This window comes from Mixophyes fleayi, chromosome 6 (assembly GCF_038048845.1).
Source record: "Mixophyes fleayi isolate aMixFle1 chromosome 6, aMixFle1.hap1, whole genome shotgun sequence".
In the NCBI taxonomy this organism is placed as follows: domain Eukaryota; kingdom Metazoa; phylum Chordata; class Amphibia; order Anura; family Limnodynastidae; genus Mixophyes; species Mixophyes fleayi.
Genome location: NC_134407.1, coordinates 181,978,942 through 182,051,030, shown reverse-complemented (window position 1 = coordinate 182,051,030; position 72,089 = coordinate 181,978,942). Strand labels below are relative to the sequence as shown.

The 72,089-nt window shown below is 39.8% G+C and overlaps 3 protein-coding genes across 5 annotated transcripts in view; all 3 read left to right on the top strand.

The window, feature by feature from the left end:
* SMIM19 (small integral membrane protein 19) overlaps positions 1 to 2,521 on the top strand; it is a 3,696-nt gene extending 1,175 nt beyond the window's left edge. For all 3 annotated transcript variants that reach the window (XM_075215386.1, XM_075215384.1, XM_075215385.1), the window contains 2 exons: positions 355 to 479; positions 1,831 to 2,521. In XM_075215386.1, coding sequence (XP_075071487.1) covers positions 355 to 479; positions 1,831 to 1,886 — 181 coding nt within the window. In that variant the 3' untranslated portion in view covers positions 1,887 to 2,521. The remainder of the gene's footprint in view (positions 1 to 354; positions 480 to 1,830) is intronic.
* Positions 2,522 to 6,878: 4,357 nt separating this feature from the next.
* Positions 6,879 to 22,136, top strand: EDEM2 (ER degradation enhancing alpha-mannosidase like protein 2). The gene is made up of 11 exons (XM_075177479.1): positions 6,879 to 7,044; positions 8,202 to 8,312; positions 9,047 to 9,086; positions 9,941 to 10,046; positions 10,501 to 10,626; positions 10,756 to 10,967; positions 13,792 to 13,933; positions 14,109 to 14,233; positions 17,368 to 17,512; positions 17,864 to 17,985; positions 19,865 to 22,136. The coding sequence occupies exons 1-11, from the start codon at positions 6,938 to 6,940 to the stop codon at positions 20,324 to 20,326; spliced, it is 1,698 nt and encodes a 565-aa protein (XP_075033580.1). The 5' UTR covers positions 6,879 to 6,937; the 3' UTR covers positions 20,327 to 22,136.
* Positions 22,137 to 37,301: 15,165 nt separating this feature from the next.
* TRPC4AP (transient receptor potential cation channel subfamily C member 4 associated protein) lies at positions 37,302 to 71,209 on the top strand. Its single transcript, XM_075177478.1, has 19 exons — positions 37,302 to 37,480; positions 42,095 to 42,223; positions 43,231 to 43,347; positions 44,808 to 44,865; positions 46,365 to 46,420; positions 50,414 to 50,542; positions 50,677 to 50,878; positions 52,443 to 52,631; positions 52,720 to 52,862; positions 55,764 to 55,895; positions 60,371 to 60,429; positions 62,096 to 62,197; positions 62,566 to 62,649; positions 63,739 to 63,829; positions 64,832 to 64,972; positions 65,262 to 65,373; positions 65,771 to 65,883; positions 68,712 to 68,909; positions 69,005 to 71,209. Exons 1-19 carry the CDS (start codon positions 37,361 to 37,363, stop codon positions 69,140 to 69,142), a joined length of 2,313 nt encoding a protein of 770 aa, XP_075033579.1. The 5' UTR covers positions 37,302 to 37,360; the 3' UTR covers positions 69,143 to 71,209.
* The last annotated feature ends 880 nt before the right edge of the window (positions 71,210 to 72,089 follow it).

Sequence of the window (72,089 nt, the reverse complement as noted above, 5' to 3'; positions counted from 1 at the left end):
GAATGCCAGTTTTACGGTTGAACAAAATTTACGTAAAACAATTTTGGTATATTCAATTTAATATTAAAAAGTGGCATTGTTGCATTCCTGTTTAATTCCTTATCCATACTTATTTTTGAACTATGTTGCATTTATTTGTCGTTTATAAAAGCATAATATCTGTATATACAGTATGTAGTTATATCTAGGAACCTTGTTGTTTTAAAAAGATAGGGTTGGATCGATCATTGCATTACATTTTTGCCTATATATACTGTGCACTATAGAGGCTTCTGGAACTCCTCAATCTTTCCAATGCAAATCAAGAAATGTTTTGCAGAAACAGAGATTGTTTTCAAGATATTTGTATTTCAGGAACAAACGGAAGATCATGAGGATTTTTACAGTGCCGCCAACAGTGGAAACGGCGTCACCGCCTAATTTCTATGATGACATGAAGAAGATTCGCTTACGTCAGCAGTTGGAAATGTATTACATTGGTAACGTTATTGCTATTCCTAAATATTAACTAGCCAAAATAATAATTTATTTAGTTTGTTACTGAACATCATACAGCCTAATCAATTTTGTTCTGAGTTGTAGTGTCTGTAGTATTGAAATTTAAATTGGTTTTCTACCTTTAACATATCTGTTTTCTAATGCAGCATACATCTTTATCTAAAGGCATTGCTTTATCTTTCTGCACTAAGAACTTTGTATCTAGGAAGCAATTTTTTTTGTATTTGTTGTCCTTGGGTACAACACAGCTCAGAGTTTTTATGTTCACAATTGTATCCATGGTTTAGTTTTGGAAACAATTCACACAAACCTATTTCTACTATGTGTGATACGTTTCTTCACAGAGCACACATGCATGAGACACTAAAGAGAATTCCATATACATAGAAATCACTGATCCCTATACAATGCGCTTTGTCTGTACTGACAAGAGACCACATAGCTGCTGCATAATCTGCATAGGGATCAATGCTATTGGTGAATGCCTTAAGACTCATTTCTTTTATTCAAGTCTATCAGTCCTTCTCCTAACTTCCTTGTCCTGAATATCTCCTCCAGTTAGTACCACCCTATTTGTGTCTCCCCCTTCCCTTTAGGATGTAAGCTCTCATGAGCAGGGCCCTCTTTCCTTGTGTGCTCCTTCTACTGTTCCTTCACCCTCTGTACCTCTTGGCCTGCTTCCCTAGCCCTGTCTTCTTAAGCTTCGGCCTTCTTCTCGCTGATTTCTACCATCCCTTTCACTATCTGTTCCAGATATAATCTGATTTGCTTTACCCGGTCACCTGTGTTTGTATATATTTTTGTATCATGTTGTGTCTTGGTTGCAGTGTTTTCTCATAGTGTGTAGGTGGCGTAATTTTCTAGCCTGTCAAATTCTGAACTTTAATCAGTGACTTTTTAATGACACGCCTCCAAACATTATTTTAGGATTAAGTATTCATTACATCTGTAATTTTCATAACTAAGTTGAGATGTGGAAACATATTCGCATCTTTCAGTGTCTGCGATCCCCTGTTCTCTAACTTAACCTTCTTAAAAGTGGAATGCTGATGTTGACATTCAGTCTATAAAACGTTATTATATCGGTGTAGACAACTGTTGGCACTCTAGCTTTGCACTTAAACTATCTCACACTAGTACAACATTATGCATTATGTGATATGACTTCGAAGTCACATTTTGGAACACCAGTTTATACTTGTTAATTAGGTCCAAGTGGTTGCAGAAGAGACCTGCTATTTTTTTTTCTATTGTATGGGTGACAAAGCAGCTTTTTGTGTTTTTTACCTTTTAAAAGAAAAATAAGCACAATTTTTTTTTGTTTATTTTCAGCACGGAAACACGATCAGCATAGCGAAAGTGACAGTGTTCAGCTCACTGTGGAGTGACCGAACCACTGACGAGGACATTCTGGGGAGCAGATGGGGAGACCAGCTTACTGTTACAATGGTGATTTGCAGACAGCTGTGAAAAACTGATGATTATTTCCAGATTTCATGCCAAAACGGACTATTTTGTGTATGTACAAAATATGAATATACAGTATCATTTTGCATTTTCTAGCACCAAAGGATTAAAGTTTTCACTCTCTTGCATCCCCAAAAACAGAGACTATTGCAAGTTATTGATCATTATCTTCAATTTATTAGATTATGTTTGCTAACAGAAAATTGGTAAGCTGATGAGCTATTCTATGACTCTTCATAGACCCTTTACTACAGAATAGTTGTTAGAGCTGTCTGGCATGGAATATTTACCAGAATGAATCTAGCATCAATAGGTTGTATAAAATCTTGTTAAACGGGCTCAGGACCAACTTAGTCTATGCGCATTTAACTTATTAAAAACTGATATAAAGTGGATGTAGTTTTGTTTTTTTAAAATAAAAATGACTGATGATAACTGCAGCGTGCTGTGCTTTTAAAAAATGGACTTCAACAGTAAAAGATAAGATGGAAGAAAGTTGTATTAAAAAAACATCTCTCTGTATTAACATAAAATAAATCCATAGACCTACATTGACTGTAGTTTGTTCTGTTCAAACACAAAAACATCTGTGTACACAGGCCCTTAGGGTGCCCACAGACAAGTTTTAATGGCCCATTAGGCTGTTTTATACCTCTGTATCTGCAAACTGCAGCGTGTGAACCCCATAAGATCCCAATTAACATCTGAACAGGGCAGACCAGATATCAGTCAGGACAGAGGGTAAAGGTAAGTTCAAAGATGACCACATCTGACTGTGTATACAGTCTTCATTCAACCATGCTAATGGTGCTTTGCTCGACGTGACTTTTCAGCATGTGTACCAACCAGCTGGATCTCTCAGGCTTGGCCACACACTTTATCCACCGATCAGCCACAACATTAAAACCACTGTAGAGAAGTGAATACAGCAGGATGCACTATGGGAAGAGGCAAGCTGGCGGAGGAAGTGTGGTGCTCTGGGCAATGTTCTGCTGGGAAACCATGGGACCTGACATTCATGTGGATGTTACTTTGAAGTGTACCACCTTCCTAAACATTGATGCAGACCAAGTACACCTCTTCATGACAACTGCATTTCCTGATGGCAGTGACCTCTTTCTGCAGGATAATACACACTGTGTTCAGGAATACACAAAATTGTTCAGGAATGGTTTGAGGAACATGACGCTGAGTTTTGCCTCCAAATTGGCCAGATCTCTTTCCAATCGAGCATCTGTGGGATGTGCTGGAAAAAGAAGTCAGAGCCAACTTACAGGACTTAAAGGATCTGCTGCTATCTTCATGGTCCCAGATACCACACGTTAAGAGGTCTTGTGGAGTCCATGCCTCGACGGGTCTGAGCTGTTTTGGCGACACTGGGGGGACAATATCAGGCGTGATTTTACATGTATATACTCTGATCAGCCACAACAGTATAGACACATTTTCCAGAGACCTGGCAGTTGGCCTGAGCACCCCCAACTATGTATGATGAACCTTAAGGCCATCATAACTCGCAGTTGATAAGTGAGTGTACCTCATACTGTATTGATATTGAATTGGGAAACCTACAGCAGTTTGGGAAATTACTATCATTATTTCCAGAATTTATATAGCACTAACTTATTACGCAAGCCTTTACAAAATGGGAAAATTGCAGTACAAACACTGACAGAAGAGAGATAGAGGTCCTTGTCTGTATCACCTTGCGATCTAAATCGGGAGGGAAATGTGATGCATGAGTGTGAGGAGAGGGAGAGATTCGTGAAGATGAGTGAAGGGAAATGTGTACATTGGATGCAGGCAGCTCTTTCCTCAGAATTAGTAGAAGGAGCAGTGATATTTATTTATGTAGCACTTCCATATTGTTCAGAGCTACACACACACACACACACGTCGGGAATCAAACTTACAACCCCAGCGCTTTGATGCAGCAATGCTAACCTCTCTGCCACTTGTGAGGAACAGCCTCTGCATACTCTAAAGGGAATGTATAAAAGAAATTTTGAATGGATTCAAGGTGAGGTCTATAGTAAGTTGAGGTGTATAAGTTTAACTCTGTTAGTAATGGGATCTTGTTTACAAAGGCATAAAATTAAGTGATTAAGAAAAATAGATGCCACCAATCGAAGAAGCAGATGGCACCTTCCTATCTTTGATTGCTTTATAAATGATTTACAAAAAAACAATAATACTATCAAAGATAAACAATGTTTTTAATGTAATTAATACACAGTCAAAAATGTGGTGAAACATATTCTAATTTTTCTGGAACTCATTTGAGCGAAGAATGGGACATCCGAGTGATGTTATTTGTTGCACTTATGTATTTATTGGTGCTTGTTACAATTACAGAGTTGTCAATAACTCAACTTGTGTAGCTTATCCATAATGGTAAAGAATTGTATCATGAATATTTATTACTGTGTATTTTAGTAAAAAAAAAAAACATGTATATTTTTATATGATACAGTTAATAATGTCTCAAATATGTAACAAATATTAGTACTGCTAGTTCCCTCTGTATTGAGTGCGCCTCTAAGAGTTGGGTCCATGTGCAACAAAAAGTGGATGTTAACTTGATCCGTCCTCTGCTTCTAAGTAGTGCCCCTGCTTGTCTTTACTTGATTTGATTACAGCCATCCAGTCAGCTGCTGCTTTCACTACACATCTTCCATGATTCGGCTTAGTACCCCAGGATCTCCACTCCTGAGCGAAGTACAATTAATATCATTGGCTCTGTAGAATGAATATAAAGTTACCAGGAAGAATGTGAGGGGAGATGCTCCCATATTACAGTCACCATGTTAGGTGGTGGTGAGGGGTAAGACTTAAATATGGACATGACGACATACCCTTTAATTAACAGCTTTTTAGACAGTGCTATCCTATGCCAAATATAGGGATGTTTGTACTATACTTCTGGACATCAGATTTGGTCATTGTGCAAATGCACTTAATCATATTCTTCATTTTGAAAACATTTCTTTTATGAAACTGTATTTTCCATAATCATGTTAAGAATTACCTTTGAACAAATCAAACTTTTTAATCAAAAGTTGCTCATACATGGCTCTGTCCTAGCATCAAGACCTACAGTATATCCAATTTGACCACAAACGTGCAGCCAAGTTTAATAGATAATTTCTCAGCCTGATCACACAGATTTTGGCCATTTGTCTGACTGCACTTTCTGTCAGCCCCCCAAATATTTTATTGATTCCATTCAGATGTTGATTATGATGGCGATTGTTTTGAGGGACACACAAGATTGACTGGAATGCACAGTATACTCTTGTGAGTCCTTGTGAATTAAAGGTGGGAGCATGGTTGCGAAGAGTCAGTAAATGTACATGACAATCTCCAAAAGTAAAACATTTCACACAGCATTTGCCACAATTGTTTTAGGTATGAACAGTGCTTTCTTTTGTAATAAAAAAGGTGCCGTTGCTCACATCACGCAGTCAATCACTGTACACACATGTCAGTTGTGACATAACGGTCGCCGCCCGCAAAAAGCACTCAGCGCGCGACCACATGACCAATCACAAGCTGAGCAGCGCCACAAGCCGAGCAGTGCCATCACAACCAGCGCAGAGGAAGTACGCATGCATCGTACTCGACACACAAGCAGCCCACATGCACCGTTTAAATGATTTTGCCGCCGACCTGCTATGCTTGTCAAGGCGATTCAAGTCCACGTGGACCAAACATCAAATGTTCAAAAGTAACTTTTAAAACTTCCAAAATCTGTCGAAAAAAGGTGCTGGAACTCTGTTCTGGTGCGTTCTATGACAAAAAAAAAAAGCACTGGGTATGAATATCGGTTATAAGCCGCCTAATTTCCATTTATTTTTTATCTCTAGATACTAATTTTACTTTCGTATACATTTTAGAAAGACATAATGTGCCAGTAAAAGATTTTACTCATCAGTAAATGTTTTATAAATTGTCAGCAAACAATAGGTTTGGTAACCCACAGTGAGAGCTGAATCTTAACTGCACTTAGCCCACACCCTACTTGCAATATTGTGTAACGCAATCATATCATTAAGCCCCACCTCCACCAAGAACAGGGAGGATGTCTACTCTTACAGGAGTCAGGAAGAACACCCAGTAATTCCGGAACCTCCAGGAAATTCCGCGAAAGCAAGTATGGCACATACCAATGTATTTTGTCCAGTTTTAACTTGGTAACTGTATTGCATTTTAGTCCTTAAGATCATCAGCAGCAGCGGCTATTTATATAGTGCCACTAATTCTGCTGAGCTGTACAGAGAACTCGCATCAGTCCCTGCCCCATTGGATGCCCTCTATTATATATTTGTTACTAGAATGCTCACTTATCCTTTAGTGCCGGTCTGAGGATGACTCATTGTCTTCAGCCTTTACCGTGGGAATACACCAAGATTAAAACCTTACTACGTTTTCTTTTTTACTTCAGCGAACAACAATTGTTTTATATTTTAAAATTAATTAAAATTAATTTCAGTTTATACCGGTCCCCTTAATAATATTGCACCCTCAAAAATCTGGCGCCTCGCACCCTAGGCTGCAGCCTAGTCTGCCTAGTTAATAACCAGGCCCTGCAGCACTGTCTACCCATCACACTAGAAGGAGTAATCATTTAAAAGAAAGGGGAAGTGGCGGATGTTGGTCCATAGGAGGAGGCAGAGGAGAGGTATAAAGGGCACAAGGCTCACACTTTCTATATGGAAGTATTAAAAGATAAGAAATAAAGTACAGGATGTGAATGTGCCAGTGTAAAAACCACATGACTTGCCAGAAAGAAAGATGGTGATGTAAAGTCACTTAACATGGTGTTACTTGTCATCACTCCTGGCCAATGCCGAAGAAGGAAACAATAAGGAACCGGCATCCACCAATCGTAGCTCTTCCCGTGCAGCCAGCAGGAAGTGGGCGGTGCTTATGTGTCAGGATGATGTGAGGCTGCAGCTCAGCCTGCTGTCTCATGGTCGCGGTCCTGTATCTTGTGTGCCTGGGGCTGCTCGTTGCCGTATTACCGGGTCAGAATGCCAAGTACAGCCAGATCACAGAGCAAGACATGGCTCAGTACCGGTAAGGCTGGCACTTGTGCCATGTTCTCCTGCAGTAATGTGACCATTGTTATTATTATTATGGAGCCGGAACGCAGTTGGCCACAGCGCCCCCTACTGGTGGCTGATATTGGCCTCCAGGGTAAGCTCTGTCTGCAGCTGGGCAGTGGACCCTATCCTGCATGGTACAAATGAACACTTAAGTTACAACAGGGAATTTCTTATATGTAGTCCTGCACTGTTCCGCTTTTTATTTACTCACACCTGGTCTACATCCTGTAAATCTTAATATTCTCTCTCATACACGTCTACTGTATACAGAGTGTGAACGTGGCAATGTGCACACCTGTATTGGGCATATACCGCATATCCCCTGTTTTAGTTGCTTATCTGTAGAACTTTATCCATATCCACTGCTCCTTGACAACTATATCATATTGATGTATATAGTAGTATGCTCAGTGATATGCAAAACTATCTGAAAATATGTTAATGGCACTAATACTCCTACTATGTATTTATTGTAGCAACAGACCAGTAGTTATATTTTATTTTCTACTGTATTATTGGATTCTGTGCAAACCATTGAATCTTGCCACCATAGGTGTAGCTATGGGTGGGCTGCAGACAAGATAAGTTGGAGAAGGGGGTGCAATATAATACAGAAAAGAACATCAAGTGTTTGAGGGGGTAGAATAAAATCAGGCATTGCCACACTATGTGACTTAGCTGACAATGAAGATGTAATTCTCAATTTCTTATGTTTATATAGACCGCTGCACAGAGCTACAAATGTTATATTGTACCATTGTAGTCATAGCTCTGGTGAAAGAGGGGGGGGGGGGGGGAACTATTTTTTTTTTTTTTAAGAAAAAGCGGACGTAGTATTTTTAAAATTTGTAGCCTAAAATTTTGCAAATGAGGGAAGAGCTATAAAGTCTACTTAAGGTGCATAGTCCACTAATTATATATCTGCTTTCAACCACTGTTATGTGAATTTTTATTTGTGTTTTGCTTTATTTTTCTTTTCTTGCTCTCCACCAAAATACAAAATTGCACCAGCCCGTGATATGTTTGTATTGTGGTAGTTTTTGGTAAATAAGAATAATGGTTTATGTTTTTATTTGAACATAGAAGGAAATGTAAAAGTGTTCATTTACAATGGAAATTTCTTACCAGGGATCGGGTGAAGTCCATGTTTTATCATGCATACAACAATTACCTAGACAATGCCTTTCCATATGATGAGCTGAGACCACTGACCTGTGATGGACAGGACACATGGGGAAGGTGAGGTGTGTTTTGGTGTTTGTCTAAGAAGTCATTCATTTTATAAAAGTTTTAAACAGCTGGTTGACTTTAATATATTGTCTTGTAGGTGCTCACATGCTTTGCTGGACAAATTCCAGTCGCCCCAGCAACTGGTAGAAGTCCCTCTGCCCTTTGTGGGCACCGGAGACTAACTACAGATGACAGCCCCATATTCAGTACACTTGTAGGGAACTATTGTGATTGGTTCTCAGAATTTATACCTGCCAGAAATAATGCTCAGCGCTGAGCAAGTTTATTACTGCATCTGTGTCTGGCACTGCTTACAGCAGCGTCTCTGTGATGTCACATCTGAGATCTAATCTGTGAGCGTGAGCAGCTTTAGCTGTTGTAGTAGCAGGGCACAGTGCTGAATATTATGTCTATAAGCACCAGATCCAATTCTGATGTTTCCTGATTGGGGTGCTTTGATTTTTGTGGAGTCAATGCTTAGTGTGTACTGTTTTATCCTTTTTTTTGTTTCTGTTTTATTTTTCTGTGAGTAGACGCTGGTGTATACAGTTTTTGTGCAGGGAGGGGGAGTTTCTGGGTCCCCAAGCTGGTCATCTCTTAACTGAGCCGTGAGCCCCACTGTATGCTCTAGCATTTATCATCCACGTGTGCGTAGAATAATGTGATAGGTCTTTGTGTAAGTTGTTACGAGTGTACTGGTTGTTACGAGCATTCATTCTATTGTTTTTCTTTTTTTATTGCAGTTTTTCTCTGACTTTAATTGATGCCCTGGACACTTTGTTGGTGGGTATTTGGTCTCGGAGACACTTCCTATATTATTGATAGAATGCAGAAATATATATGCTCACTGTTTGTTTATTATTTCTCTCCAGAAACAGTGGCGGTTATAAGGGCAAATTAAAATAAAGCTTTGCTTGATATGTGTCTTGGTTTGGGTAACTACACCCATATTTTAAAGCATTTACGCAAAAGTTTGCACTGACGGGGGTGGAGTTGGACAGTGTTAAGAATTTCCCACTGCAGTACATTGGAGATACACTGGTGTGCTTCATTTTGCAGAGCACTACAGAAACAAGATTTTATTTAACAAAAGATCATTATAATGGGATGGTTAGGGTGCTATGCAGGGTCTCCATCAGTATCTTTGGTAATGCGAAGACTCCTGCCCCTAGCAACACACAAACTGGTTGGCTCCACATTACACTTAATCTCTGTAATGAAAAAAACAACCTTCAAAATGACCTCCACATATATATCACTCATCCCAAAATGACCTCACTTACCACTCAGACCTCCCATTTACTTTGCACTAATTCCGGAGCCTACAGTCACGTGGTGCAAACTGCAGAGCACTCCCTCCTTGTCCTCTTAGACGTGATGCGGAATCTGGCTCCCATCATGTGGAGTCTTATTCTCTGCTTTCTGATATAAAACGGAGAATAAGTCAGAGGAGGGCATAGAGCTGGAGGTCACAGGTAAAGGCTCGCTGACCACTGCAGTCTCTGCCTGTGCATCACTTTTCTCTAGTGGCTAATGCTACTTTTCTGCCAAATGATCAGTTCATGCATACACAGTGAATGAATTTCAAATTTGCAAATTACAACATATTAATTGACAATTTGTTTTGGAATTTTCAGATTATTGGCAATGTCTCAGAGTTCCAGAGAGTAGTGACCATTCTGCACAACACTGTGGATTTTGACATTGATGTCAATGCTTCAGTGTTTGAGACCAACATCCGAGGTACTTAATAAAGAGACTGTTAAGTCACATAGGGTTCTGTATAACTCTATAGGGTTCTGTATAACTCTGCCATCCATCACTCATTATTATTTTTGTTTTGTGTCTGCTGTTAAAATTCCTGACTCCTGGGGCTAAATGTATTATCCTCCGATTTCTGCAAGTAGCTGGAAATTGACAATTTTGTCGTGAAAATTTAAAGCGACGATGGCTTGTAAAGACAAACTATCTTCTACAAGCCATCGCCGCTTTAAATTTTCACTGCAAAGTCGCCGATTTCTGTCTACTTGCAGAAATCGGAGGATGATACGTTTGCCCCCTAGTCTTTCCATTACAAAGAACATCCAATTTGTTTGGTTACTGCTTATCAGGGAAATATAGGCAATTCTATCCCATTGTGCACTTTTTCCCCTTCTTGATTTTCCAAATCATAATTTCGGTTACCATTACTTTTCAGTGGTAGGTGGACTTCTGTCTGCTCACCTCCTGTCAAAGAAAGCCGGCCTTGAACTGGAGCCCGGTTGGCCATGTTCCGGTCCCCTCCTTCGCATGGCAGAAGATGCAGCTCGGAAACTTCTGCCAGGTCAGCTGTAAGAATGTCTAATAATTTTAGTTACATTTTTCCGTTCTTTGCATTTCATTGTAAAGTTATACACAAGGGGTTTTCTTTATCCTGTTCTAATCGGTATTACATGTAATAAATGTCCTGCAGCTTTTGACACACAAACTGGAATGCCTTTTGGGACCGTTAACCTCTTGAAAGGAGTAAACCCCGCAGAGACTCCTGTGACATGCACAGCCGGTATTGGAACCTACATCATTGAGTTTGCTACCCTGAGTCGCCTAACGGGAGATCCAGAGTTTGAGAGGGTAGCAAGGCGAGCCCTCAAAGGATTGTGGGAAAGTCGTTCTGAAATTGGATTGGTGAGGGAAAGTCGGTGGGCGGTTTTATTTGTCTACATATTAGAGACATTCAAGTCCTATATCCCAACAAGTTTGTTTTCTTTTCTTGAGAATAGGTTCAACTTGATGGATCTGTCTTTGTTATTTTTATTTATTTATTTTATTCCTCAATTCTACTAACTGTATAATAGCTTTGCTTCCTCTTGACTAATTGCTTCTCCTTACTTTTTTTTAAACTCCTGTATTCTTTAAGTCTCCTCTTGCGCTCACATATGTCAAACTGAATTGTTTTTTTTGTTTCTTTTAACTTACTGTTTTATTGAAGCATAACTATGTTCGGTTTACAAATTATGAATTCCATATAAGACATAAGTTGTTTTACATAGTAGTGGAATACATTAAACCAGGGTTGCATATTTTCAAATAATCAAAGGATAACAAGGTACCTTATTCAGAAATATCATAGAAAATGATTACAAGTTGTACCTGATAATCAAAGTATCAGTCATCATCATCATTTATTTATATAGCGCTACTAATTCCACAGCGCTGTACAAAGAACTCACTCACATCGGTCCCTGCCCCATTGGGGCTTACAGTCTAAATTCCCTAACACACACAGACAGACTAGGGTCCATTTTTATTAGCAGCCAATTAACCTACCAGTATGTTTTTGGAGTGTGGGAGAAAACCGGAGCACCCGGAGGAAACCCACGCACACACGGGGAGAACATACAAACTCACAGATACGGTCATGGTCGGGAATTAAACTCATGACCCCAGTGCTGTAAGGCATAAGTGCTAACCACTAAGCCACCGTGCTGCCCAGTTAAAGCTTAGATAGAAAAATTACAACTTCAACCATTTGCTAATAGCTGCAGGGTGAGGCATGGGGAAAGCAACACAGGACATATGTCTCACAAACGGGGGATTATACATTTATCTGCAGGTCTTGTGCTTATAGGCGATTATCATACTGAAAGAAAGTGAGAACTCTGCTCTTCATTCCACCTTAATACTGAATGACCACATTATATGGTTAATACTGTGCTGTGATTTGTGAGTTTCAAAACCCCAAATTTTCATACGTGAAGATTTACTACTAAGGTTAGGATTTGAACAAGTTCTAGTTTAAAAACAGCTGGAGGACTGTTGGCTAAATAGCAGGAGGTAACTGACAATTAAGTTAAGTAATTAGGGCAGTATAGATTATTTAAAGCAGAATAATTTCACCCTTAATTGGTACAGTAAATCCACTCCCTCCAGGCAGCAGTCCATCTGAGCCCGCGTGATGTGTCTGTGACAAGGGTTATTCACTACAAGACCACCGTGCGTATGTGTATATGTATGTGTGTATATATATATATATATATATATATATATATATATATATATATATATATATATATATATATGCTTAGTGTGTGTGTGTGAAAAAAAAAAACAAGTTGCAGCGCCACCTGCTGGGCAGAGTTATACACTGACCTAAATTCTTAGTGTGTGTGTGTGGGGAAAAAAATTCAAAAAGGGCTGAAATTTGGTAGGGCTCAAACTCCTTTTCGTGAGGTAATTTTACCTCATGAACACACATGTGTAGAGGCGTGCGTTAGTGTGTGTGTGTGTGTGTGTGTGTGTGGAAAAAACTATTTTCTCAGAAAGGGCTCATCCAATTGACCTGAAATTTGGTATACTGACATTATTTGACAAAAAAATTAGAATAGTCAAGTCAGTTAACTTCCATCATCCCCCCCTTCCCCCCGTGGGAGGGGTAGTAAAGGCTAAATTTACTAGTTGAGGGGTCAAACTCATTTTCGTGAGGTAATTTTACCTCATGAACACACATTAAAAAGGGCGCTTGCGTCGGGAAGTAACGATCTTCCCCTGAGGAGGCCTGGGCTAGCCCCAAATGCATGACAAGAACCTTTTTAAGACCTTAAGTAGCTTGATTTGACTAGAATGCATGAGTATCATGCACGGGTTAACTTGTATGTATGTATGTATGTGTGTATATATATATATATATATATATATATATATATATATATATATATATATATATATATATATATATATATATATATATATATATATATGAGAGAAATATATAAAATGATGCGGGAACAGGGCGCAACTACGCTATAGAAGATTGACATCCAGGAATCGGACAAGTTCTGATCGCATTCAGTGACTTTTTAATTATGCTGCCCCTGCCCTCCTTTCCTGTGAGGTAACTAGAAGAGAGCTGTGTTTATGCTAATGGAGTTTTACAACAGTATTTTAGGACATCCCCTGCACACACAATTTAGTGGGTAATTCTTTAAAAAAAAAAAATATATATATATATATATATATTCCCTGGCTTGTAGACCATAGAAATATGATTTTACCTCCAATCAACTGGTCACAACTTTAGAAACGGACACATATGAAATATGAAAATATTAAGTATAGTATTGGGGACAATATTGTTATTATTATATAACTGGACATATGTAACATTTGCTGTCTATTATAGCTGTATAGTAATTTATTGTTTTGTTTTTCACCTTTTTACATGCCATATTTTTTCAGGAGCATATTCTCCTAAAAAACATCCCGTGACATCATCAAACTGCTTGCTTTCAGGACATTGGCTCTGAGTGATCACATGATATTAGTGTCACAAGAACTTCTCCCCTCCCCAACACCTAATTTAAATAATGCCTAAGGGATTTGTGACACAGAGGGAAGGGCACAGTTTTGTAGTAGTTTTTTCAAAAATATGTGCCCTTGAAAATATACAATATATAAATATTTTACACATAAATAAAAATAAATATGTATAAATTTGTTTCCTCTCTGATAGGTGGGCAACCATATAGATGTCATGACCTCAAAATGGGTGGCTCAGGATGCTGGGATAGGTGCTGGTGTTGACTCTTATTTTGAATATCTTGTTAAAGGAGCCATTCTTCTGCAGGATGAAGAAATGATGTCCATGTTTCTGGGTAAGGAGTAGGAGATCTCTATTTAATACTTTATTACATGTGGATGTATGATTTGTTTCTTATATATGAACCAAAGCTGCCTTCTAAGTAGTACATTTTAAATCTATCGTCAATAGTTACTCATATACGGTGGTGATTGTCCTTGATGTGATACATAAATATATCTTTGCTTTAGAATACAATAAGGCTATCCAGAATTACACGAAGTATGACGACTGGTACGTGTGGGTGCAGATGTATAAGGGCACCGTCTCCATGCCAATATTTCAGTCCCTGGAGGCCTTTTGGCCAGGATTACAGGTAATAAGATCATGTGCTGTGAAATAACAAACTCCCCATAGTGAGTGTGCTTAGTTGAGATTTTAGTGTCTTCTACGTTGTGTGTCACACCATATACATACCTCTTACTAAGATGTTGTACAGTTTATAGTCCTGTATTGCAGCAGACTAAGCTTTGACATTGCATCTTATCACAGACTGACTGCGGCTCTCCATATCAGTCTTCTCTCTTTGTAGAGGAAGGCCAATGTGGGTTTTGTTACATTTATTGTATCCCAAGTGGAGTCAAGGTTACCCTTGAACATTCTTGAATTCAGACCGGTGCTAAATGCTCTGCTACAAGCTCAGTCCCTCTTAAGGGACAGATCCATCCAAATACAGTTGGACAACGCATGTACATAAATCGCCAAGGGGAGACCGGGAGCCCTTTGGGGATGAAGGAGACAGCCAGGGAAATGCGCTGCACAGAACATTATGTCCCAGCGTTCTTGGCGGTATTTATACCGGGGTTGGACATTTGGGTGGCCAACTTCTTGAGCCGGCATTCCATTCATCCTGGGGAAAGGTCCCTCCAACCAGACTGACCGGTGGTTGATATGATGGCCTGTCGGCTGAATCATAAAGTAGCTTGGCACAGTGTAAGAACTAGAAATCTGAAGGCATTCCTAGTGGATGCCATGAAGTACCAACTAGTGTATCTTTTCCCTCTGATTCTTATGCTAGCTTGGGTCTTCAAGAAGGCCAAGAGAGAGGGTGTCATAGTAATTCTGGTAGCACCAGACTGACTAAGAAGATTATGGTACGTTGACATCCTATGGTGGTAGTCATTATAGCGGAGAAGTGTTTTCCTACAACACTTACACCCACATGGTACTCACAACTGCTCCTTGCCGACATACATGAAATACAGACTCCTTCAAAAACGAACAGGCAACAATTGCAGGAGATGAACATACCGGCACAGAGAGGTACGTCACTTTCAAGGGCGACAGTGACATTTGTGCTATTAAGGGAGCAATGCAAGGAGCCGCCAGCTGTAGAATGGTTTTTTAGGAAGGTTTGTGAATTCTACAGCCTGCGGCTCCTGAGCAATGCATGCGACTAGTTTCTCCATACAGGAGGTGTCTTGAAGCTGTCATTACCAACAAAGGCTATTATACAAAGTATTAAATAAATTTCAGGAAGCTTGTTAAATACTTTTTCCCTGTGTCATTTCACAGTATTACATAAAACTTAAAAATTTATGGACATCTATGGTTTGATTTCTTTGCATATGTGGATTGCAAGGGTTGTTGCTGACATTTTGGTGTAAATTTCATTACAATAGCCACATTAAATATATATTTAATGAGAAAAATGTTGATGTGTTCAATACTTATTTCATCCACTGTATATTGTTCTGAACAGAAAAGTCACTTTATTTATATCCCTTACTCTTTTATAATACTTGACTGCATTCTTTTGAGCGCTGATTTAAAGCATTCTATTTTATTTATATTTGCCCAAGTCTTGGCCCCACCTGTCTTTTTCCGGAGAAAACTGTCCATTATTCTTCTAGAAGTGAAGAATCCTCTCTACCTACTGGATTGGTTAATATCTTGTGGATTTATATAGGCAGATCGCCATCCTTGCGTAGAACAGATAGCCTCCTTGTCTTTATGATGCATAAGAGTAGATGGATGGCAAAAAAAACAAAAAACAGCTGCAATATGGATAAAAGCTAATCCCAAAAGGATTATGATTAGGAACCGGAGTTATATTACAGCCCACTCTACCAGATCTGTGAGCGCATCTCTGCACTACGGAGCCTCAGTTGAACAACTGTGTCTGACAACAACCTGTTCCTCCATCCATACATTTACCATGTTTTACAGGTTCAATGTCCAGCTTTTGACAAAAAGTTGTGCGCGGAGCTGTGTCTGAGTATACCCTGCCCTAGGGGCAGCTTTGGAACATCCCTATGTGCCGTGACCCTAAATAAGATGAACAAGGAAAGAGGAGTTTTCTATGCATTGTAAAGTCCATTTCTCTGAATCCGTTTGGGGGGGGGGGCATTGTGTTCCCACACCTTTTTTTCTTCACTCTGTTTTACAGTGGTTTGTTTAATTAGTCAGTCATGTCCTATGAACTTTGTTTGTTAGGCTATGGCGGAGGGATATAGAGGGGGGGGGGGCAAGGTTCAAACATGTTTTATTGTAGAATTAGTGCTTTCTACAACGCCCCTCTATATCTTCGTTATCATCACAATTAATTTATATAGCGCCACTGATTCCGCAGCGCTGTACAGAGAACTCATTCACATCAGTCCCTGCCTCATTGGAGCTTACAGTCTACATTCCCTAACATACACACCGACAGACAGAGAGAGACTAGGGTCAATTTTGTCAGCAGCCAATTAACCTACTAGTATGTTTTTCGGAGTGTGGGAGGAAACCGGAGCACCCGGAGGAAACCCACGCAAGCACGGGGAGAACATACAAACTCCACACAGATAAGCACATGGTCTGGAATTGAACTCATGACCCCAGCGCTGTGAGGCAGAAGTGCTAAGCAATAGCCACCGTGCTGCCCCAATCCATGGTTATCAGTGTACACCAAATGGATTCAGAGAAACAGATTTTATTTCTCAGTAAAAAAATCCTTTTATATGTATCATGTATATTTTTCACTAATTTCTTCTGTGTGTTGACGGCTCCACTGTTAGAATTGGCTAATCATAAAACTACTGTCAATATTTTACAGTAGAATTAGACCGTGTTAGTCTAATCATAACCAAAAATTGTTTACTGCAACTTTATAAAATATAACCTAATTTTATATAGTTCATTACCAATCTTGGCAAAGCCTTATGCTGGTCACGCTCTCTGCAGTATTGACATATCAGCCCATTATCACCCTATTTAGTCACAAAAGAAGAGCAATGACCCTTAATCCAGTCAGCAAATAAATTATCTGGTTGTGTATGCAGTTATGTTGACTGCAGTAGGAGGTCCCCATGTGAGCCAGTTCCTCACACTAAGCACTGAGCTCTTCGCTTTAGTTTATTTAATTCTAGAACAGTTCTCTTGTTTCTATTGGCCATTGGCTGCCTAAGGAATAAAAAAAGTAATCCATGGAGAAGGTTTGTAATGAAGTTAGCTGTTTTTTCCCTCTAGAGTCTAGTAGGAGACATTGGGAATGCCATGAGAACATTCCATAACTATTACACTGTCTGGAAGCAGTTTGGTGGATTACCTGAGTTCTACAACATTCCTCAAGGATTCGCTGTGGATAAGCGGGAGGGCTATCCGCTCAGGCCAGGTATTTTTTTGCATGTTACTGAAAGCTGTTGTACTGTTGCCCATATAGTATATGCATACAGTCAATCTGACTAAGGGATCCATGATAGAAATCTTCCTTTATCTAGCCATTAAATGTAATCCAATTAAAAATTAGACACTGGCCACCATCCTAGGAATTCCAATAGATGTCCCCCCTGATATAAAACTCTCCAAACATGCTTCATGCCTATGTCAGCAATTTGTCCGGAGTGGCCATCCTTTATAATGTCTGCACTGAGTTCTTTACTATCTGCAACATAATAAATCAGTAAAAAGGTGAAGCGAAATAAACTGTGTACTGTAATGACCTGTGCGCCTTTATATCCTCCAGAGCTGATTGAGAGTGCAATGTATTTGTACAGAGCCACAAAGGACCCAACACTGCTGCACCTGGGGAGAGACGCTATAGAGTCCATTGAGAAAATAAGTAAAGTGGACTGTGGATTCGCTACTGTAAGTTCTTGTACTATGACCAGTATATTTGTAGCGTATATGCTGGATTAGTTACTCAAACTGGGGATGGAGGTCCAGTGTTAAGAAGAGCTATACCAATAAATGTTTTACATTTAATTGCCTTGTAATAATATGTAGTCTCTCTTGCAAACAATCTCTTAGATGTCTATAGGCATTACCACTGATGTACAGGATATCCTCATTTTACTATAATGTTGACCTCAATCAAATTAGCTTAACACCATACTGCAGCTTGATGTTTATTAATGTCACATGTGCAGAGCCATACTTCTTTCAACAGTAGTTTATCTAATCTACTACCCATACTCATATCCATACCTCTTACCATAACTTCTGAACAAAATCGTCGATTGCCAGTTCTCATTTCACTTGTTTTAGCCACTCAACCACCATAAAAAAGTGTTCATTTATTCCCCATATTCTCCAATTTATTAAACAATCTAATTGTTTTTAATTCAAGCAAATTGAGTCAAGTTTACTTTGAAATCGCCTCTTTTGTAATTTATTTGAATAGGCAATGCATTTTCATTGGGTACAGAAATGACATTGAAATGCATTGTCCATAAAAATTAATAAGAAAATTGCAGCCAACATTTACATGCAAGTGACTTGTATTTGGCTGAGCAGGTGCTGACCTCCAGCCATACTGAAAAAGTGACGCTAGTGGCAAAGTCATGTAATACTATTATTGAGCTGTTCCACAATGATATTTTACCTTTGATTTGGGGGGGGAAAGTAAACGGCACATTTTCTCTTTCATTTTAATCCGCAGGGCATTTTTATGCCCTTTTGAATTGAATGGTAAATCTTGAGTGGCTAAAACAGGTGCAATGACTTTTTGAGATGTTGCAGATCACCCTTTGCTAGATTCCCCCCCTGTTGTACACTTCACAATGCAGAAATGCTGGCAATAGAGAAAACACTCCTCTGAATCATTAAGATCTCCAGTGGTTAATAACAAACAAAAACTCTGGTAAAGTGTTCTGTGCAGTTAATATATGATTGAGTTCTGTGTTTGTGATGTCTTAATGGTTTTCCCTCCAGTCACACCTTGTGGTGTATATTGAACAATCTTACCAAGACTGCTACTAACAGTATCACATCCTCATGTATCTGTAACATCCAGGATGCTCTCTACAACTCTGCATCCTGTCATGTAAAATCGGGGTCCCAGACCACTGGAAAAATAAGCCTAGGGCCTTCTGAAACATGCCTCACTCTGTGGGGACCTTTGGGGAATAAATCCTAAACATGCCTTGCACTGAGATTGAGCACAGATTCAAACTCCAAGGCAGAGTATCCTTGGCACCTCTGCAAAGCACAAGTGCATTAGGTGTGCTAAAGTGGAAAAATCTCCAGTGGTTCACTGTACAAAAATATAAATGTCACATTAAAGTCCAAGGTCTCTACCACATTAGAGCCACCACTTCTATTAAACTGAACTTCTCTGTTTTTCTTCTATTACATTGATTGGAGTGCACCTACAAATTTGCTTCCCTGCTGAGCAGTAAAAGTATAGGACAGTTCTGAGCTGGTTTGAAATTCGAGTCATTTTGCAGAGCCTCTTTTCAATATCTTTACTTTGCAAAATGAAAATTTTTTTTTACACTGCTTAAAAAAATAGGCACACTGGTCTGCTTACTTTGAAAGAAATGCCCAACATTTCCACTCAGACAACACAGCCTTATTTAATAAGTCCTATGTATTAGGTATTTATTTGTAATGGAGTTCCTGAATACTACAAGTATAAATGAATATACACTTATCTAGATTAAGAGGAGGTTATTATGAAGTACTGAAAACACAATCTTGTATTTGTGACTTTTGTGTACTAGTGTTCTATTTGTTTCTCTTTTAGATTAAGGATGTCCGTGATCATAAATTAGACAATCGTATGGAATCTTTCTTTGTAGCAGAGACAATCAAATACCTCTACTTGCTGTTTGATCCTGATAACTTCATCCACAATGATGGTTCTGAGTTTGACCTAGTTATGACTCCCTACGGGGAATGTGTATTGGGGGCTGGTGGCTATGTGTTTAATACGGAAGCCCATCCAATTGACCCGGCAGCACTGCATTGCTGTAAGAGGGACAATACAGAGAAATGGGAAGTGGAAGACTTGGTGAGGGAATTCTTCTCTGTCAAGACGAAGAATAAAAAGGTCAGGAAAGAAGTCCCTCGAGATGAAAATCAACAGGATTTGTTTCTTTCTAGAGCACAGAACCGAACAAACGCCAAACGCACGTCGCTCCTCCGGTGTCCTACCCAACCATTTAGCTCTAAGCTTTCAGTTTTGGGACAAGTGTTTCTGGAGTAAATCTGACTAGTATTGGTTCTTATTCTCTTGTATGGCCCTATGTCTATTCTTCCAGCCTGAGCTTACTTTCTATAAGACCCTATCTCCGGAGACGTTTTGATTTCAATACAAATTACATTGAACACCAAAATATGTGAAGGCGGGAGTATGTGTTACAGATGTATTTGTTTATAGATGTTTGAAAAATATTGCTTCCTTCACATAAAATGAGACTGCACATGGCTGTTATCGGAGTGCCCGGCTTTGCTGGCCCATGTGATGTACATTGTACCTTTTAGATCTTTTAACTTCGTTCTACCTGTGAGTTCAAGATGCAACAATATGACCAACTCTTACTATCAAAATACTGTTGGAGATTTCCAAGGATCATACTGCCGCAACACATCAGCCTGCACCTAATGGACACTTGTTTCCTGCATTTATTGGCACTCTTTTTGTTTTACTATATGCATATTATGGACATGTAATTTTACAATAATCCTTTAAAAACTAAGAACAATAACACCTATTGTTTCATCTGTCTGACCATATGGACTCAATAAACAGACCATGACCACTTCATGGTATAAAGCCACATTTAGAAAGTTATCTATATTTTAAATATACTTTTGCACAGAATTGTTGACTTCTCCTCCTTTAAAAAGGTGTTTTCAGTTAAGTCTCATAGACCCACATATACACGTTTCCCAGTACAACATGAGACCTCTAAGCTTTCATTTTAAAGGTCTAGAGATTCCTGGCCTTCAGTGGAATAATATTGTTTAGCTTGATTGCTCTTGGTACTGCCATGCAGCCTTGGGACTGTCTGGGTAACCTGTTTTCCTTTTTCTTTTTAACTTGCTTGTTCTCTAGAGGTGTTGGCTCTGTGCATGATTCTGTCACTAGCTAATGCAACTACACTGCAGCCAGCTTAGTGATGACGTCACAGGGGAGCAACAGAATGAGAACGCATGTTTGCCATGGGTTATGTAAACCTAATAATGTGCCTTTCCCCCACAAGAATTGCATTTTGAAAAGATGCAGCCAGTAAATTGCTACTGCTACAGAAGTTATTTGGCAAATTGGAAATATTCGGTTTATTATGCTTTGGTCTGAGTGGTTATGCCTTTATACATTCAGATTAGTAAATTAGATTGAATTTTATGGCAGTGAGGTCTTGGCATATATTGGCTAATTTACATCCTATTGTAACTACTGCTAGCTGCACACATTGTGACACCACAGTAAATATAAGATAATTGGTCATATTATTGCATGTTGACCCAAAAATGACTGCAGTGTCCCCGAGTGATCAGATTACAATCAACACCGTTGGTAACGTTGGTAAATGCAATTAGAAGATTATTACTATTGGCCTGTGTTTTGCGGTCAGCTCTTATAGTGGTCTTTTTGAGGTGGGTTTTGAATATAAAGCCCCTTTGTGAGCAATAAAAAAAGAAAAATAGGAGGGTCTCCCCCATGCAGATTATGTTCCGAGCCGCCTCCGGATCCTCCAATGCTGGGAGCCACAACGCCCGAGTAAGTGACACCATACCACTGGTTCTCGTGTTCACTGCAATTTGTGGCCTCTCTGTCTGTGTACCGTTGGAATATTTTTGCTCTTAGTCTGTTCCCCTGATCTCACATCCCCTTCTCATTCTCTCGTCCTCTTCTCCTCCCCTCTCGCCCCTCTTTCTCTACCCTCCTTTGGCTTTCGCCCCCCTCTTCTGTCCCACCTACTATAACCTATAACAAAATTACGAGAAAACATCTTGAATAGTCATGTTATAGTGTGCCGATTGTCTTTTGTTTCTTCTCAAAATAAAGATTTTTTTAAAAAAAAAAGGGAGCAAAAGCTAAATTAAAAAAGCAAACCATAAGCGTGAAGTAGTTACCTGCTTAAAGTGGCTTTTAAGGCTCTGCATGAAAAATCTCACTAATGCTGGAGCAAAGATAAACTATGGTTCAAAATCATTGCATATAAAAGTTTGTGGTCATAGGGGTAAGTCATTATCACTGGATGCACTGTCTTCAGGTCTTATTCTGCTGGTACATCGGCTTTAAATGTTGTTGCTTAGCACACACCATTGTGTCTAGAATCACTATAACCTGCTCTTTGGTTAAGTTCCCTCCTTACGGCTTTTATAGCCACGTGGATTAGTCTGTGAAACCTTTCTAGGGAAGTTGTACAAATTAAAGGCACACCTGAGGAAGAGCAGAGATGAGAGAGCTGTAGGGAAAGAATGGCATCATAGTTGCATATTTGGGATCATTGCTTAAGACAAGTCATTAGCAATGATCATGGGAGGAGGTGTTGGATATCGACATAAGTGGCACAGTTGCAGAACGAGAATGGTGAACCAGTTGCTATCTCACTACAGAGGGAGATATGCTTGAGGAAGGAGATTAGTATAATGATCACACCCAATGATAAACAAAGTCTTTCTTTTTGAGACTATACAGTACTTTTTTCATACTACCTAACCTGTTGTAACAAGGGCTCTGTGGAATACTAGGGTGCTAAAAGAAAATTGTAAGAAGTACTCATCAGATGTTGGAATTGAGATACTGTTGATGAAATATATCAAGGCCAGGGTCCATGCATGCTGTTGACCTCACATTTAATACATGAGCGTTCACCACAGGTGCCCGGACAACTGTCCATAATATTCCATTAATTAGGTTTATATTGTTTTATATGATTGTAATGAACATTAGTTCTCTATTAATTACATGGCTGTCTGACCTTCTTAATGGTTCAGCATAACTCAGCCACCCTGGCCATAGGGCCCTGAGTCACCTTCTACACATTCAAATCAATAACTATTTTAGAAATGCTGCCGGTGAACATATTTGACATTTTTCATCTGCATCATTGTTACTGTTGTCAATTAACTTGTCATAATAGATGTTTATCCCCATCTTAAAAATGTAGCTTTAAATATTTTAAATTTATTAAAGTATAACAATACAAACTTTACAATATTACTGATATTATTTAAATTGGCTTCTTACAATAATTCTGATGCTTATTTCACATTTTCTTCACCATTAAATATGCTGTGTAACTGGGGCCGGGGTTTATGTATTGATGCTAATAAAATGTTGTTTGTTTATTACATGAGGTACTTTTCCTGTTTACACTAATATAAATCTATTTGTCAGTTGATGTGTAATAAATGCTCAAGGGACCTACTAGTAATAGGCTCCATGATGCACCAAGGGAATTGATCTGAACTCCATTCTGTAGCTGTTTTGTTTATTAGCTTTAGCAAGTGCTCAGTAATCTTTTTGTAGCTTAGCAAAGAGTAATATTCTTTTACACTCAGTGCAAGAGACATAAAATTTACATCTGCCTCCATCCGCTTTCACAGGGCAGCAAATATAATTTGTGAACCCTGCACTAAATTCAGAATGTGATGCTAATCAGAGAATGTATGTGGGGAGGCAAGTAGCTCACATACAGGGAATGATTGCCTAGTGGTTAGCACTTCTGCCTCACAGCGCTGAGGTCATGAGTTCAATTCCCGACCATGGCCTTATCTGTGTGGAGTTTGTATGTTCTCCCTGTGTTTGCGTGGGTTTCCTCCGGGTGCTCTGGTTTCCTCCCACACTCCAAAAACATACTGGTAGGTTAATTGGCTGCTATCAAAAAATTGACCCTTGTGTCTGTCTGTGTGTGTGTTAGGGAATTTAGACTATAAGCCCCAATAGGGCAGGGACTGATGTGAATGGGTTCTCTGTACAGCGCTGCGGAATTAGTGGCGCTATATAAATGATGATGATGATGATGATGGATTGGGTGTGCTTCTGGATTGCTTCTTGAGCACAAAATCAGAGCAATCTCGAGATAGCTCTGTCCTGTGCCAATGGAGCTCCTGGAATCTCAAACACGGGTCATGACAGTGGTGGGAAGGAGAAGCTTGGCAAAAATATTTTTGTGAAAAAAAACAAAACATAAATCATCAGCTATTTATATAGCACCACTAATTCTGCATCACTGAATGCTCAGATCAGTCCCTGTCCCATTGGAGCTTACAGTCTAAATTCCCTAACATACACACACAGACTGCATGAGACTAAGGTCAATTTAATAGCAGTCAATTAACCTACTAGTTTGTTTTTGAAGTGTGGGAGGAAACCTACACAAACACGAGGAGAATATACATAATCCACACAGATAAGGCCATGGTCAGGAATCAAACTCATGCTGTGAGGCAGAAGTGCTAACCACTATGCTACTGTGCTACCCATATATACAGACTTTTGTGTCACTGGGGATTAAAGGGAAAGAAAAAAAACACACAGAAAAATGTATTTATTAAGACCCACACTGTATGGATAAAAGTATTTGGACACTTGACCATTACACCAGCAGGGACTATGACATTGTATTCAAATACATATACATTAATATGGAGTTGGTCCCCCTTTCACAGTGATAACACCTTCCACTCTTCTTGGAAGGCTTTCCACGAGATGTTGGAGTGTTTTTGTGAGCATTTGTGCCCATTCATTCTGTAGAGCATTTATGCGGTCGGGCACTGTTGTTGGACAAGAAGGCCTGTCTCGCACTCTCCGTTCCAGTTCATCCCAAAGGTGTTTAAGGTCAGGGCTCTGTGCGGCCAGCTATGTCTTTGTAGTCCTTGCTTTGTGCACTGGGGCACAGTCATGTTTGAATAGAAAAGGGCCTTCACCAAACTGTTGTCACAAATTTGGAAACATAGTGTTCCAAACTGACTTACGCTGAAGCATTAATATTGCCATTCACTGGAAATAAGAGGCCTAGCCCAAACCCTGAAAAATAGCGCCATACCATTATCACTCCTCCACCAAACTTCACAGTTGGCATAATGCAAGCAGGCAGGTAACATTCTCCGAGCATCCGCCAAACCCAGACTCGCCCATCTGACTGCCAAACAGAAGCGTGATTCATCACTCCACAGAACACGTTTCCACTTCTTTACAGTCCAGTGTCGGTGTGCTTTACACCACTACATCCGATGCTTGGCATTGGTCTTGGTGATGTGAAGCTTGCACGCAGCTGCTTGGCCATGGAAACCCATTCCATTAAGCTCTGGCCACAGTTTTTGTGCTTGCATTAATGCCAGTGAAAGTTCAAAATTTTTCATCTATGGAATCAGCAGAGCGTTGGTGACTTTTACACACCATGTACCTTAGCAGTCCTTAACCCTGCTTCGTGATTTTATGTGGTCTTCTGCTTTGTGGTTTGTGTGAGTTGCTGTTGTTCCTAAACGCTTCCACTTTCTAATAATATCACTTAGAGTTGACTGTGGAATATCCAGCAAGGATGAAATTTCACGAACTGTCTTATTGCAAATGTGGCATCCTGTCACAGTACCACACTTGAAGTCACTGAGCTCTTCAGAATGACCCATTTTGTATCACAGATGTTTGCAAATGAAGAATGCATGGCTAGGTGTTTGATTTTATACATCTCTGGCAACGGGTCTGATAGAAACACCTCAATTCAATAATTAACAGGTGTGGCCAAATACTTTTGTCCATATGGAGTATATCCAACTTGTAATAAAGCACATATATTTTGAACCCTATAGTCTTTGCACCATTCATATTTGGGTATATCTTGTGGGTTGAAATAATCATGTAAAACTCTTTTGGTTTTTTTTCGTCCCTCCAATATAATGACTGCAGATGAAAAATATATTTAATCAACAATGGAAACCAGGCCCTATCTGCCCTGACAACAACTAAATAAAATAAAATTGTTCATGAGTAAACTGCAAAATATTGAAAAGCACTCAGGCCTCCTGACAACATCATCTCAGACCTTTTGTGCTGAATGGGTTATGGATACATGCTCACAGTACTGGAGCACTTAATACTAATTCATAAATTGACAAATACAATACATGGCAGTTTGAGCAAATGGAATGGAACACAAATGCAACAAGCCGTGTCAATGGCCTATCAAGTACACCTATTATTGTTTATTCATCACTGTTTTGTCATGCATCTTTACATAACCAAAAGACAATGTAGCACAATTTCCCCAAATTGATATACACAGACACATTGTAAACAAAACTGCTACTGTACAGACTATAAAGCATTAACATTCACGATTCAATAACAACACTAATTTAACAAGCGTTGTGTGTTGGAGGCAAGCTTAGTTCCACACTTATGCAGGCAACACTCTCTATGATGAGAGCTGAGCAACTAGATCGCTGTTCGTGTTCAGTTTGCCATGACTGGGGGCCTAATTGGATTAAATCCATTCATTTAGTGGGACTGACGCATACTTCACACAGAGGCCAATAACCGTTTTCTTCCAAATTTGTTTATATTAAGCTCACAGGGAATTGTACTATCAGTCAGTGTTAACACAGGCCTTCCCTAGGTGCGAAGTCTAACGAACCCCCTCCAGTCTTCACCAAGAACCACAGCAAGGCAGGATGGATTTTGCTGCTGAGAGTTCGTAGATTGCGGCCATTAGGCCAGCCCACTGACGTGATAGATGAAAGATGGAAGGTCATGGACAAGACACAGTGCATAGCAGTGAAACTGGAGCCGTAGTCAAATTGGGTTAGCCGGGTCTGGTACACACGTGTAGCGAGGTAGAAAGAAAAACCCAAAAGCCGTGGTCAGAAAGGTTTAGTAGAAGTCTGGTACACAGAAGTAGTGTGGAACAAAAGGGGAGACTGGAAACGGAGTTGGACAAGTCAGAAGTCATACACTAGGAGACAAGTAATTGCACAGTGGCAGGATACACCAGGAGCCAGACATGGGCAGAAAACCCATTGCTCTGACACAGACAGTGTCAGAGCGATTCTTATGTAGGGAAGGGAAATTCAAATTCCCTGTCTACGGTTGCGCCACAGTGCGAGCAGCAGTGATCAGGAACCGGAGCACTGGGCAGGGAAGTCGGGGCAAATGTATCCCCTCCATGTACTCCACAGATGTGTATTTTGAATCAATCTGTTCAAGTTTCTTAGAAAGGTTTGAGGTCCATAATAAGACATACCGGAACATAGATGAGACTTTAAGGGCTAGATTTACTAAGCTGCGGGTTTGAAAAAGTGGGGATGTTGCCTATAGCAACCAATCAGATTCTAGCTATCATTTTGTAGAAGGTACTAAATAAATGAAAGCTAGAATCTGATTGGTTGCTATAGGCAACATCCCCACTTTTTCAAACCCGCAGCTTAGTAAATCTAGCCCTAAATCTCTAAACTGGATCTAAGTAATTGAGAGCAGGGGGTAAATGTATTATGGTGAGTTGAAAAATTCGGACCATAATACATTTACCCCCAGGTCTTTGCTTCAGCTTGCTATTTGCAAAAACTGAGCAGAGAAAGTATAGCTACAAATTACAAAGGACAAGACCTGAAGCTTGAGGTGAGTGATCACTTTTCTGGCCAACCCAGCTGTCTTTCCCCAACCCCCAATATGAATTTATCTATCTTTGTTTGGAATAATTGGAATACTTGCAACTGAGTGCTTAGTGGAAGGCATTTAAAAAGCTATAGTAGTTTGGGTAATGTTTTTGTTTAAATTGCAGTCACCAGACTTAATCAAGAGATCTGGTAATAAGATCATTCCTCCTGGGCCTGGGTAATAGTGGCAAAGATATTTGGAGTACTGGATGCATAAAGTTTATAAAATAGCTCAAGAAGATGTACACCAGGTAAAGGATAGCTGAATGCACGACAGTATGACCTGTGTAATATTACATTGAGTTTACCTGTCAGATAAGATTTTCATGTGGTCTATTTTGTCTTTTGCTCAGGTTGGCATAGTTGGCATGCCACTATGTTCGGGTTCCGCTTGATCACTTCCTTGGTGGCAAAAGCAGATCAGTCATTGTTGGATGTGTGCCCCGTCAATAATCCTACTTAGGGGTCTCTCTTAGGTAGGTCCTGAACTGTTCAGCTTCATATTGCCGGTACTAGTGTTTACACGCTAGTTTCCTGGTCCTGCACCTTCCACTTCAGTTGGTTCCTGGCTCTGCATTATAGTGACTTCTGGCTCCAGATCCCTGGCTCTGCATTTCTGTTGCTACTGGTTTCTGATTCTGGCTTCTGGTGATTTCTGGCACAAACTACTTCACTTGGTGTTCGGATACCTCCTTCTTCTGCAGCATTCTACTCACAGGTAGCTCTAATACAGTTACATATTCATCATACTCAAGGTTCAGCATTTCTTCCATCCACACTGAGGGGCTCAGGGCCTGTTTCATCAGTGCCCCTGTTCTGAGTGCTTAACTGTTTCAACACCCTTTACACCATAGACTGTTTGCTATTGTGAATCAGTGTCACAGATATTCCTGCTTTACCAGTGTGTCAGAGACACTCATGCTTTACCAGTGACTTTCAACTGGCAGAAATTTTCTGCTACATCGTGTATTTCCATATCTGTCTGCATATTCCTGTTTCCTGTGCAGCACTGTGTTACTGTTGTGCTTCAGCTATCATCCTCCATATCATTATTGTCAATGCAGTACTGTGACTCTGTATTTTTCCCTGCCTGCTGCAAAGTCTCAATAAACCATTTTTAACATAACCTACCCTATTTGCTGGCGTATAAGACTACTTTTTTGCCCTGAAAAACATGCCTCCAAGTGGGGGGGTCGTCTTATACACCGGGTCCAGTATCGCGCGGTATCCAGTACGGCCGCGGCGGGTCATCAGCGTGGCTGCGGCGAGCACCAGCAGCGATACAGGGGTGCCAGCCTTTTCGGCGTGACCGGCCCGTTCTGCTGACAGGGAGGGCAGACAGGGAGCAGGGACCAATCCAATCAGGCTTTGTATACAGCCAGCAGCCAACCACAGTACTGCACCATTGTACAGTACAATACAGCATAGAAAATGTCCAGCAGTCAAACCCCTATCAACCCTATCATGGCACCAGCAAAAAGAAAGAAATATGATGCAAGTTTTAAACTTAAAGTTGTAAACTTTGCCATGGAACATAATAATTGTGCTGCTGCAAGACAATATGGAGTAACAGAAAAGATGGTTCGGGACTGGAAATCAAATGAAAAAGCATTAAAGATTATGCCAAGGGGTAAGTGTGCACTTGCTCTCTCCCTCTATTTGTTATCTTCCTTCTATCATTGACTAGTGAATTACGTTTAATAAACTTGCACTGTTTTATGTTTACTGTACATGTTTGATAACATACAGCCTTTTGACAGTTTTCCTGCATGTCATAGGCATTCGAATATAAATTAACATGTTGAAATCAAATCTGATGTTATTTTACGTTTTATTTGGTGTGTGGAAGGTGTGCGGAAGAGGGGGTAGTCTTATACGGCGAGTATATAACAAACTCTATATTTTGAGTGGAAATGTTGGGGGTCGTCTTATACGCCCAGTCGTCTTATACGCCGGCAAATACGGTAATTCTTACTGCCATTGTATTCCTAACACTACCAACGTCTGGAACTGTGCAGGGTGGATTCTTCCACATGAAAGTCACTCTAATGAGGCCTGGTTGATGGTGATGGAAATAACTGTCAGGCGTCATTCCAGAGTATCCTATAAATATTCTATCTGGATCAGATCTGGTGACTTAGGAGGCCACGACATGGATAACATTGGTGTCATGCTCATCAAACCATAGGGAAACATGCGCTCTGTTATAGGGCATTATCAAATAACGACATTACTTACTCTTTAATCAATATGGGGAAATTGAGAAGATGAAGTCCAGGCCTCTAGAGGGCAGGTCACTAAAAAACAAACAAAGAATCTTCTCCCTATAAACTCCAATCAACCTTTAGTTTACCACAAAAAAATGACATTTCTAGGAGGGCTGTTCTGTGAAATGGATTTTATTGTGTGTACAAACGCTATTTTGTCCTTTCAGAATCACTTGAGATTATGGGGATGACCCAAAGCACTGGCTATTACTACTACTTAATACAACCTGCTGAACTTTCCTAATCAAAGGCAGCTTAGTCAAAGGCTAAGAGATTCACCTTATAGAATCTGGAGAAGATATGCAAGAAGGACAAAGTCACCACCTTGCAGACCTGTTCTGCTAATGCACTATGCTGTATCACCAAAAGGAGTCTATCTATCACTCAAGTGGCATGAGCCTAGCACAAAGCACTCCTGCCTAATTGCAGCTTTAATCTATTTTAATATTGTTAGGGTTCCCCCGAACCCTGCATAAGCTTTTATGACTAGCGCAGAGGTTTTCACCTATAGCAGCCGCCTTTTCCATAGAGATAGATATTCTCACAGGTACTTGAATTCCCAAAGGACTTATGCTCAGAGTAGTAAAAACTTATATGGAAGGGGTGAAGAGCAAGGAGAAGGAAGCTGGGGTGAGTGCGAGAAGTAACCAGAGCCAGGCCAAAAGGTCGAAGATCAGAAGCAAACAAGGAGAGTCTAAATTCAGGCCGGAAGACTTGGCAGGCAGCAAGAAAGACCCTGTGACAGAACCAAAATGAAGATGATTTACGTGTTCTGATCATTTTAACAATCATGGGTTCTGCAAAAGTCTTCCACTTGAGGATTAAGGCTTCAAGGACCATGCTGCCTAAGCCAGGGTTGTTAAGGAGTTCCAACTGACTCTGAAGTCTCCTTGGTCAGTCAACCATGGGGTCAATGATGTCTATGTACCACATCCTTCTGAGCACTTCTGAGGCTACCAGTATGGCTTTACCCGCTCCTGTCTGATCTGCCTGAGAATACTTATTAGATTGTAAGCTCATTTAGGCAGGGCCATCTGCGGGGTTGATTGCCTCGGCAGCCATACTGTTAAAATTTTTAAAAAAAGGGGGCGGGGTCCAAATCGGTCCCACTAAAAAATATTCTAGATCTGCCCCTGCCTGGCGTTATGCAGTCATGGCCAAAAGTTTTGAGAATGACACAAATATTGTTTTTCACAAAGTCTGCTACCTCAGTTTTTATGATGGCAATTTGCCTATACTCCGGAATGTCATGAAGAGTGATCAGATGAATTGCAATTAATTTCAAGGAGACGGGTTCAATAGTTGTGAAGAAGGCTTCAGGACGCCCAAGAACATCCAGCAAGCGCCAGGACAGTCTCCTAGAGTTGATTTAGCTGTGGGATCACCAGAGCAGAGATTGCTCAGGAATGGCAGCAGGCAGGTGTGAGTGCATCTGCAGGCACAGTGAGGCAAAGGATTTTGGAGTCAAGAAGGCCAGCAAAGAAGCCACTTCTCTCCAGAAAAAAACATCAGGGACAGACTGATATTCAGCAAAAGGTACAGGGATTAGACTGCTGAAGACTGGGGTAAAGTCATTATCTCTGATGAATCCCCTTTCAGATTGTTTGGGGCATCTGCAAAAACACTTGTCCAGAGAAGGAAAGCTGAGCGCTATCATCAGTCCTGTGTCATGTCAACAGTAAAGCATCCTGAGATCATTCATGTGTGGGGTTGCTTCTCAGCCAAGGGAGTGGTCACTCACAATTTTGCCTAAGAGCACAGCCATGAATAAAGAATTATACCAAAACATCCTCCAAGAGCAACTTCTCCCAACCATCCAAGAACAGTTTGGTGATGAACAATGCCTTTTCCAGCATGATGGAGCACTTTGCCATAAGGCAAAAGTGATAACTAAGTGGCTCAGGGATCAAAACATCGAAATTTTGCGTCCATGACCAGGAAACTCCCCAGACCTTAATCCCATTGAGAACTTGTGATCAACCCTCAAGAGGCAGGTGGACAAACAAAAACCCACAAATTCTGACAAACTCCAAGCATTGATTAGGCAAGAATGGGCGGCCATTAGTCAGTATGTGGCCCAGAAGTTGATTGACAGCATGCCAGGGCGAATTGCAGAGGTCTTGAAAAAGAAGGGTCAACACTGCAAATATTAGCTCTTTGTATAAACTTAATGTAATTGTCAATAAAATTGGCAATATATCAATATTAAACACAATATACCAGGTGGGAAGCAGTAAACATTTTTTGAGACAAATGATGCATGCAATGTTAAAAACAAACACACTGTGAACAACTCACCACACAAATTGGCAGGAACAGTATGAGTAGCGGTCACTTAGCTGTAAGGGATCAATTATATAGTTTCTAAGAAAAGCGATTGAAAGAGGCTATTGGTGGTAAGTGTAAATATATGTTCGCAGGTGTAGTTTCCCAGCACTGCTGGTACTTAGAAAGAGTCTCACTGCTGTATCTTCCAATCTCCTAAGGATATGCTTCCCAAATTGCGGCTTCAATCTAGAGTAGATGTTTGTTCCGAGTCCAATTCTGTATAAATTCCGTCTTTGCAGCAAAATAAACACTGCTGTATTCTTGAGCTTGTTCCCGTGAAAAAAACAGTATGAGCTGGATAAATTGTAATGATAATATTCTTTCACGCGTTTCAGTGTTCACAAAGACTGTGATGTGTTTGATGTACCTTCCCTACCAGAAATATTATACAGTCCTGGAATGACAACATGTAGGCACATGCCATACAACCTTATCTGACCTGCTGATCTTTTCTGTAGATCCTGTAAATGGGTCCCAGGCCTCTCTGAAATATAAACAACCCAGCTATGTAACAGGACACAGACCCTAGGCAGTTTTCTAGAGGAGATATCAGCATAGTTAATGGTTTACTTGCACCCTGGGCTGACACAGGTGAATAATAACTCATATTGTTGGGAGTAATCATGATCAAATTTATCTTTTATTTTCTTGACTCCTGATTATGCCACAGTCACAGCAACATTGTATCTTAATACAGGGAATACATGAGTGGGGTATCTGAAAGAGAGTCCTGGCACGCGTAATCTTCATTTTAAACGTGCTTGGTACCTTAGTCAGGGGAATTTTGGGGACATCAGTAGCAAAAAGTACCCCAACGACAGTTCATTTTTTTGTGCGAAGCAAGGAGCATCAGTGGTTAGGCAAAGTTAACTCCTCGGTCGTCACAGAAAAGCAAACCCTGGCTATGGCCAGCAAAACAGGACCTGCCAAAAAACACAGGGATTGGGAAACTCTCTGGAAACAAGCATGGTCCAGAAACAGAGAGTATCAACTCCACTTCCTTGGTCTGAGAGAGTCTAGGAGAGGAGGCTGCACAGTTCCTTCTCACTGCGCTGCAGCACCACAATTGTGAGAAGAGTCTGTGAAGTGACTGAGACTCTGATTGATGTTCCCTGATTGCCTGATTTTCCTCCTAATTGGAGTCGGCTAAGTAAATCTAGATAAGGAACACGCAATTCTCTTCATCCACAGCGGTGGCCCAAAATATTATTGATTTTTGATAGCCTTCTGTTATGCACCTGCCTCTCCAATATACATAACAGAGCCCGGTGCACTCTCAGCTCTCTGCTGGATGGTGCCAGGGGATTTCCCCCAGCGCCGCGGACAAGTCACAAAGATGGCAGCCACCATCTTTTTTTCCTGGCCATACACAGTAGCCTGCATGTCGCTTGTACTTAAATCATCTCCTTCCATTTCATTGGGTTGCAGCCTACATCCTTCCCCCCCCCCCCCATGAACCTTCCACTATACAAGGCTGCTCTGTACTCACTAGGGTGCCTGTGTCCTTACTAGCCAGGTTCAGGCTCCTCCAGTGTATTTCTGGTACTAACTATTAACCCAGTGTTTTCCTGGTTACTACATCCTCCAGTGTGTTCCTGGTTATTCTAGCTATTCCAGTGTGTTTCTGGTCATAAAGTGACATTTCTGGGCTTTTTCCATCCCTAACCTACCTGTACAGTCACACCTGGTTTTACACCTGTCAGTCACGTCCAATACCTGCACGGATGGCCTGTGACCTGCGGAGGGATCACAGCCAAGCCCATACCTCATTGGTGAAAACCTACCCTCCGTTACACTCCGCTGCAGGTAGTGTCTAATCGGTCTGACTGATTGAATTCTATACTTCCTGTGTGATTCTTGTCACCCTCTAGGGATGGGGAGTTAACACCCCTGGTCTCTATGCCATCCTGTCCTGCTTAAAGGAGAAAATATACAGGATAAATACCACAATATATTTAGGACTTAAACTGACACTTTTAGGAGCAAACAAATTATATAATTATACTGTACTTTACCTACAAGTGATCTTTAAGAGGTAGACTATGAAATTGACTTGATTAATAGCATCAGATAGTTAGGCTATTTATATAGCATAATATGTATAATATAAATAGGCATTGCATTGATGTACACAACACCAGTATAGTTTTACTTATATGTATTGTATATAATGAATCAATTTTAGTTAATTCATAAAATCTATTATTTAACTGATTATGTAGTATTCTTAAAATTCTATATTAATAATCATGTACATTCACTTTTCTCATTATTTTGTGCATATAGATTAACACATCTTACTCAGGTGGGATTCACTATTTATTGTTGTCACTCATGAGGTATGTGGCTGGGTCCCCCTTTAAGCACGTTTTAGGCACACAATGTGCCTTGTGAAAATATGAAATATGTATGTATTTCCCAGTGATTCTGGGATACATCTCTAGGATCTGGCTCTGAACCTCCTGGATACGAATTTGGCTCAGAGATGGCACTAGACTCTGGAGACAAAGCTGTGGTAGTAAGTAAGATTACATTTCCCAAGTCCGTCAACAAAATTGCACCGACATACATTTCCTCACTTGCCTCAAAATATCTCCCTACTCGACACCTCCGTTCTGCACAAGATCTGCATCTCTCATCCACTCTCATCACATCCTCCCATTCTCGGTTACAGGATTTTTTTCGGGCTGCACCCACTTTGTGGAATTCCCTCCCTCGCACAGTAAGAGTTTCCACTAGTCTTCAAACATTCAAGCGTTCTCTGAAAACCCACCTCTTCAGACAAGCTTATAATATTCCTCAACCACCATCTTAATCTCCCTAGATTACCCTATTACCACCCTCTACACAACTAACACAAGACAACAACCCTCTGACCAACATTGGTACACACACAGCCCACTCAGTACTTTTACCTTTGCATTCTAGCTGGTCCAGTGTACAATATGATGTAGCAATTACCCTTGTGTATGAAACCATTGTCCCATAGATTGTAAGCTTGCGAGCAGGGTTCTCTTACCTCTCTGTCTGTATGTATTACCCAGTATTGTCTTATTAATGTTTGTTCCCAATTGTAAAGCGCTACGGAATTTGCTGGCGCTATATAAATAAATAAATGATGATGATGATGATTTCCCAACCCAGACGAAGAGGTGCCCATGTCAAGACGGGGCTGACATCCAGGCAGCTGGTTGCATGTGAACAGCAGTGTGAATGTAAAGATGTCCACGCTAACTCTTACTAAAGCCTGAATTGGTTAAGGGGGTTGGTTTACCCACCCCAATGATGTGTAGAAAAATATGTATAAGAGAAGGGCCAGGAGCCCAGATTTATAACTACATTCTTGTGGAATATGTATGCACTTAAAAGCTAAGAAACACCATTGCTATTAAGATGTTGTTTGTTCCTGTGACAAAGAAATTTAACCTATCCCCTAGCTGTCCTTTGTTGATCCCAGCATCTTCAGTCAGCACTCTGCCAGCTATCTATTCTGATGCCTAGTAAACAGTCAGGAAGCATTCAGCTAGACCTGCATTCCTCAAACTGGGTTCCTTGGAACCCCAAGATTCCACCAAGGTGTGTCATATAATTGACGGTCCTAAATTGGTATGTACAAATTAAATTTTTTTGTGGCAAAATAAGACATTAACCATTCTGCGCAGACAATCCATCGCTGATTCACTTCAGAAGATTCTTAGTACCACCCCTGATGACTTTGAATTTTTTCACCATTACACAGAAGCAGATGACAACACCTCACTACAGACATAAAAGACAGTATTATTGGTATTTTGTTTTCGACACTGTTTTTTTTACCTACTACTCAAACATTTCTAGTTAAGGTACTAGAAACGTGTAGCCCAGCTTTGGAGAGGGATCGGATACGGACAGGTAGGGGTTCCTCAGTGAGTTCTGTAGCTTTTTTAGGGTACTGTGTGCTAAAATATGTTATAATATATTATTAACCACTGACCTAGAGTGACCAGTAAAGAGGCAGAATAATTTGGGCATGTTGGCAGTAGAATAAGCACTTGTCAACCACTTACTTATATATATGCTGTCAGGCAGGATGTATAAACATCGATTGTCACTGACAACTTCTAGTTCCTATGCTGTGAATAGGAACTATTGGATCCGATTATTAAACCTCATAGCTCAATCTGAGGGTTGTGTCCACGAGGGGCTGGCCATATTGAGGCAGGGGAAATACTAGTTGCTGACCCTAAATTGCAATACATAATGAAAAAAGTTGTTCTATTGAATTTGTTGTAATTGTTCAGTTGTGAACTATTTAACTTTCTTTGATGGGTTTGTATTTATATTTGTGGTCATTACTATTAACATGCACATTTTAAATTACCTTTGAAAGCTTTAAATTAATATCAGGGGTTATATTGATATTGCCAGTGAATTATTTATGAATTTTATATATAAATAAATGTTGTTGATGATGATGACAGGCACATTAATGGACTAAGTATTCCTTTGGAACGGTCATATATATTTTTTTTTACACACATTTACATTTGGTGGCTTTGTATAATAATTTCAAGTGGTTGACATTAATTTAGGATGTTTAATGTTGAATTGTGGGTATTTGGCAACATTATTAGCTTAATTTACCAACCAACCAGGGTGTAGATTTACTAAAACTTCTAAAAAGGAAAAGTGAATGTGTAGCCCATAGCAACGAAACAGATTCTGACTAGCATTATGTAAACTGTACTAAATAAATGATAATTAGAATCGGATTGGTTGCTAGGGGCAACACCTCCATTCTTCCTTTTTAGAACGTTCAATACAGTTACTGTTCTACTCACTACTACAAGCCAACAAAATAATTTCCCATCATGCTTTGCTCACAAAAACATGAGTCAACTGTGTCATTGTACCACTCTGCGCTCTGAGCCACAAGACTACAATACCCAGCGGGCATTGCAAGCAACTTCCGGTATGGCATTTGTCAGCCTTCTTTACGTTAGTCAATCACATCCGGTCTGTTTTCTATACTTCCCGTTGTTCGCTTAGTGGACGGATCCATGGCCGCTGCGGGGATCGTACCTCCTCGCCTGGGCTCTGGACACCGACGGGTGGAGAATATACTGAGTCGGATCCGTAGGGGACAGCTGACCGGGCGTGGCCTTACCCGAGGCTCCCAGGTAATATAGGCCACTATGTGCACTTACCTGTGTCCTGCTGCAGTCCTAGGCCCAGTGATAGCCTTTATATGGTCCTGGCATGTCCGTTCATAATACACATTATACTGCTTATTTATACCAAGTGCTCTGATCTTGTTTGTATTTTGATAACGATGTCACATGATTATTCAGGAGCAGTGCCCATTCTAAATCATAATTATTAAGTTTAAACATTGCTATTGCAATATGTATTCATTGCAAACATTAGTAATGTAATGTAATGTATTCATGATGCTTACTTGCTATATTAGTGAGTATGGTGTACTAAATAGTGTCGCTATACAGTTGTGACTGTATACTTAATAAGTGAGGTTAGTGATACATTCCATTCCTACTTCATATGTGAATTCCAAGGGAATTGCCTGAAGAGCAACTATTTCTATAAAGGTGCTGGCGTATATTTTCAACATGTCACTTAAATGTAGACAGGAGGTGAAACAATTTGATCCATACTGTCAATTTTAGGACCATTTACTAATTACTATTTGATCTTGATCTCGCGCTCCTTGGTGATTCCTTTCAATCAATTGATCTGATCTCACTTACCATGTTTTTATTGTTTGTTTGTTTTTGCTGCAAAAAGTTTTGTTCTGGTGCTTCTGATATCGTTATTGCTGTTTGTATACTGGAGTTGTATTGGCTCCTCTACTGAGAAAAGTAATTTTTTTGGGATTGTACAGTGCTTTTATGAACATAACTGAGTTTGAAAATGTTTGATTTGCCCCAGAGCAAGAAACCTATTGCACTTGTCTGTTCCATTTGTCTCTTCATATATAGTTTGTAATCAGGTCTACATATATATTTTACCTAACTACGGGTCCATTCTCTATGTTGCAAGGTCTTATGTCTCTCAGTTAAGCCAACATTCGTCATTCATGCAGGCTTTATATGCAAAACTCTGTGAAAGAGATTTGTAGTCACACATGTGACAAATAGGTGTTTTATTCTTAATTACCTGCGTTTCACAATGACACCTATTACTCATTTAATTCTTCCATGTTGAGATCTCCTTGGACATTTCTCTGCTTTATATATTGAGAGTAAAGACAATTCTATGGCACTGGAAATTCAGTTTTGTACATTTTTATTTTTTTGGAAAGCCAGATATTTTAAATTGACTTAAAAAGTAGTAGTCTGTGACAATAGCGATGTTAAAGGGAGTTTCAGATTAACATGGCAACATTTAGTAAACAAAATATTATTGTTTAGTGTTGTTATGCAAAGAAATTGTGTCCACCAGCTGTGGTAGTTATATTTTCGACGGTCATAATACTGATGTGAAAATCCTGACACTGGAAATCCTGACATAGATAAAATCCTGACAGTCTGTACAGCCCCTACAAGTGAATAGTGAAAAAAAAAAAATTTGATAAAAAAAAATAAATGCGGCCACCATCCTGACAGCACAGGGCTCTTCCCGCACCCCTGAGTGGTGGGTGTGAGGTAATTGAATGGTTAGCTGACCCTTATGCTGCCAGCCAGAGGAATATCAGCGTGGACAAACTCTCATTGCCGTATTAATGCCGGCAGTCACACTGACTATTTATTCATGTCTGTATTTTCACCATGTAAGTATTTAGCCTGTCAGGATTTTCTCCATGTTACTATTTACAGTGTCAGGATTTTCGTGTCAGGATTTCTGTCTGTATTGTGACCGGTGAAAATTGGTACCCAACTCGCCTACCAGCTCAGCCAATTCAGCTTCCATATCACAATTTGTTTTTTATTGTTTCGGTGAGTTAAACTGAGCTGTTGCATTTCTTCGAATCTCTGCGTCTTGAGCAGCAAGTACAGTTTTTTTTCACCCCTTTGATCGATTTACATATCACATGTTTTTAAAAATAGACTGTCACATGGAAACCATTCTTTTACATATGTGCTGGAAGCAAAGAACATTCTATTGCACAGACCGCTTTAAGAGAAGTCTTTATGGCAATTCCATGTCTGGAAAAACAGTCATTGTGAAACACCTATTTGTGGTCTTTGCAGTTGCATCCACAGTTCATCACATATTGTTTATATTGACGTGGGTATGTGTTTTTTTGTCCATGAGTGTTTGTAAATAAAAGTTTAAACGGATTGGCCATGTGTCAAGATCTGTGAGATGTGTTATGATTGAGCCCATATTGGGTTATTTATAAAGGTGCTTTTCAAATTAAATATATAAAAAAACTGGTATGTCTGCGCTGACAAATCAAAAGCAGCCACTATTCACTTACATACAATCCATCAACGTATGTTCACAAGTATAGACAGAAAATGTTAGTAAATAGAAATGGCGCTAATGATTTAGGATGCTCTCAAAATCACAGCAATGATGTCGGACCATTGTTGTGATTTTGAGAGCATCCTAAATCAGCGCCATTTCTATTTACTAATTTTTTATTTCAAATTAAATAATTTGCAGTAATGAAGTTTAGTTGACTGGCAAGTTTATACAGCACCATGCCAAGAAAATTTGAAATGCGTGTTACGCTTTAATTGCGCACACTACCTTCTTATTCTGTACTCGGATACACTCACACTTTTTCTGTACACTTTTTCTTAAATGTTGTCTTGTTCAGTCCCTTCACTGCACTAAATACACCTAAAGCCTTTCAGAATTATCCAATACTTACTGTATCTCAGCGTTACTTCACAATATATATCCATTATAAATAACCAATGCTCACAACATTATATGTATTTTACTGTTAACACAGAAATCTTAATAGAATAGTACATCAAAATAAAAATTAAACCTAGGTTCACCACCTTTATTCTTTACACTATTTAACCTTATACTATCCTTGCACTAGATCTGTACACATGTATCTTTACTAAGAATTACTATTTATAATATTGATTTAACTATTCCAAATAGTGTATCTCAAGCAATAGTTAGAGATCAGGTAAAGAGTCAAATCAGTATCATAAATAGAGGCAATAGTTATTTATCTATTTAAATATATAGAAATATATGTGATACTACCAATCCCTTTTTTTTAGTGGAGGGAGATCCCTAATACACTATATAGATAAACCAGTATTATACTTATCAAATCCTTCTCTGTAGTGTAGTGGAAAGCTCATTGTCCAGGGGCAAGAGAGAGAGGGGGAGTCCAGGGTCTGGGTTTTATAGTCCAGGCCCAGAAACTCCCAGCGGCCAGGTGTGTGTGGTGATTCACCACAAAGACGTAGACGCTGTGTGCGTCAGCCAGGGGCAATGATGTCATCGTACCTGGCTGTAATGCCCACTGTGCACGTGCCAACTTGAATCGGTACTTGCTGTGCGGTGCCTTCATGTGATGCATGCGCGGTCTGTCAGTATGACTGTCAGATCTGAAAGTAAGTCCCCAAAGTTTGACCAGTATGAAAAAAAGACTGGTCCCTCCTTGCTTCAGCTGGCCCTGATGGGTACTGCGTGGTCCAGTGAGTGAGAAGAGCAGCTGCAGGACTTCGGGCAATCAATCGGAATGATTGATTGCCCGAATGCTGGATCCCAGTCCCACTTTGTAGACCGGATATTCTACTTTAAAACTGATCAATTATCATTGAAAGACTATTGTCCTACACATAGCCAGACCTGGCATAGAAAAAGTGTGAGGTGTTAATCATGGAAGATTTATAAAAACTCTAGGAACCATTTTTATAAACATGAAAAACAACCTGTAGCCACAGAGAATTCCAGAATGTTCACTGCAGCTCATTTCAGCTGAGCCAACTACGGTGTCCATCTGTACAAAAGTGAGAGAGGTTAGACCAGGCCTGGACAACCTGTGGCTCTCCAGGTGTTGTGAAACTACAGCAAGTCCTAGGATGCCTTGTCAGGTTATAGCAAGCTGAAAGCTGGGTATGCTGGGACTTTCACAATGCTTAGAGAGACACAGGTTGTCCAGGCCTGGGCTAGACCAACATAGAAACAAATGCGAGAATCTTAAGGGCTCGTACAAAAGGAAACTTTCCCTGCATCTGTGGTAGTTTTGGTCTGCAATAAGTTTTATCACGTGGTGAATTGAACTTGGTTGAATCTTGGACACATGTTCTATTGTCTCTTGTCCAGTGTTCACTTTGAGGGAAAGTGCCCGTTTGTACGGCTTTAATAGAAACCGCACAGAATAGTGATGTGGGAGTATTGATGTGACGGCTCTATATGACATTGTGCTGCACGCATTGCCGGCAATTACGGGAAGAATCTCCACTTGTTTGTAAATGAGCGGAGATTTCTGTCTCGCGGACGTTCCAGAGACATCTCGCTTCTGATTGAATCTCCCCCTAAAGGTTGAAAAGCTTTCCCGATGGATCAGCAAGTTTTGTGCTCAGTGGAAAAGTCTTTATTACATTGAGGACTTGTTTAATCAATATTTGGTGGAAGATTGTGTAAAAGTGGTAAAATCTTATCAGTGATTTATTTTAATTTTTTTTTATTAATGCTCTCCTGAGTAGTACTTGTGCAGTCCAGGACAACTGTCTACCAGCTGTGTATATCTATGACAGTGTTTCCCTGGCATCATTTCATCATGACATGTGGAATATAAGGAGATGGCTGCGATATTAGAGGACTTCCCATTCTGATGGATTCTATTGTCATTGCAGATTACAGAGGAGCTACTGAAAGAAAGAGACAAACCGGCTAAGTGGAACAGTATCCCTCTGCTCCTGCGCAAGTTGTATGAAGGCAGCCATCCCAACAGTGATTTCTCTCAGTGCCAGGGCATCCTGAAGGTACACACTTTTTTTTCACCCTATAAGAGATTGTGTCCCAGATAGAACTGTAAAATTTACAGTATAATAGAAGTCATTTCAATGCTAAGAGATTAATTTAATAACATGATGTAATGGAATGCTGTAACACATAGCAGCCAATCAGCTATCAACGTTTTGGAGTCTAATGTGTCTGCTGTGGGTTACACGTTCTTGCGTTATTTTATTAACTAAGATTTTTACTGTAATTTTTCTAAAACCTGAATGGGTTTTGTATCATTTTTTTTAAATTCCTTTATTTAAAGGTCATCAAATAATAAAAATGGTAAAAAAAAAAAAAAAAAAAAGACGACATGTAATATAGGTATATATTTAAACATAATTAAATGTGTGTATCCTATATAAATGTTTGATAAGGGGCAGTGGGTACTACAGGGGTGTTTATAATAACAAAGGTAGACTGACCAGCATTGGTGAAGAGTGAAAGACATGGCCTCTTAAAGCGGCTTTAGACAATTTTGGAATTTGTACCTTGAGACTACTAGGATTAGTGATTGTTGCTGAGGCCAAGTGATTGTGAGCACTTCACAGGGAATGTTTTTCAATTCATTTGCATCGCGTTTCGTGGTTAGGCAATACGGCTTGCACTCTACCATTACCAAGGAATAGTGAAATTGGCAATCGGATAATTGCACATGTCATTTACCATAGTAAGAGGACCGTCATTCTCTGATACATATATAACAAGTGCAAAACATATACAATGGAATTTTTCTGGTTCTGTCGTTATGAATAGAGCACATGTTTTTAATGATGGGATAAAGTGCTTGTTTTATTTAAGGAGTAACTGAATAATTTTTTTAAAATCACCCATTTTTTTATGAACCTTTTTCAGAAACCCTTTTTCTATAATGGATGTTCTCAAATGGAAAGATACATCATTTGGGCCTAGGCCATTGGCCACTCACTGCACTATACAAGCTGCAATCTATAGCCTAATGTATGCATATTATTTTCCCCCCACACAGGAAATCTCTCCTCTGCTTTCTATGGAAGCGATGGCAATTGTGACCGACGACAAGAAGTCTAGTCCTGAGTTCCCCTTTCCCAACACCTACACCTTTGACTTATTTGGGGGTGTTGATGTAAGTTTGATAAGCTTTGGAGTTCTAATGTTTCATTCAGATGGTTGTGGATTTGTTTACAGTGAGAACGGTACTAATTAACCCATGGCTTACGTTGTATTTGTTATCACAGGATTAACATGTATAGAAATTCTTCCTTACCAGCAATATTTGGGTTCTCTATGGTTGACCTTGGAGGGAGTTGTATTCAGTGTGCTATAGAATATTGGATATTGGGAAGTAAGTGTCCTGGAAAATCCTGTTCATATTTGGCAGTTCTGAATTAAAAAAAAACAAATTGTACCACTTGCTTTGCAACATGGTTTATCCAGGTCCAAATTTGCACCCTTTAGGTGGATTTGCTCCTAACCCTGAGGCTCTTAGTCTGTCACTTATCCATATGGATTTCTTTACACCTAACCGCGCTATTTAAAACATCTCCCAGCTATTTACTGTGGAATACACTGATCTGGTGCACATGTAGTGTGCAAACCTTTTACAAAAGTCCTCCAAATGATGTAAAGGTTTATAAGAATGTGCGATTACTGTTTTTAATCATGCACATATTTTTGTTTTGCACAAAGCCAGATTTCAGTTCTGATTTGTTCATTAAAATATCATGTCCTGTTAATGTAAGAAATAGTATGTGTGCCAAATGCCCTTACTTGTCCCAAGAACAAGTGCTATGGTGCAGCGCCTCTGCCCTACAAGGCAGTCTTAAAGTTGGAAGTAGCAATTTTAATGCTATGCGGCACTCCTGTAGACTCGGGACATTTGCATAGAGTTTGTGTTTGTCTATGCTTTCTCCTGGCAAGGGAAGTGTTAAAAAAAGAAAAAAAACAATTTGATTTATATTTTCCTTACTGGAAATAGAGCTGTGTAAAAATTGATTAAACTAAAACGTGCTACTGATCTTTATGGAATTCTGTTTTGCAAAATGTATTTAAATTATGCATGACATTTGTAATAACAGTAGCTAGTGGGACGTTATTTCTGTAAGAAATAAGCTAAATGTGATGGTGTAAATATTTGTTTTAATCTTTATCGAAGGTGTTTTTATTTTCTGCACTATGGTGCATGAAGTGTGTGTATTTGTCATCATTCAGAGGTTTAGATTATGGGTGGAGGGTTTTCTGGGGTTGACAGGAATACAACTGTAGCAGCACACAGTGTTAAAGATAGCATTGGTAAACAGAGGCAACTTTGTTACTAGGGTTCTCATTGGTCAAACCCATCTGAAGAAGCAGATAATAACATGTATGGGAAATATTGACATTACCAGCAGTATAAAGCAACAAATCGGTTGGAGAGATTCCAGGCTCTATGTTGGCAGCGGGCACAAACCTTTCCAGGAACTGCCATTGGTAGTTGGGTCGTATATAAATACAGTCTGGAAGCTGTTGAAAATCCTCTGTGTGTGTCTTTCTATGTATTTATGAACTGTGCATTACATACTTACATGAGTAACTGTCTCCCTGCAGCTTCTTGTGGAGATTCTCATGAGACCAAGCCTCTTTCCTCAGAAGAAGAAACAGAAAAGTGAGTGACCCACTCCAGCGTTCCTCTCTTCACATTGAATTCACAATAGCATTTGTTTACATAGAGGGCGATAAACAGTTGTAGCTTGCATTTATATGAAATGGGATTTAATAATACTTAAAACAGTAATCCAACATACATATTTTTGTTCTTGTAAAGAAGCATGCTTATAAAGGTACTCCTATTACTATTTAGTTATTTTCTTAGTTCTGCTTCCAATCATTATCTCCTTTTTCAAAATCTCTCCTGAGGGGAGACGAGTATGGTTGCCCGTCACACTCGGACTTTCCGCTGGAACGCTGAAATTTCTTTCTACAGCTTCCAAACCTGCTGTTTCCATACTTCTCAGTGTTCTGTATTGTGTAGGAAGCCTCTGTGGTCATGTTTTGGCAGAAGGAGGGGGAGGATTGTATGGTGCACAAGCAGACTTGACTCAGATACACCTTCCAAAGTGCCTCTGCTCACTATATTATGTGACTGTGGTTGTTATGGTAGTCACATAACAGTGGTCAAATAGTGCTGAACTATAAATCATTAACAGCAGCCTGAAGAGACAAACCAAGGAAAATGTTTATTACCCAGCTTGTAATTTTATCTTGCCACAGTGATTTATGTTTAAAAAACATGCAAAACACACTTTCTCCCCAATGGGATTGTTGCTTTAAAGTAGACCTGTTGTCAAATATAGAGGCAACAGTAGTTTACTAAAGCAATGCAACATAGTATTATATATAAGATATGAAGCAAATTGCTGAACTACTCTATTTGCTCCATACATTCATGGAGGGCACCACCTTCATGGTGAGAGGTAGCCAATGATTAACATGGATGATACCCACCCAGTATCAAAATGCTGTTTCTATATCCTACACATGCTCACTGCCATTTGGTAGGTAAGGTGTGTTAGAGGACCTGATTCCAAATACACCACCAAAATCCATTCCCAACTATGAGTGCAGGAAGCTGGCTTAAAAATGAAGGGTTTGTTAAAAGATTCCACACTGAACTGTCCTACTAGACTCAAAAGCTTACAGTCCAGCATTTTCAATATAAGATGGAAATTGGGTTGGTACAACTGAGATTCTATTATTTTACCACAAATCTAATTAACTGTCAGCTCCTTAGAACAAGGAACAATTTGTTTCCTGAACGCCTGTCAATGCACTTCTGTTTATAATTCTGGTTAAATACCTCTGATTGTACAGTACAATGTTTAAATAGATTGATAAGGGTACACTATTACAAATTATGAGAATAAGCAAAAAAAAAAAACCCTGGAGGTTCCCCTGTTCTTTATTGCTGAACATCAGTTAAGAAAACAATGGATGCTTTAATGCTGGTTGCTCAATTTCTTCTACTGCATCTGTCTCTTATACCTTTCAAACGTCTCTGTGCAATGTGTTTCAGTGTCTGTCTACCTCCTGTCCTGCACCTCTTGCACTTGTAATATTTTATCTTTTCATGTGAGTGATTTCCTACATGTTTTTCTTCTGTTTCAGTCAGCGATGAGTTGATCAAAGATTGTTTGAGCATCCTGTACAACACCTGCATATGTGTAAGAACCTCTTTGTTTTTCCTGTTTTTGATGCAATTCCCTATGCAATGATTAACTTGTAGAATAGCAGCATCTTTTGGGTTATTTTGGTTATTTTTTTTATTCTGCCTGCCAGGTTATCTTTATAGACTGTTTCATGCCACCCTTATGCTAGGATATGTATTTATACATGCAGCTCTTTCCATGAAGACATTGGGACAGCAGTGGTCTAAATGGCACTATAGTAAGTGCATACTTGCCAACTTTGTCTAACTCTCCTCTGGAGGAGATACCAGACGGAAGGTCAGTGGTAACTGGTCAGGAGCGGATGACGCAGAGATTCCCGTAAATTTAGCCTGACCACCAATACTGTAGATGAGTCATTGCGCCACAGGGGCGGAGCTTGAATTACTCTATTCACTGTGAATTGCATCCTTGAGGCCCTTCATCTCGCCCGCTTCACAAGGATGTTATAGATGTTATGTTTGGTATGAGCTCAGGAGTCCGTGATCAACTAGTAGAACTAGTCAAGCGGACAGGAGTAGGAGTAAAATAGAGTATAATTTAGCCGCTGATTATGATTATACTTTCGCTACTTGTTTTCTGTAAAAAATAAGAAATCGTTATATCTATCTTAATGTTTTGTACAGCTAGAGACAATCGTTCTATATGTTAAACCTTTAGATTGGAACCATTTTTGTATATATATATGTTTATATAATGTCTGTGTGTATTATTTTTAATTGGGCTACAGACATATGACTAAGTCTCTCTGTCTCCTGCTCTTTTCTCCAGGGGGTGTGCCAACCCTTTTAAATTTGCCCTGTATACTCCCTGTCCATTTATTTACATATACATATAGTTCAGGCTGTAATTTATATTTCACTCCGAAACTTTGACACATTTTTAATACAGTTTAATCTGTATGACACCAGCCCCTAGGCCAGTGTTCCCCAAACCCAGTCCTCAGGTACCCCTAGCAGTGTATGTATTCCATATCTCTTTGTTTGAGCACAGGTGTATTCATTACTGACTGACACATTGTAACAGATCCACAGGTAATTTAATTATTTAATTTGTGACTTGGAATACCTGCACTGAGGACTGGGTTTAGGAAACACTGCTCTATACTATTCTCTACTCTTAGTATTTCTAAATTAAATTTGTCCTGGAATCCCATCGGATTAAAGCATTCTATGTAATTGTCTTTTCAAGTCCTTACCGTTTATAAATGGTGAGACTGCAATTATGTATCTGTATGCAGGACACATGAGTGAAGTTATTACCATTAATAAGCTTTGCCCTTGGGTATACAGTGCATCCGGAAAGTATTCACAGCGCTTCACTTTTTACACATTTTGTTATGTTACAGCCTGATTCCAAAATGGAATAAATACATTTTTTTACCTCAAAATTCTACACACAATGCCCCATAATGACAACGTGAAAGTTTTTTTTTGAGATTTTTGCAAATCTATTAAAAATAAGAAACTAAGAAATCACATGTACATAAGTATTCACAGCCTTTGCTCAGTACTTTGTTGATGCAATTACAGCCTCAATTTTTTTGGGAATATGATGCCACAAGCTTGGCACACCTAACTTTTTGGCAGTTTCGCCCATTCCTCTTTGCAGCACCTCTCAAGCTCCATCAGGTTGGATGGGAAGTGTGCACAGCCATTTTCAGATCTCTCCAGAGATGTTTAATCAGATTCAAGTCTGGGCTCTGGCTGGGCCACTCAAGGACATTCACAGAGTTGTCCTGAAGCTACTCCTTTGATATCTTGGCTGTGTGCTTAGGGTCGTTGTCCTGCTGAAAGATGAACCGTCGCCCCAGTCTGAGGTCAAGAGCGCTCTGGAGCAGGTTTTCATCCAGGATGTCTCTGTACATTGCTGCATTCATCTTTCCCTCTATCCTGACTAGTCTCCCAGTTCCTGCCGCTAAAAAACTTCCCCACAGCATGATGCTGCCACCACCATGCTTCACTGTAGGGATGGTATTGGCCTGGTGATGAGCGGTGCCAGGTTTCCTCCAAACATGACGCCTGGCATTCACGCCAAAGAGTTCAATCTTTGTCTCATCAGACCAGAGAATTTTGTTTCTCATGGTTGGAGAGTTCTTCAGGTGCATTTTGGCAAACTGCAGGCGGCCTGCCATGTGCTTTTTACTAAGGCGTGGTTTCAGTCTGACCACTCTACCATACAGGCCTGATTGGTGGATTGCTGCAGAGATGGTTGTCCTTATGGAAGGTTCTCCTCTCTCCACAGAGAAATGCTGTAGCTCTGACAGAGTGACCATCGGGTTATTGGTCACCTCCCTGGCTCCGCGATCGCTCAGTTTAGACGGCCGGCCAGCTTTAGGAAGAGTCCTGGTGGTTCCGAACTTCTTCCATTTATGTATGATGGGGGCCACTGTGCTCATAGGGACCTTTAAAGAAGCAGATATTTTTCTGTATCCTTCCCCAGATTTGTGCCTTGAGACAATCCTGTCTCAGAGGTCTACAGACAATTCCTTTGACTTCATGCTTGATTTGTGCTCTGACATGTACTGTCAAGTGTGGGACCTTATATAGACAGGTGTGTGCCTTTGCAAATCATGTCCAATCAACTGAATTTACCACAGGTGGACTCCAATTAAGCTGTAGAAACATCTCAAGGATGATCAGTGGAAACAGGATGCACCTGAGCTCAATTTTGAGCTTCATGGCAAAGGCTGTGAATACTTATGTACATGTGATTTTTTTAATTTTTTTATTTTTAATAAATTTGCAAAAATCTCAAACTTTTTTCACGTTGTCATTCTGGGGTATTGTGTGTAGAATTTTTAGGGGAAAAAAGGAACTTATTCCATTTTGGAATAAGTCTGTAACATAATAAAATGTGGAAAAAGTGAAGTGCTGTGAATATTTCCGGATGCACTGTAAATAACCATTACTGGCTGGATGTAATTGTATTACTCACAGGACTCGCTGTACTTCATTAGCAGAATAAACTTGCAACTTCCTTTGTTTTAAATAACCATATAATTAGAAAGTGGTTTTTCTTGGTGTGGAGTTAATGTCTATAAAAATGTCTGTCTCTGTAAAGTAATTTGCTTATGCTTGTGATGTGAGATGTTGCCTGTGACTAGCGCTGGGCAATGTACACTGGTATTATACCAATACTGCAGAGGTAAAAGCTGATATAAACTCTCATTTAGAGAAGGGTGGTGGGAGGAGAGAGCTGCATGTGGTGGTAATGGGGATTGTATTTACAGAGTTTAAAATATAGTATGAATTTTATGTTTCATTGACTGCCTATATGTAAGTACACTTTGGTAGGTGTGATGGGCATCAAGTATCTTCAAAACCAGGAATTGCTCATGTCGTTGTTCTAGTGATGATCAGACAATTAAACATCTGATTTGTTGCTGTGGAAAGTGACACTTTTTTTTATTTTTCTTTGAAACCGGTTTTTAATAAGTCTCCTGATATGTCCCATGATGGAGTCTTTTTATTTAATCTATCATCTAACAATAGCCTTAGTATGAGATCTAATCAGCCATTTAATTTTCAAAAAAAGTCTACTTGGTCACAACCAGAATAAAAGCTGTTGACACACATATTCGTTATTCCTCAGCCCCTCGTTTTTTTTGTTGGTGTAATAAACCTATAATACTTTAATTTTCAATACAATGAATATTTTCCTAGTACAACAAAGAATCCACAGCTGGGTAGTGTCTGATTACCTGGATTCTTTCCTTAGACTTCCCACCCTATGTGCTGTCCAAAAGTGTTGTTTTTTTTTTTTTCCTTTCTCTGGATCAGCAGATTTTGAGGAATAAGGTTTGAACATGTTGGCCATATCTTTGTTGTTGCTTTTATTCAGATTATTTTTAGGAAGAGCTTTATTCGTTTCTAATTTGGATAATGTCTATCTATTTAAATTTCTTAATAACCCTCACTGATTACAGCTCTCTGATCTCTGCATCAACCTGAAAAACTAGACTAACTAATTTTATTGGTGTTCCCATAGACAGAAGGGGTCACCAAGCGCTTGGCAGAGCGGAACGACTTTGTGCTTTTCCTATTCACGTTAATGACTAACAAAAAGACCTTCCTGCAAACGGCGACACTCATTGAAGACATCCTTGGAGTTAAAAAGGTACTTTTGCTTTATGCAACCCTTTATTACAGCTGAGGGTATATTACCACTGCTACTATCTGTAAGATGCTTAAGTATAACATGTAAAGGTAGAAATCAGATAATTTCAGTTACATGGTACATTCTCTGCTCAGGAGATGATCCAGCTAGAAGACATACCCAATCTTGGAACTTTAGTGTCAAGTTTCGATCAGCAGCAGCTGGCAAACTTCTGTAGGATCCTCTCTGTCACCATATCTGAGCTGGACACTGGAAATGATGATAAATACACCCTGCTCGCTAAAGATGCCCAGCAGAAGAAGACCCAGAACCCATCCAGAGCAGAAGTAAATCAAGGTGAGAAGGTCGTTCTTCTAGAATGTGAAGTGTTCAAGGTTGGATCACGTGTGTTCATTAGAATCTTTACTTTGTGATGTCTCTAGAAATGTGCTGACATCATATCTTTTCCAAATGTGCTCAATAGATTTGTTTGATCTTAACGGAAATGCCCTCCTCCTTTAATGTGTAGCTCTTACCTCATACCTAGGAGCCTTCTGTTAGGTAGGGCATGGTGGTGCCTCAGTGGGGAATTACTTTGCCTAGGTTCTGTTAGAAGAAGCATTGTGTACTAGGGTCATGGTGGCTGAGTGGAACCACGGTACTCGCACCAGTCATTTGTCAAAAGTCTATCCCAATTCTTTTGATCCTCCAGAAAGGCATCACTCCTGTTTAATGTGTTCCACTTGTAATGCTACTATAGTCATAGGTAAAGACCCTTTATACAATGCCATAATTTGCCCTGCTCTTTTAGCATTTGCACGCAATCGCATTGGTTCTTTTTTCTATCCTATCAGACTCTTATCTGTGCATACTACTGTTCCAGTAGACTTTCTACTGTTTACCAGTATTCTATTTTCAGTTTGGTTGTGGAGTTCAGGTTGTCACAAAGTTGTATTGCAGTTTTCTCGTTCTTTCCGAAATTAATGCATTGTATTTTTATATAAATTCTTTTACAGTATGTAATCGATCTGCACGATGGTGAAGATCTCGTTTTTTGTTTTGTCGTCTTTGTAGGTTCCACGGATTTTACTTAAGTGTTTTGGTATTTTTTGAGTTGGCGTTACACAGTTTCACCTCATTTTGCCTTGTAACTGTTTAAGTGACCCAGGCCAACAACTTGGCCTTTTTCTCTAGTGCCCTTTTGTTTAGAGGTCTGGTTTATTGTACCTGGGACATTACTAGTCTTACAGACACTGTCTTACAGTCACTTTTGTCCCTGTGGTCTGTGTTCTGCAGTCTTCTGATCCTCTTCTTTCAGCTCTTGAGTCATGGAGTTGGCTGCTATCCTTTGGGGTTTTTTCCTGAGGCATTGGAGATTCTTATAGGCCCGGTGAGTAAGTCTGCGCCTTACACCTGACCAATCGGGTTTACTTAAGGTTTATGCCTCTAGTGACCAGTTGCGTAAAGTCTCATCTTCACCCTTCGTCACTCATGGTTCACGGCATGCTTGTTTTATGCCCGTTGGAAGCGGTCTTTGGGGAGAAGTTGTGGGGATGTTGGTCTGTTGAGGCCATTTTTTTTCCCTCCCATGTATAGGGCTTTTGAACCCCTCTATTAGTGATGTCTGTCTTCCTTAGATTCAAATAAGGAGGAATGTTCCTCTTACCATTAAATCCTTTTCTCAGAAGATGGTGGGAGGCAGGTTGTTGTGCACTCTGCTGTAAACTAACCTGACGTCCTCCCATGGGTTATACCTAAACTCTCCTTTTGACTTCAGAAGAGAGGTTTTAATGGTAAAGATAAAAAAATAGAATATAAAAATCCCTTTTCTGGGAGTCTGATGTGCATAGTAAATATTTTCCATAATCGCAGCTTTCTTAAATGTTTCTAAACATATCTATTATTTTTATTCTATTCGCAGCCACCCTTCTGAACATCCCAGGTTTTATCGAAAGGTTGTGCAAGCTTGCCACACGTAAAGTCTCGGAGTCCACGGGCACGACCACTTTCTTGCAGGAGCTAGAAGAGTGGTACACGTGGCTGGACAACGCATTAGTGCTGGACGCATTGATGCGTGTGGCTCACGAGGAAACAGAACAGAGTGGAACAGGTGACATTTCTTCTTTTTCAATAATGTGATATCACTCAATATTTTGGTTGTCAGACAATGGTTAGTAACTGGTTTTTTTTTTGTAAAGAATCATCTGATGAAAGTGGCCTGGCTAATCCTACATCCAGAACACAGCTCCCACAGTCCATGAAGATCATGCATGAAATCATGTACAAAGTAGAGGTTCTGTACGTGCTCTGTGTTTTGCTGATGGGGAGGCAGAGGAATCAGGTCAGTGGGCTTGTCTCATCTCCATTCCATTTATGGCTAGTGACCATAGGGGAGATGGAAGCTCCACTATGGAGAGGTACTCCTCCACCTCCCTTCTTTCCCCCTTCCCATGTCCACCACCTCCCTTCATACCCACAAACCCATACACACTTGCACTTCAAAAACAATTGACAAGCGTATAGGTACCTCGTATCTGCGGGAACATATTACCCTTCATTTCCTGTCAGATCATAGACCCTAAACGTTTTTTTATAACTTTGACGAGTCTGTTACTTGTTGTGTATGTATTTGTCTGCATTTATTTTGTCTGCCTTGTTTGTCCTTATTTTATGTATGTCCTGTTTTCCCTACTATCTGGCGCCTTACAGATCTACGATAATATGTATTTTGTGTAATTGACAATTTGCTGTTCTGTCTCCCCTTATAGTACATACACCAGCGTGCAAAAGTTTTCAATCCCTAAGAAATTTCTTTTTTTTTTTTATTTTTTTTTTTTAGATTTTTATGTTAAGGTACCATTAAATTGATTTAAAATATAATTAAGACATTACTAATGTTGCAAATGACTATTGCTAAATGAAAAAAGTTTAGCTTTTGAATGGCACACAAATAGTATATCCTTATTTCCAAAATAGTGGTAATCAATGTTTAAACTTTAAACAAGCTGCTGCAACGAGGAGGTAACAACGCTCCTCCGATATAAAGTATCCAAAATAAACCAAAAATGCAGCGCTCTGAAAATCACTGGTGCCCAGAAGTTACAATCATAAAATAATCTTTTACAGTCACCAATTGATAAAAATATTTATTAATCATAAAACATACATCACTAAAATATAAAAATAACCCTGTTAAATGGTGATAATTGCTACATTATTCAGACTCGATGCATGTTCTTCTAAAAAACAGATCTGCAAAAAAGTCTGTTTTGAAACTGCAGTGTGTGTGTGTGTGTGTGTGTGTGTGTATATATGTATATATATATATATATATATATATATATATATATATATATATATATATATATATATATATATATATATATATATATATATATATATATATATATATATATATATATAGAAAAAAAGTCAAATGTCTTATTTATGCAGTGGGCCCACAATTATTGCTTCTTTAACCGATGTTATGTATAATAAGGATAGCGATCCAATTAGTCACATCCATAATTATACATGTGTGTAAATCATACTGATGTCAAATGTCTATCGTATTTTTATCAATTGGTGACTGTAAAGGAATATTTTTGTGATTGTAACTTCTGGGCACCAGTGATTTTCATAGCGCTGCATTTTTTGTTTATTTTAAATGACTATTGCTGCTTGAAATGACTGATTTATAATTTAATATTAGCATATCACTGCAGAGTCTCATTTTCTGCAACCATTGCTCCAGTGTCCTAATTCCCAGTTCAAAAATGGGCAAAACAAATCCGCGCTCTCAAAGAACACATCATGTGTCAGATTACCAGTAAATGGAAACCTTCGTATGAAATCTTTACCTACTTTATTGAGAGAAACGGTGAACTGGATGTAACCAGGTTAGAAAAAGAAGTCCCAGATGCCCATGAGGAGAAGTACATCAGAGTCTGCAGTTTGAGAAACGGACTCCTTACATGTTCCGCGTTGGCGGCTTCCCTAAATAGTATGCACCAAATACTAATATCATGCAATAGTAAATAGATGACTGGCACGCTGAGATGCAAAGAAGCCATAATTGAAACTGGCAACTAGGAATTTTATTATTTTTCTCTTTCCTACTTTTAAATGGGCAAACGAATAGACATTGGACGGTGGCTGACTGGAAAAGAGTATTATGTATGGACGGATAAGTCTAAGTTTGAGTTGTTTGACTCGAAGAGGAGAAGGAACATGTGTGAGAAGTAGAGGAAATGAATGGATGCTGGAGGAGTACTTTTTATGTCTTCTGTCAAGCATGGTGGAGGAAATGTAATGGTATGGGGCTGTTTTGGTGCTGGGAGATTTACACATGGTGCAAAGAATAATGAACCAGAAAGGATACAACTCTATTTTGCTATCCCCTGTTGTTAGCGATTGGTGCAAATTTCAGCACGTAGCAGGACAACTATTCTAAGCTATGCAAAAACTATTTGGTGAAGAAACAGGGAGCAAAAGAACTGTCTTTGGCTTTCTGGCACTATCGGCAGATCCCCATCACATTGTGCTCTTGTGTGATGAGCTTGACCATAAGGCCAAGGAAAATTGCCACACAAGCCAATCCCACCTCTGTAAAGATCTACCGACGTTACGGGTACACATTTTCTCGGAATATCTTTAAAAACTGACGACTAGAATGCCACATGTCTGCAATGCTGCAATTGCTGTGGATGGAGGATTCTTTGAGAATGTAAAGTTTGATGTAGAACAGTTATAGGAAATCAAAATAATCTGTTGACATTGTCAGTGCATTAACTAGACGTTCAGGCCACTTCAGTAGTTCCTTGAAAAAGTTTCAGTTCTCTCAAAGAAATTTCTTAGTGTCTCCAAATTTTTGCACATTGGTGTACATACTTGTTGATCTCTCTAAATAGTTAAAAAAAATAACTATAGCCTTTTTACCTAAACAAGTGTTGTTGCCATATAGTACACTTTTCAAAATAAAACATTTCAAGAGCATCAAAAGGCTCTAGTAAACACTAATAGCTGCTGGGTGTTTTATGTTTTGTGTTATACCGTTGTCATGCACACAATATAGCTAGATAAATGTTGTTGTTGTTTCTGATATTTTGACTGTTCCATTCTACACAAATTGTAACTTGAATTCAAGAAACCTCTTCTGTCTGTCTTGAGTGCTGCAATTTTCCCTGGTCAACTGCTAACATAAATGTTTTTTCCATCCCCCTCCCCCCCTTCCCTCACCAAGGTCCATAAAATGATAGCAGAGTTTAAATTGATTCCTGGCCTGAATAATCTATTTGACAAGCTGATATGGAGAAAGCATTCTGCGTCAACACTGGTTCTCCATGGACACAACCAGAACTGTGACTGCAGTCCAGTAAGACAAAACTTATTTATTTTGTGTAATATGTTGAAAAGTGAAGTCATTCAATTTGCAGGGCCTGGCAAAACACTGTGTCCCAAATGTATCATATTATAATTAAAATGTTTTTAAGTAGTTAATTTGTTTAATGTATCAATGCTGACTGACCCCTCCCATCTGCAACCCCCTATAGCTCCTCAGTTTAGATTATGTGCCCAAGTGAGTTGGGCTTATTCCTCAGTGCTAGGGTTTTACTTCTTTATTGTTAGTTTATTTAACTTTATTCAATTTTATTACTTTAAAAAAAATTAAGTTTTTCCTTTTTTGTTATGTGAGGAGTGTGTTCTACCTATAGAGAACACACTCCTGTTATATAGCCACACTGTGGGACATATAAATTTAAAAATTTGGTTATTGGGTTGCTAGTAGATTATATGTATATTAGATTCTACTTAGCCAAGTTGCATTTCCACATACTGTTTGTTAAAAGATATAACCTGTCTGTTATAGATTAGTTACTATTCTTTATATATATTTTCACACTATACTTTGTTTGACTGCATTCTGTTACGTCAGTGTGTTTTCCTCTTAAAAATATGTCTGATAAAGGAAAATCACTGTCTACAAAATATTTCACATGTTCAAAATGCAAAGTTAAGTTGCCTATTGGACCAAAGGACCCGGGGGCACTTTGTACTGACTGTAATGCAGGGACCCTCTCTACGCAGGCTCAGGCTAACATACTGTCACTGCCGGAGGAACAGGCATGGGCATCTTCCCTGGTGCAGTCGGTTACTACACTGGTTCAACTGCTTACGAAGTCTACAGGGCTAACAGCAGTTTCTGCCGTTGTCCCCGCAGCTTTGGGAGAAACTGTCATCCCTGTGTCCACAGGGATGCCATTGACCGCAGGGACATCGACTGTACTTTTTGGCGAAACATCTTCACTGCCCACTAACCCAGGCTCTTCCTCCAAAGAACCAGCTTGGTCCTCATCCTTGGTAAGAGGCTTAGACAGACTAAATCGTCTTCTAGAAGCGCCAAGAATGATGTTTTCTAGAACCAAGTGGTCTCTGTGTACAAATCCCCTCCTATTCCTCTCTGATTCTGAGAGATCATCAGAAGAGGAAGGTGGGGCTATTTTTTTGATTCTGACTCTACACATATCATGGACCAGGAAGACTCTCCTAGATATCAGAGCATTGACGATCTGGTATTAGCCGCCAGACAAGCTCTGGTTCTTATGGATTTGGATGAACCCAAATCTTCGGATCAGGGCCTTTTTTAAAAAAAATGAGAAGGCGCGCTATCCGGTTTCCTGTCAGCGGAACTCACAGACATTGCAGAGGCTGCTTGGAAACAGAATTTACCATTCCAAGGAGATTCCTCACCCTGTACCGGTTACAGGAGGAGGATTTGGCCTGATGGGAGCAGATTCCAAAAGTTGATACACCGATTGTTCGCTTAGCTCGCCCTACTAAGCTTTCAGTGCTGGGAACAGCGGCCCTACAGGACGGCTACCACTGACCGCAAGGTTAAGGGTCATCTAAAATCTATGTAGCGGCAGGCACTTCCTGCAGGCCCATGTTTTTATTTGCATGGGATGCAAGAGTGATGGAAACATGGGAAGAACAGCTGGCAGAGGGCACTGCATGTGTCAGAATTGCTTCCCCTTGCCCTACATCTGAAAGACATCTGGATACTTATGAGGAGGCCCAGATCGCAGCTTCTATTTCGGCCTCCATTTCGGCCTCAGCGGTGGTAGCTAGAAGGACCCTATGGCTGAGGTTCTGGTACACTGACACAGAATCTAAGAAATCGCTTGAAACCTTACCCTATTCAGGCGCAGTATTGTTCGGGCCTGAATTGGACAATATCATTTGCCGGTTGAGTCTATTCAAGGAACAGTGGATAGCGGCCTCCCAAGATATTTGGATTTGCGGAATCATGACGAGAGGGTACATGATAGACCTGGCAGGCCCAGACCCTCGTCGCTTCTTTACAACATCCTTACCCCGTGATCCAGAAAGGAGACAGGCGAAGCAACTCTGTGTGGCTTCTCTTCTTTCTGCAGGAGTCATTTGCACGGTACCAGACAACCAGAAGAGACAAGGGTTCTACTCAAATCTGTTCCTGGTTCCGAAACTGGATGGCTCATTTTAAATTTAAAAACGTTAAATCTACACCTGAAGGTGGACAGATTTTTGCATGGAGTCCCTCCGATCAGTGATCAATGGACTGGAGGCAGACAAATTTTTAGCGTCAAACATAAAGGACGCCTATCTTCATGTCCCCATCTGGGAAGGACATCAGTCACTTCTCAGGTTCACGGTAGGTTCAGCCCACCACCAATTCCGGGCTCTCCCCTTCGGCCTTTCCACAGTGCCCAGAGTCTTCATAAAAATGTCAGTGATGGCGGCATGCTTTTGTTCCACAGCGGGTCAAAATAATACCATATTTAAACGACCTCCTCATCAAGGCCACATCAGCAAACCTATTACAACAGTACCTGACACTTATCATCAGGATCCTGGAACACCATGGATGGCTAATAAACTTAAAAAAAAATCTCAATTGATTCCCTGCCAGAGGATGACTGACTTGGGCTCATCATGGACACCAGGGAACAAAAGGTGTTTCTTCTGGAGGACAAGGCTAGATCGTTACAAGAACTAATTGCGCTGGTCCTGGACACTCCCGGTCCTACAGTTTACTTACACATGCGCCTCCTAGTAAAGATGGTATCGACATTTGAGACAATTCTGTACGGTCTGTTTCATTGCCGCTGTTTTCAGTGGGATCTTTTAACCAAGTGGTCAGGTTCACACCTACATTTGAATCGCCAGATCATAAAATTGTTATCCAATGTGAAGGAGTCTCTTTAGTGGTGGTTGGTCCAGGATCACCTAGCAGCAGGCAGGTCCTTTGCCCCGTGGTCCTGGATCATAGTGACCACAGACGCCAACTCAAAGGGGTGGGGGGCTATAGCCCTTCACTTACGCCTTCAAGGCCTTTGGTCAACTCGGGAGTCCTCCCTGTCTATCTAGATCTCTAAACACCTTGTTGCGGGCTTGCAAGCCAGTTTACGCTCGTATCTACCATTACATCTGGAGCACCTATATCAGATGGTGTAAAAATAGGCCATGCCATATGTCAGCCTTTTGTCTTCCCCGTCTTCTGGCATTCCTTCAAGATGGCCTCGATGGGGGTCTCCGTTCGGGCTCTCTAAAAGTACAAATATCAGCCCTTTCGGTTTCCTTTCACCTTCAATTGGCGGACATGCCTGATGAGACATTTCTGCAGGGAGTCTTGCATATACAACCGCCTTACGTACCGCCTACAGCTCCATGGGTTCTCAACCTGGTACTTGATATGCTTAAAGGGCCTCCTTTTTGAACCATTACATTCAGCTGATTTAAGGTTCTTAACATGGAACGTAGCCTTCCTTCTCGCAATTGCATCAGCTTGTAGAGTGGAGCCCTTTCGTGTCGTGAACCATACTTGTTTTTTTTGAGGATAGAGCAGTTCTACGGACTATTCCTTCCTCCGTACCTAAAGTGGTCTCGGCTTTTCACATGAACCAGGAAATTGTGGTTCCAGTTTTTCAGCCGAGACCATCGTCTACTGAACCGAATCTGATAAAATGTTTGGAGGTGGTCAGGACTCTCTGAATTTATGTGAGGACTGCTCACATTAGAAGCACTGATTCCTTATTTATCCTGTTTGACTGTCACACAAAGGCTGGCCAGCCTCAAAGCAATCCATTGCTAGATGGATTACTGCAACCATTAGGCAGGCTTACATCAGTGCTAACCGGCTGGTGCCAGATTTCCTCACTGCCCATTCTACTCGTTCGGTGGGGATGTCCTGGGGCGCGAGAAATGGGGGCTTCAGTGGACCAACTTTGCAGAGCAGCCACCTGGTCCTCGGTCCATACGTTTCCTAAGTTTTATCAATTCCATGTCTTTGTGTCTAAAGACACCAATTTTGGGGGGGGGTAGGGGTTGCAGAGAGGAGGGGTCAGTAAGCATTTATACATTAAACAAGTTAACTACTTAAGTGCCAACTCCACACTCCCCTCATACAAATTATGGTAGCCGTGTCCTCCAGATGTAATCAGAGAAACAGATTTATCGTAAGTATAAAAATCCTCTTTTATGGATTAGTATCCTCTGGTCAATATTGGGAATCAAGTTGGTGAGCTTCCTGATCACATTTACAAGTGATATTACTATGTAAGTATGTAAGCTGTGAGTTCACCTATTATAGAAGTGATCCAAGGAAAATACTCCTGCCATAGAGTATAAGTGTACGAGTTGTCCAATTGGAGTTTTGTATCCTATATATAACATGAAGCTTTCAGTCTTAGATGATGATTGGACTCCTCGGTGATTAAATTTAACAAGTATATCCTCTATTACATAGCCCCTGTGACCTGGTGTCTTGATGCATTCCACTAATGTTTATTGCTGATATTTCTTTTCTTTTAGGATATTTCCTTAAAGATACAGTTCTTAAGACTGCTCCAGAGTTTCAGTGACCACCATGAGTAAGTCAAGTGTGACATAGTGAAGTCAACGTTTTTATATGCATTCTTACTATTTTGAAGATTAAGGCCACCTCTTTTTATATAAGTGGGTCCTAATGTCCTGCCTAACAGTTTTAATTTATTTAGATACATTTTCTAGTAATGCGTATCTAACATTTACATGCCAGTAGAATGTGCGTCATCATAAGCCAGATAGTAGATTATTCTTTTTATTAAAAATTGCCCATTTGCTTTAGTTATTTAAATCTGTAAAAAAAAAAAGAAATTCATATCCTCCTGTCCGTTTATAATTCGGTAAAGCCTTAGGGTCCTCAACATTTTGCCTTTGAGATGGCAACACATATGCACTTGGCTTGTTGGATAATATAGACCCATGTGGGATGTCAAATTGCACAGGTCAAAAGCCCAATTACATTGGGCACTGGCCAACATGATTTTCTACCTTTTTTATGATGCCAACTGCCCGATATTAGCACTGTGTGGCCCTAAAAACTACCATGATGCCATATAAGTCTATTGAGCTCGATAGGACCATTATCAGGCATGGCGGGAAGTTACTACTCTGGTATGTGCTTTAATTTTAGTCACTCTTCCCCATTGAAGCTGGAAACAACCTTGTTGCTTGGCCCAAGTGTTGACTAGGAATGCCTCATCCGATTTGACCACCTAAATGAGCGGCCTAATGGAATAACCCATTTGCCTATGTCTCTGAATGAACAACATGATTGTGCCCTGTGTGATTAGCTTTACAGAGTAATTTCTCGGCCAAAAGTAAACAGTCTAACCAAATCTGCTCATACATAGCCGTGTTTAGAGGCAGGTAGCTATGTACCATATTATGAGTTGGGGAAAAATACGGGTTTATGTATTTTTATTTTTATTTTCCTATATGATTTACTCATGTTTGTTTGCATTGCATGTTTTACATGTCTGACTAAGTCTGGAGTGGGTAAACCAATGTGTGTAAAGCCTGAGGTTAGGAGGAATGATTCAGGACCCATAGTTGGTTTGGTTATATTGTGTGTTTGTGTATATATGAGGGGGTGACACTGTGTGATGAAGCATTCACACTTATAGGGGAAGTGTCTAAGCAGATTTATTTTTATATTGCCCTTGGATGCAGCTACAGATGAGCTTAGGTCTGTGTATTGGATTCAGTTGTTTGTACACAGATATCTGTCATCTGAAGATGGTGTACTCTTTTTAACTTGATATCTCTGCTAACACTAGATGGGAAATAAGTCTACTTAACCTTGCTTAATTTTCAGTCAGGCCCCTATTTGTTTTGGTAGGTATGATTTAATGAAAGAGTGGAAGTGATTTAGTTACTCCAGACCGAAAACCACTTTATTGACCACATCTCTCCATATAGTGAACATGTGTACAATATCATTGTGTCTTTGCATCCCATAACTGCAAACTTCATTTTTTGACTTGTTAATTGTTTGGACAACAGGCTAGTTTGTTAACTTGTGGACTGAAATCTACTGCTGGCTTTAATCCAGAACATTGAAACTGAATCACTTTCAGAAACAGGCGATGTTGTATTGTTTTAAGGCCAATTTTTCTGACAACCGTTAAATTAGGTGAAAGTAAAATGTTCTGTTGTAGACGGTCGAATCGTAGATATGAGTAATGTTTTCTAACCGTGTTTCCCTTATTTTAGGAACAAATATTTGCTTCTAAATAGCCAAGAACTGAATGAACTGAGTGCCATATCACTAAAAGCCAATATCCCTGAGGTGGAGGCTGTGATGAATACCGACAGGTAAGAACTTTCCCCACAACTCCCAGCACTGGCTGTGTTGTGCTAAACAATCTGACCCTCTCTTTTCAAATAATAGCTTATAAATTATGTTTCTCCTTCGCAAACCTGTTCTATGCAAGGTCTCAAAAACTGTGTAGATGTTGGCAGCATACAGATTGAGTTTGTATTGTAGTAGTGTTCAGTAGAACCTTAGTGTGTGCTGGATATTGTGATTGTATGCTAGCTAGATAGCTGCAGGGGGTCTGTCTGCTACTGCTAGCCGAGTAATGACCATAGAGGAGTGAATGGATGAAATACTGTAGCACACACAATCCCAGCCCTTGTCTTGGCACACATACCGTGTTTACACTTATTTCCATGTGTTTCAGGAGCTTAGTTTGCGATGGTAAAAAAGGCTTATTAACCAGATTACTTCAGGTCATGAAAAAGGAGCCTGCAGAGTCTTCATTCAGGTGTGTACAGTATAGTTTGTTTTGTGTAAGGGCAATGTGATCACATGAAAAGGAAGAGGCGATTTACCAGAAACTGAACAGGGAAATAAGGGAAACAATAAAAGGATGGCAATGTACACAGTTGGATTTCCCAATATGTTTTTATTCAACTGCACTCATTACATTGTGAACTGGTGGGGTAAGGGAGATGGGTGACCTTGGATCTTGACATTTTACGCTTTAGTATTGTAGTTATTTGTCCAGAAAATAGTTTCTTTTTAATTGAGCACATTTATTCCTAGAAATTAGTGTTTATTTTATTTATCTTTTTCCTGTTTATACTCTACTTCTAGCTCATTCTTTAACAGTAATAGTTTGCTGGTTTCTTTAAATGTGCCCCTTTATAGCAGATCTAATTTACTGTAACTAGATAGTTTTGTGTTGTATATCAATAAAAGGATGCTTCCCTTTCATCCATGGAGAACTCTGGAGTGTGGTCTCTGGAGCCTTTCCATTTTTAAATTTAGCGGTGAAACTGAAGCGCCCCCTCCCCTATACCCCATTGGCTACATTCTGTATTCTAAACCTCTGTTTTTTTGTGAAGTGCACCCCCAAAGAGATGCCTAGAGAGGGCCACAAAGTAGTGCCCGCGATCCCTGTGCCTTCGGGCCAGGGCCGGCATCTGACCGCGCACCAGAGAGCTGGCAACAATGCCTAAGGGCATCCCTTACCGTTGTTGCCAGCTCTCTTGGGGGGGGGGGGGGGGGGGGGGTTGTCCTAGGTTTTGGTCCTTTTGTCCCTAAGGCTACAGGTCAGCCCTCAAGAGCTCACTCTGCCCCCAGAGGAGGAATGTAGGAAGGTAAACTGGCCTGGACAGGTTATCCAGCGTCTACGCCTCATGGGCATACAGCATGATGGGCAGATTGCCCACCCAGGAACTAATCCTTTGTAATTTGCATAGATATGTATCAAATATGTACAAAAAATAATCAGTTTCTGAGATTTCATCCATAAAACATACTTTACCAAAGAGACTTGGTAGTCCTGCTAATATATTGGTTAGAGGAATCTATAGTGTCTTCTGGGTAATAATATATAATATATGTCTAGGTTCTGGCAAGCCCGGGCTGTGGAAAGCTTCCTTCGTGGGGTGACTTCTTATGCCGACCAGATGTTTCTTCTGAAGAGAGGACTATTAGAGGTGAGTTTTAATGACACTGTGTGATGAACCTACCATTAAAATACTACTTTGAGGCTTTAGTCTTTGCTACGTGAAAACAATGCCCACAATACTTCTACATTCCCCAGATAACTGAAAGCTGATTGAGGAATACGAGACATTTCTGTAAGACCAGGGTGTTTGGCACTTTTGATTTGTGCCAAGTGAGAGAATGGTCAACTTGGACAGTGATCTGATATTTTGTTTGCCCAGATTATGACAGTATTTTTTCCTATGGGTTTAATTGATTTTGTTATTGAGGTTAGTCCTATTCCTTGTGAGATAACACATTTTTTCTAAGGTTATCACTACATTAGCCAGGTCGGAAGGGGGGAGATATAATGTAATTGTATGTCACAAGGTCTCCAGTATTTAAAGTGGCAGAATCTTTCGGGAGTGATAACTTTTCTTTAGGGGTGAATTCAAAGGTAAAGCTGCATCAAAAGCCTCAGTCGCAAGATTGATAAAACAGCCGTTCTCAAACCCCACAGAATTCTAGGGAAAGATTCCTGGAAAAATAAAGGCACATTCTAAAAGAGCGGTATGCACTTCTTGGTCTGAACGGCTGAAGTATCTTTGAGCAGTTTTGCAGGGCGTACAGTTATATGGCATTTCCAGGTAGACAGGAGTTGGCATATGACAGGAAAGTGTTGTAGGCTGTAGCTCCTCGCTCAGTCTTTCGGCTTTGTGGCTCTGTCCTGGAAATGTACCAGAAACCAGTTATTCTTACTTGTGGTTTTTGAGGAATTCTCCAGGATAGCACTTTTCTGTCTCCCACTCTGCGATAATGAATAATTAGTAACTGTATTGTTTGTGTCCATTAGGTTATTTAAATACACTGAGTACATGTGAGACTTCTGTTCGTGTCCATAGGAAGTGGGCAGGGTCTTCTGATGTGTTGTCCTGAAGAATTCCTAGTAAATACGTTACCAGTTTTATATTGTAAGAAAATGTGGTAATAACATAGCGTACCTCTTGCTTTAGCACATCCTGTACTGTATTGTGGATAGCGAATGCAAGTCGAGAGACGTCCTTCAGAGCTACTTTGACCTCCTGGGGGAGCTAATGAAATTCAATATGGACGCTTTCAAGAGATTTAACAAATATATAAATACAGACGAAAAGGTAGGTGAAAGAAACCATGGATATTTAGATATTTTAATTTATCTAGTAGATCAAAATAAAAAGCAACTATCTCACTGTAAACATTTCCTGATTCAGTAGTTTAAAATGAGAAAATACTATCTATATTTTGTCCAAAATGCTCAACGCGTGATTTGCAAGATTTTGGAAAATGTAGACGGCTTCTTTGTTCTGCTTAAAACCAGGTAGAACATGACTGTTCTACATGACTGTTCTACATGACTGTTCTACATGACTGTTCTACAAATTCCTTTTTGTGCTTGTGGTTTAGTTCCAGATTTTCCTGAACCAGATTAACAGCTCCTTAGTGGACTCCAACATGCTAGTGAGATGCATTGCGTTGTCTCTGGATCGGTTTGAGAGCCAATCAGATGACCTCAAAGGTGAGGGATACAATTGGTTCTCTACACTTCACATAGCTCTTTTTGTGCAATGTTACAATTAGCCACAATTAAAGTCTGGAGATGTAATGATCAATGTCATTGAATATTCATGACAGCAGAAAAGGCTAACACCTTCTGGAGGGGTTTTTGAAAGACTACAGGTCTATATTTATTGGTGATTGCATTGCATTTCTGTTTTAACTTTATACCTCCTACATACACTGTAATTTTACATAGCTTGTATTCATTTTGTGTATCTTAGTATGTCATTAAGAACAGAATGCTTTTTCAGTAGACACCATGCTGATAAATCTTGGTACTTGTACTCCAAAAGTACTTACCAAGCCGTGGACACATACATAATCCTAGTTTTGAACCTTTGTCTTTACTTCAACAGTTGCAGAAGTTCTATCCGAGTGTCGGTTGCTTTCCTACATGACTCAGGGTTCCATCAGAATGTCCTTTCTTTTCCGGCTAGTTAACATCATTCATGTGCAGACGTTGACACAGGCAAGTTCCATATAGCTCAGCTAATAGATATTTTAAAGAATGATGTTTTTAAAAAGTATCCAGATTATGATTCAGAACGTGGTAAACCTCGATGTGACATCTGGTGGACAAATAATAAAGTTTCATATCCATGTCTGTATTTTGCAAGAACGTGTTTCATGGAACATGATCAATGCAAAATCAGTTTTTTGTTTAAACACCTTATGAGCATCTTTAAATAATAAAAAATAAAAATATTTTTTACAGACTGGTGGACACCATCTGTACCTACCAGTGCCTGTTTCTGCACAGTACAAACAAGGCTATGAAATTGTCTACAGTTGTTCCAGTAGCCCAGTGGTGTATAATATTTCTCTTTTTCTTGGACACTGGTAACCTTTGTGTATAGAAGGGTGCAGGTGCTGGAGTAGGCACTAATTCTAAACTATAAAACTGTTTAAATTCTAGCTCCTTCCCTACGATCCTAAATCCAAGCTCCTTCATACATTAGTCTGTTACACACATCAGTGGGCAGCACGATGGCTTAGTGGTTAGCACTTCTGCCTCACAGCACTGGGGTCACGAGTTTGATTCCTGTCCATGACCTTATCTGTGTGGAGTCTGTATGTTCTCCCCATGTTTGCGTCGGTTTCCTCCCACACTCTAAAACATACTGATAGGTTAATTGGCTGCTATTAAATTGACCTTAGTCTCTCTTGGTCTGTGTGTGTGTGTGTATATGTTAATGGATTTAGATTGTAAGCTCCTTTGGGACAGGGATGTGAGTTCTCTGTACAGCGCAGCAGAATTTGTGGAGCTTTAAAAATAGATGATGATCATATGATACCCCCTCCACCAATAGGGCCTCTGTTTTTTGGTTTTTTTTTGTGGCCATGGAGTAGGGCACTTTTCTCTTTTTTTTTTTTTTTTTTTTTTGGGGGTCTTCTAGGGTAAGAAGGTAATTCAAATGATCAATTGATATTCAAGTTCAGGAAACTGGTCTCTTATAGAAATTACCACAGTGTGTGGGAAAACCTACATAGACTGGTGTGAGCAGAAAGTGGTACACACCTCCTCATTGTCCTCCTTACAGGATGGCCTGGACTGTGGCCCAAAATTGACCTCCCTTAAAGTCCAGAATTTGGCTGCCTTCCAGAGAAAATTGGCTAATATTCCCAAGATTCAGACCTTTCTTCAAACGTTTATTCATGTCCATCTCCCTATGTTCTGTCGGTAGTTCTGTGTCACTTAAACCTTCAGTGCTACAGAGTCCACCATTCGAGCATCTAGAATCTGTTGATTTCAAATTCTCCTAACCTTCGTTCCAGCCAAGGTGGTGGCAAAATTTAATCTGAAGCAAGATATTGTTTCCCGTGCACTAGGACACTATTGTTAATTGGTATAGAGCACAACTGAAGAGGAATGAATGTAACTCAGTGTGGAGATTGTAACCTACTTACTACACTAATGCACCCTCACAAAGAAGTGTAAGGGTAAGCTCTAATAAAGAGAGGGGTTTTCAGATAGTGTTTAAAGAATTATTTCTCTGGCAGAGTCTGATTGGATGCTGTAGGGAATTACATAAGTGAGTAGTGGCATGGTTGAAGTCCTGTAGGTGACTGTTTACCAAAGGCGAGGTACAGGTCAGAGGGAGAGTATTTTGAGATGATATTTGAGATGTATGAAGGGGTGGTGGTCTTGTTGAGGACTTTGTAGGTAAGAATTAGTAATTTGAACTGGATTATCTAAGACACGGAAATCTTGTGTAGGTTTGCAAAGTGATCTGGCAGGAGAGACGAGAGTGGAAGATCAGTCTCAGTACATCATTTAAGATGCATTAAAGCGGGGATTGACGGGTGAGGGAAATGCTAGATATGGGAATGTTTTAGTAGTCAAGGCAGGAGACAATGAATGAGTGTTTTAGAGTTTTGGTAGCATATTGGGTAAGAAGAGGGCATATTATGGCAGTAGGTCTAAGGTGGATTCAGGGGCGGAAACTCATGTTTAGAATGGAGTGAGAGGAGAGAAAGTGAAATGAGATGAGCCCATCTTTAAAATAGGATGGAAATGTGCCAGTGAAATCCTTTAGCAAGCTGTGGAGGAAAACTCATTGTCCTCTCTCGGGAGTAATCTTTCGATAGAGTGCCAAGTGATGGTGTGAGTCAGCTGTGCAGCTCGGTAATATTTATTCAGTAGTGGAAGACCCGATCCACCAGAGGATGGTGGCTTGTATAGGGTCACCCTGCGGGCTCTGGAATTTGTCTGCCCATGTAAATTTATTGGAGGGGCTAGAGCATGCATTTTTGGAATGGGACAGGGGAGACATTAAAAAATATAAAGCAGTCATGGCAGGACATTAGTTTTGATGGCCTTAATTCTGCCTACCCAAGAGATTTACATGGGGGTCCATGTTTTCAAATCCTTTTGGACTGTGTCAGTCATTGGAAGTTCGAGTGTAAATAAACATTATAATCAACTAATCCAAAGATCCCTAAATACTGGATGACTTTGAGTCTCCAAAGGAATTCAAAATTGATCTCCAATAGGGTTTTTTTTAAATGGACAGACAGATGAAATACTAGACAGAGCCTCTGATTTGCTGTTATTTACCTGCCAACTAGAGAGGAAGCTATAGATGTCCAGTTCCCAGAATAAATTTATGAAGGATGTGTGTGGGTAGGTCAGGGTAAGCACATTACATCTTGGGTTTTTTCCCCACATATATGATTAAACTTTCTTGAGCTTCCAATCACTAAATCGTTAAGACTTAACTTTCTGTTGCATATTTCTCTTTTGCACTGATAGAATTTAAAAGTGTGTAACGTGGGGAATCTGTTATTTTATAACAGGAGAATGTCAGCTGCTTGAACACAAGTCTTGTCATCTTAATGCTGGCCCGGAGGAAAGGGCGGTTACCCTGCTACCTGCAAACTATTCGGGACATGGAGAAATATCCCGGGTTCATACTCAACAACTTCCACAGTCTTCTACGGTTCTGGCAGCAGCATTACCTCAACAAGGATAAAGACAGCACTTGTTTAGAAAATGTAAGCACGATCTTTACACGCTCATTTTACAATGGTTTTTGGGGGTTTACAGGTTTTGGTACGACGCAAGAAAATGATCTTCTCTCTCTTTTCAGAGTTCGTGTATCAATTTCAGCTACTGGAAAGAGACTGTATCCGTGTTGTTGAATCCAGACAGGACGTCTCCTTGTGCCATAGTAAGCTACATAGATGAGGCCTATATGGACGTGGACAAAGAATTTTTGGAGGACTAACCCTAGTGGGTACTTTATTTGTTCTGTATGGACAAGTTCTACAGCTGGTATTTCAGTGAGTGTGGGTATCCAGGGATTTGGTGTGTGCATTTGTCATTGGATGAGATCCAGCATTACCCACTGATACCACTCTGCAGGTTATACAATATCTGTGCAATACGTTCAGGGACGTCGTCATCCAACAAACACCGTTTTTTCATGTTGTTTTGGAGGGGTGGAAGGAAGGCTTCAATTACTCCTTTCCTACCTGCTTACGCCTCATGTAACGACCAACGTCATCATTTCCAAATTACATCTAGAATCGTTTCTTAACATTAAGATTGTTTTAACAAACGTCATTGTGAGAAGGAAAAAAAAAAGGATATATGGTAGCCATAGCCACCTAGCAGGACACGGATACCTCGTTGGTGATTTGTCATCTTCCCGTTTCCGCCAGTCTAACAAGAAACAAGCTTGTGGGAAACCAGCAATAATAATGGCAAGAAGATGCAGAACCGGTGGGCAACATGTCTCATAACTAGTGCTAATCAAATTACATATATGGGTGGCTTATGTCACATCCATGGTCCACTTTCCTAAATGTTAGAGATGCAATCAAACACAAGATTCAATTTATTTATTTTTTATTCGCCAATTCAAATAGAAAAAAACAAATTGTGTGCGTCTTTGCAGGGACCACAGGAGTTCCCTGTAACAGATATATATTTATTTTATGGACAAGGGTTTTGCTTTTTGCTGTAGTGGCGTTTTGCAGTTCTCTGTTTTTAATGCATTTACATGGTGACCATTACTGGCTACTTCCCTGTTAAATATTATCCTGATCCAACCACTTGCTGTTGGACCTTCTGATCTAGATTTTAATGCAAGGCTTTGGCAAAGAAGCCAGCAATATTATCCTACTGCTTCATAAACACCCTGCACTTTATACACGTGCTTACTGGCAGAGAGGAATACTTCTCAAGTCACCCAATACCAGTGCTCCGCCACTGTGTGTATTTTGTAATTAGAAGGTGTTGTTGCCACCCTCTTATCTTGACAAAAGGTTTTTTATTTTTAACGTGGTTTCTTTTCGGGGGGTGTTTTTTTTTTTTTTTTTTTGTTTTTTTTTTTACATGTCTAAAGACCAGATAGTAATTTCCCAAATAAATCATTTTAGAACTCTGTTGTATATTTGCAATTCCTTGCACTATAAACCTTGATTTTAATGGAACATTAGTCTGACTTATAGAACTGGTCACGCTGTGGGAGCCGTGTGTATATTGTCCTACTATGCTTCATTTGTATATTTTGTTTTTTTATTTTTCTCAAAACTCTAGTCTGTAAAGAAGGTTATGTTTGCAGATTGACTGCACAACTTTTTTTTTTTTTTTTTTTTTTTTTCAATGTTTCCAATTTTTTTTTTTATTTTTTTTTTTCATCCTGCAATGACAAAATTTATTCCCATTGTGTATAAAATTGCTGGGGTCCATTAAGCATCATGCACATGTTAGCCTGATCTATTTTAAATGTCACATTTGAATGGGTAAATATTATTGTGTTCTTTTTTTTAAACTGCTCTGCCCTTTCTTCAATGTGTCTTTTAGCGTGTTTTGAGTATAAAAAAAAAACGTATTTTATATTGTGCTTTTGGGGTTTTTTTTATTTGTAACTTCAGATTTTTAGCTTTTCTGGTTCATGTTAGGACACTGTAATTTTTAATCTGTCTATTCAGTAAAATCCGATAGTTACAGCTTGTCAACTTGCGCATGTGTTCTCAAACATATGTCTGAAATATTGTCCCAGTTTCTGTAATTCTGAATGGATATCAATGACTTATTTAATTATAATGGGAAACATTGGCTGCCGGTTACTGTGTAATACTCGGTGCGCCACATGATTTCTCATTAAGCATTCTGTGTGGCCCTTCTGATGAGTCATGTTAATGTTTTATAAACAGATATTGCCTATCTGCAAAGGGTCTATGCACTCACATTTCATCCTGATGTCTGTCTGTCTCTCTCTTTGGACCCTATGAAATAATTGGTGACTTAGAACTGGTGTAAATAAAAGAGATGCTTCTAACTTAAAGGTATAATTGAGTTTGTAGTGAATTATGTGCAGTGTTTCATTTATTTAAAACTTTATTAATACTTGTCAATGCAGCAGATGTGTTGGACAAATATATTAAACAAGTTAACCCGTGCATGATACTCATGCATTCTAGTCAAATCAAGCTACTTAAGGTGTTAAAAAGGTTCTTGTCATCTTCATCGCCACACACACACGCCGCTAGGCTTTTATATATTAGATAATGCTAAGAATTTAGTAGGTCAGTGTAGTATAGAACTCCGCCCAGCAGGTGGCGCTGCAGCTTGAGCACTCTGTCACCCGGTAGTTTTTCCACACACACACACTAACACAGCATGTGTGTTCATGAGGTAAAATTACCTCACGAAAATGAGTTTGAGCCCTCAACTCGTAAATTTAGCCTTTACTACCCCTCCCACGGGGGGAAAGGGGGATGATGGAAGTTAACTGACTTCACTATTATAATTTTTTTGTCAAATAATGTCAGTATACCAAATTTCAGGTCAATTGGATGAGCCCTTTCTGAGAAAATAGTTTTTTCCACACACACTAACACACGCCGCTAGGCTTTTATATATTAGAAGGTTCCACAATATCGGTCATTTCCACAACATTCCATCCGATCACTTTTAGACTGGGCTTGGCCAACTGTTTTAGGTTCATGCATGGAGATCTCAGAATGGACTAGTCTAAATTGGCTAATGGAACCATTGGTTCATAATCGTAGTAATTATAATCCGTAAGCATTACCAAACGAATGTTTTTGTCATGGCTTTTCTTGCTAAAACAAGGATATTTTCACTTTTCTGATCTAAATCATTCCAATCATTGCTTTGTAATAATGCAAAGGACGTCTTGTTACGGTTGTCGTAAAGATTCG

What these genes read in the sequence shown, in the direction of transcription:
- EDEM2 (XM_075177479.1), top strand. Translation starts at nt 6,938, where the DNA reads ATGGTCGCGGTCCTGTATCTTGTGTGCCTGGGGCTGCTCGTTGCCGTA. An exon ending in AATGATGTCCATGTTTCTGG is followed by an intron (nt 13,934 to 14,108) that starts GTAAGGAGTAGG and finishes TCTTTGCTTTAG; the next exon opens with AATACAATAAGGCTATCCAG. An exon ending in TGGACTGTGGATTCGCTACT is followed by an intron (nt 17,986 to 19,864) that starts GTAAGTTCTTGT and finishes TTTCTCTTTTAG; the next exon opens with ATTAAGGATGTCCGTGATCA.
- TRPC4AP (XM_075177478.1), top strand. Translation starts at nt 37,361, where the DNA reads ATGGCCGCTGCGGGGATCGTACCTCCTCGCCTGGGCTCTGGACACCGA. An exon ending in AGTGCCAGGGCATCCTGAAG is followed by an intron (nt 42,224 to 43,230) that starts GTACACACTTTT and finishes CCCCCCACACAG; the next exon opens with GAAATCTCTCCTCTGCTTTC. An exon ending in AGTTTCAGTGACCACCATGA is followed by an intron (nt 60,430 to 62,095) that starts GTAAGTCAAGTG and finishes CCCTTATTTTAG; the next exon opens with GAACAAATATTTGCTTCTAA.